The sequence below is a fragment of the Mesocricetus auratus genome, unplaced genomic scaffold, assembly GCF_017639785.1.
Source record: "Mesocricetus auratus isolate SY011 unplaced genomic scaffold, BCM_Maur_2.0 Super-Scaffold_4256, whole genome shotgun sequence".
In the NCBI taxonomy this organism is placed as follows: Eukaryota; Metazoa; Chordata; class Mammalia; order Rodentia; family Cricetidae; genus Mesocricetus; species Mesocricetus auratus.
The window spans coordinates 63,253,900-63,325,988 of NW_024429182.1; the positions used below are offsets into that span (position 1 = coordinate 63,253,900).

At 43.9% G+C, this 72,089-nt stretch overlaps 1 long non-coding RNA gene across 1 annotated transcript; it reads left to right on the forward strand.

The window, feature by feature from the left end:
• The first annotated feature begins 9,432 nt into the window (after positions 1-9,432).
• LOC121134543 lies at positions 9,433-20,754 on the forward strand. Its single transcript, XR_005871630.1, has 3 exons — positions 9,433-9,673; positions 19,501-19,615; positions 20,239-20,754. It is a non-coding gene; the product is annotated as an uncharacterized LOC121134543 (long non-coding RNA).
• The last annotated feature ends 51,335 nt before the right edge of the window (positions 20,755-72,089 follow it).

Below are 72,089 nucleotides of genomic sequence, written 5' to 3' on the forward strand. Positions count from 1 at the left end.
CTGTGTACCCCAGGGTTCTGCTGCCGCTAGGAGTTAGGTAGACATTAGTCCTGCTTCCTGTGGGCAGTTCTCAGAGGATTCATTTGCCCATGCATTCCACATCATCCCATCATGCTCTTCTAGCCAGGCTCTGTGTAGACTGAGCAAAGGTGGATGTGGGGTATGGGCTCCTTCTTCACAGTCCCAGAGTAGAGCATCTCCCAGGACAACCAGTCCTGGTCTCCAAAGGTAGAGAAATACCATTGCATTCATCATGGTTAGGGTTCTAGTCTAGCCTGGGAGGATCCCTCAGGAAATCCAGAGGAAACTAAATGACTCTTGTGATACATCACAGTAAAATCACTCTACCAGAATGGGGAGTATGGGTTGGGTGGTGTGTCACTGGTTACCATAGAAAGGACGCCCATCCCTGGTCCTTCTCTAGGCGTCCTTCCCCCAACTTCCTGCCAGGCTTTTGTCTCCACAAGACCTTGACCTCTGAGCACCCCTCCCCACCGCCCCACCATTCTCTGCACACCAACTTCACTTTTCCAGAGGAAGTCTCTCTTTCTGCTTTGCCTGAGAGGTGGCAGGGGGAAGGTCTCACGGTGCCAGCTTTTTAGCATTCTGTCAGAGGATGGGAAGGATGAGAGGGCACATTCCCACAGTGTGTGGAGAAGAGCTGACAGCCTGCAGAATGTGAACCTATGGCAGCAGTTTGGGTTTGGGATGGTACCTCAGTGGAAATACTGAATTCCCCACCATGCTTTATTCTTTATTCTTCTGACATTCACTTTTCTAGCTACTGACTGAGTGTGTATGTTATTGCCAGTGTGATACAAGTGTCTCTGTGTGGACGCTGGTGCTCTGGGATCTCTCTGACTTTGACTTTTTCATTCCTGTTCTTTCTCCAGAAACCCCTGCACGTGAATTAGCCATGTTTCACAAAGCCTTTTCCCTCTTGAGTGACTCTTCAAGGGCAGAGGTAGTGACTTTGGCTTTACTTTTCATTTCCTGTGGGACCTGAGCATACAAACCTCACGTGCTTGTTGAATGGGTTTAGAAGGGTGTCTAGATATGCTTGTATTTTGTAGGTTAAATGGGGGATCTTCAGGCAGAGAGCAAACAAACAAAAGCATTCCCAGGTTGAATAAGGTGGCTCTGAGAAGATACTTGTAATGGAGTTCAATGTTCTCAATGGAGAGAGAAGCTGCTGGCTGCTTCTTCCAGTCAGCTGGGACACATGGAGTAAGCTGCCTCCTATGGGATGCATCAGGTATGTAATAGCCAAGACTGAGGTCTCTCTTGTCTACACCAGTTTTTCTGCTCTTGTAAAACAGCATTTTAGTTTCTTTGTTTTCTTCTCTGAAGACAATTAGCAGTCAGTTCTTAGGGACAGTGTACAGCTAAAGCCCTCAGGGCGTGAGGCTGGGGATTTCAGGCCTTTGTCACTCAAAAACTACCTTAGAGTGCCTACAGGCATGGTTTTCACCCTTGGAAGATACGTGAGGCAGTGAAGGACCAAAGAGAAGACTGACCAGTCCCATGCTTCACAGGGATGTTGACTTAATCCTAGTGTTTCTGGCAATTAAAGCAGTATATTTGGGTAGGGAATTTTAATTGAAGAAATATAAAATGTTCATTGGTATAATGTGCACATTAATTTAATATAATGTGAATAAGAAGTCGCTGGAGACGGGAGCTGCAAACAGCCCCCGAAGGGCTATTGCTATGACGGGCGACAGAAGCAAAGTCTTGTTAACCCAGTGGAAGGAAGCTCCCTGTTGTGGTTGCAAAAAAGCAGAGACAGCTGGGCAGCTGGGCGGCTGCCTAGGACCTCCTGTATTCCAGTTAAGGACAGTGTCCAGTCACAAAAAGTTCAAGGCACAGCTAAGGTACCTCCAGAGATCAAAGCAGACAACAGCGGTTTCTCACCCTAATACTGAAGGCACAAAGGACTGATGGGAGATTCTGGCTATATAGATATTTGCCTTCACCATAGAAACCACTTGGCAATAACAATAACATTGAGACAATGAAGCCTTTTAGCCCAGTAAATAGAAAGGGCTCAGTTCAGAAATGCAGGTAGTCTGTTTTGACATGTAAGACCACGCATGTGTGAACCACCAATTTTGTCCACACTGAAAGCAAAATCAAATGGACTTACCACAAAGGGGTAACACCCAGAAATTGTTCTAAAAATATCTAAAAGCCATACTAGACTCTTAGAGCCCCAGCTAGTATGAGCTGGCAGAAGCTGGCAAGTCTGAATTCCTTACCTCAGAGGAGCACATGACAAGGCTGTGGGCTGCTTTCCACGGGTGTTAGATCAACAGGTATTAGCCACAACCCTCTGTTGCACCAAAAATAGATACTGTGGTTTTAGGTGAGTTCCTCTCTGGAGCTCATTTCTAGTGATTAAATCGGCTTTTCCTCGAAACATTGGCTTACTCCCATTTTCACATTCAAAGTTGCCAAAAATGAGACATTTAAATCAGCTGCAAGCCTTCTCAGCCATGCATCAATCATATGCGTCTGCCAGCAAACGAATAAAGTGATGAGTCTGTTAACCTGGTGGGTGATACAGAGCCTCACAAAGCTCATGCCCCGTTTTCCCATGCACATCCTACAGGACCAACTGAGCTGAGCTGATGCCTACAAGCCTCCTGACAGCCATCATTGGAATACTATCCTTGTACTGAGGGTAGGGAGGGGGGCTCAGTTTGTCCCCTGCTATGCCTAGTGTTGCAAGTAAGGTATTTCTGTCTCCCTGGCAGTTGTTTGATTCTGTCCTTGACAAGCTGAGGCTTGTTTTGCAGCTGTACAACAACTGTCTGGGTCCCACCTTCTTTTCCTGTGTACCTATTGAGCTTTACTCCATCCTTCATGGGTTTCCAACCACAAATATATCTTAAAAGCAGGGGCATTCTCTCATGGATTAGTGAAGACATGGGGACCTCTGGATCCCAACCAAACATCTGTCTCTCCAGACCTAGCTTCCATCTCAGTATCGTATCCTCTGGTCACACAGGACTGACCCCTGGGAGTTCAGATATGGAAGGCAAGAAGTTATAATGCTATGAGATGAGGCGTGGATGTCTGCACGGACCATTCTGGTGACAGAGACAGGTGATTAGGGTGGGAACAAAGGTACTTGGGAGTTCTAGTTCTGTAATGAGCATCTTATCCATTTTGTAAAAGAAATGCTCAAGGGTGACAAACTTGTCACCAATACCCAATGCACCCTGGTTGCTTCATGGGCTGGACAGTTTCTCTGCCAGCCTTTTCTTTTACCTAGTACCTAGGCAACTGTTCGTGAGAAACTGGTCTACATAAGATCTTCTTTTCATTATTGAAATTAGATAATTCTAGCACTTCTGTTTTTGGATGTTGGACCCCTTCCAACATCTTCCAACTCAAGTCTTTCTTCTGTGTAAACAGAAGAAACTAATCAGAGTCTACGCACAGGTACAAAGTCTGCCCCACCCTGACCCGCTCTCTCTTACCCTCGCTCTGTCTCGAAAGCATGAAGTCTCCCTCACAGGCATAAAGTCTTGCTCTCTCTTGCTCTCTATCTCTCATGTGTGAGCATGTATGGGTACACATGTGAGCACTCAGTTCTCACACTCATTCCCAAATTCTCACTGGCTACCTTTTTGTCAACTTGATATACTCTAGAACCACCTGTGAAGAAGGGAGCTCCGTTGAAAATACCCAGATCAGACTGGCCCCTGAGATGCGTTTTGACTGTTGATTGATATAGGAAGGTCCAGCCCACTATGGGCTGTACTGTCTTGAGGCAAGGGGTCCTGGGCTATATAAGAAAAGTAGCTGACATGAGCCAGAGAGTAAGCCAGCAGGCAATGTTCCTTCATAGTTTTTACATGAGTTCCTTCCCCAACTTCCCTTGGGGATGGACTATACTCTGGAAGTATATAAATCAAATAAACTCTTTCCTTCCCAAGTCACTTTAGCCTGAGTATTGTATTACAGCAACAGAAAAGTGACAAGAACACTAGCTACAATGCTACTGGAAACCATGGCTCCTGGGAGAAGAAACTAGGCTTTGGAGCATTCTACCATGGTTAAAGCTGTGTGCTCCACCATTCTGCTGATCACTTGTTATACCTTGAAGAGCTAGAAAACTACACCAAGCAGAGAAGGCTTTGCTGGAAGGGTTAACCCTGCCTCCTTCAGGGATCTACCTTCAAGGAGAAACACAGTTTCCAATGAAAAGAAAGCCAGTGCAGTGAAGGACTAGCATAAAGAAACCCATGCCTGTTCAGGTGGCAGATGCAGCCCCTTGTTCTGCTGGGCACAGCTGAAGGTGCTTTGCAATGGAAATGGGTCCCAGACAATGCTGAAGGAATAAATGAGCTGAGGCCATATCTGAAGATACCCTGTGGCAACATAGACATATTTGCAAACACTTCCTGAAAGGTGACCTATTAAGCATGTAATGAGATTAATTTTCTCATTATTTGTTTTTAGTTTTTTTTTTTTTCTTAAAGAAACTGGTAACATGGTAAGGGCCCAACCATTACACATTCAGGCGGTATTCATGGAAATAGCAGTGATCATAATGAATTCATTTGGTATTCATGCAGCTGTCATATGCACTTGCATAAAGATACTTTTGTAATGCAGCCTTCCTTTGGCTGGACGCCTTTGTATGACTCTAGCTATTTCATCTGATCTGATTCCACAGCCTCAGGGAGGGAGTTTCTCTCAGTATCTGTGGCGGGCTTTGTGTCCCATTCTGCTTAGGTGCTTAGAAAACATCTCACGCCGTACAGATTTACCCCTACTTGAGTCAAGCAAGACCCATGACCTTCTTCTCCTCATCTCCTTACTCTAGGCCCCCATTTGGCTCATTGAGCATTGTATAATCCCTAAGTATTGATGGAATCATTGCATTGTTGGACATATACCAAGGATACTCTAAACCTCTTTTTTTGCTTGTTTTTTGAGATAGAGTCCTACTATGTAACCATGACTGACCTGAAACTGGCTGTGTAAATCAGACTATCATAGAACTTGCAAACCCCTGCCTGCCTTTGCTCCCATGCTGGGATTAAAGGGATATGCCAACAAGCCCTGCTAGAAATTTAAAACAAAACTGCCTGTGTTGTGTATCTTGAGTGGCACAAGGCTCAAAGCCCTTCTCATGTTTTCTGATGTGTGGCTTTTCTACTTTTACTGATTCAATTAAATTACTGGAAAATAGATTATTACAATTGGTCTGGAGTCAGGTGTAGAAAAGTTTGAAGGTAATTGACAAGATACTCACAGTTTGTGGTAGAAAAAAATTGGTTATTTGAATTGATTCTTTGCTTTGCTCAACAATCCAAAACAAATGGTGACTGCCTTTCACTTCATGACTGGGAAATATTTGGCACCACAAGCTAAGCACTAGGATTGGAGATGTAGCTCAGCTGGTCCAGTGCTTGCACAATGTGCTAGAAACCCTGGCTTCCACCTCCAGTGCCACATATAGGGGGCATGGTGTCTCATGGCTGTGATCTTAGCACTTGGGAGGTGAGAGGCAGAATGAGTTTAAACTCATTCTCAGCTATAAGCCAGTAGGAGATAGGTGAAACTGTTGAGTTAAGGGAAGGAGGGAAGGAGGGAGGGAGGGAGGGAGGGAGAGAGAGAGAGGGAGAGGAGAAGGGAGGGAAGGAGGAAGGGAGGGAGGAAAAGGGAAGGAAATGGAAGGGAAGGGAAAGAAAGGGCATTTGGCTTGGTGGCATCAGAATTATAGTCTCAAGAGCATCTGCTGCCTTGGTAAGGACACCTGTTGGCTCTGGCTCACTTGACCCCCAGAAGAGGAGAAACTGCATTTGATGAAGAAGGCAAGCAGGTCACTGTAGTGTGTTATCTGACCACCACCACCACCCCCAGAAATCAGGAGTTTCCCTTTCCTGCCCACCTCTGCAGTCTAGGGAGAAGCACACCCTCAGAAGCCCTTATAGACACCTCAGAGTCAGTACAAGGTAAATTTCTTTCAGGATATTTCTCCGAGGCTCACATCTTGAGACATCAATAAAGTCACAGCTCCAGGGCCCAGCAGTTCAAGAATCTGGAATCACTAAGCCAGGCCTGTGGAGGACCTCTCAGAAGAGGCAGCAGTAGGACAGAGACCAAGTACGCAGGGGACTTTCTGTCATTCCCATCACGATGGTCTCCTATGTTTTCCCTTCCCTAATCAGATGCATTACCACATATTTAGTTTAATTACCATATCGGATGGAAATTCACTTTTACTGATACAATTAAAAGACTGGAAAATAGCATATTACAGGAGGCTTGGAGTCAGATGAACAAAAATTTGAAGGTAATTGACATGATACTCACACCCTCCGATAGGAAAATTGATTATTTGAATTGTCTCAGGGGGCACCTCTTTGCTTGCTTTTTCTGCACAGCACATCCACCCCCATCCCCAGCAGCCAAGTGACAGGCAGCAACTGCTACATTATCCTGTCTGGACCTCAGCAGGACTTGGGTTGGTGACTGCTCAGGCTCCATGGAAGGGGTGTGTGCCCAATGCCCCCAGTCTCCTTGGCATTCTTCCTTATTATCTGTCAGACATGACTGCTCTCAGAAAACTTTCCACTCCTGTTAAATCGCAAAAAGTCCATTGCACAGATTGTCCTCAGCACAAAGACCTCCACACACTCAGTCAGTTTGCCCTAGCTACTGGGTGATGTCTAGTTTTTCACGTCTTTACGAATTAAGTCTTTTCTTGATCAGTACATTCCAATGAAAAGCTGTTCAAATATGTACCAGATATCTTCACATGACACTGAAATGGGCCGTCTCTCCACCAGGTGAGCGTGTTATTAATTTCTTCACAAAATATCTGAACAAGATTTTTCAATTAATTTTTTCCTGTTGTGTTTGCCTCCACCTGACACCACAGATGTGATGTTGTCTTTTTCACAGCTGGAGACCAACTAAAACGACCTCTGGGATAATTCGAATATGTCAAGGACCAGAAATGTGGCATTTAAAACCTGAGAATTCCTAGATTTGGGTGGGAGCTTTGCCCTTTCCTGCAGCTCCTTCCCTAGCTCACTCAGACAATGCCTGCCGTTTCCTGACCTGCCCAATTAGTGCTCAAGTGAGGAGGTTGGAAAACAAGCCCAGGTCCCCTCTGTGGCTAATACCTTCACTTATGGAACCTTGACCCAGCCTTCTCGTGGCACACAGAGTGACTGGGTAAGAGTTCTGCAATGGCTTAGTTGCAATTTGTATGCTAATCCCACTGGTGCATTCTCTCTCAAGTCCTGACCCATCTTAAGCCTTCATCACGCCCTGCCTGAACGACATGCCTTGTGTTCACTCTGGTGTGTGCACATACATGATGAACATATGTGGGGCTGGCCTTAACACTTCCTCCTCAACACAGGGCTAATGACAACAGCATAGCCTCTGCATTTATCTATTGCATCTGCAACACATTACACAGTGCTCAGAAATAAATCCACTCAGGCTGGTGACTCTACCTTACTTACCAAGACTGGCAGAGCTGGGAGTCTGAATCTAATATTTTCAGAAATGAAGTTTAGTCTAGGGCTCAGCGTCTTCACCTTTTGAAATCCTGTATGAGGGTACCTGAATCTGAGTGTCCTGGAAAAGCTGGCAACAGTAAGGTTTTCTAAATGTGCAATAGCCAGAAATTAATTCCAAGTCAACTGCATTGTGAACCTGAATTGTTTCTGCAGTGTGCAGTAGGATTTCCCTGTGCAATTTCACTGCAGCCCTGCCTGGTTCTGAACACACAGCATGCCCACTGTGTACTGTGCCCACCACACCATGCCAGACAATGCTGCCTGAAACACTTCAGCTCAGATTTGAGACTATTCGAACTGCAGTTTTGACTGTACCTCAGAGAACTCTTTTCTTACAGAAATCACTGAACACATCGGTGTTTGGTATTAATAATTATGTAAGTGTCAGATTCATATAAGTTTGGACTGTGTTGTGTTGGAATGTTTGATTTTAAAATTTGCTGTTTGAAGGACTAGAGAGATGGCTCAGAGGTTAAGAGAACTGGATTCTCCTCCAAAGGACCTGGATTCAATTCCCAGTACCCACATGGTTGTTCACAGCCATCTTTAATTCCAGTACCAGGGGGGTCCAATGCCCTCTTCTGACCTCTGTGGGAACCAGGCACACATGTGGTGCATATTCATACATGCAAACACCATCTACATTTTTTAAAAAGTTGTTAGAGTTGAGTTACTGACTTAAAGTCATTAACAAAAGAGCATTCAATAGATTTTGGTATGGGATTAAGACAGAATTTCAAACAATTGCTTAAATGGCCCCAGACATGCCTCTGCCATTTTGTATTATGTATTTATGTAAAACTGTTTTCGGCACTGATTATTGTAAAATCAAAATACCAGTCAACTCTGAAAAACACTGGAGATGCTCTTCGTCCTGTAGGATCAAATATTCAGCCAGGATTGAATTATTTATGCAAAATAAACAAGCACATCATCTCATTAGTATGCAAATTAGCTTTCATCTTTAATAAGTGGTAAAAATTATGTGTGTACCAAAGAATTGTTTTAAAATAAATTTCTTCATAATCTACAACCAATAAATGTTTGATGCCTGTACCTATTTTATATTCTTTTATACCCAGGGTCACTAGGGTTACTCCAGTGAAAGGGGATCATGATGAAAAAGTTTAAGAAACTGTGTCAACAGCTAGCAGTGCCGACCCAGCTTGTCTTTGCCAACACAGGTAACCTCCTCTCACAGGCAGGCATGGGCATGGTGGTCTTTAAGGGAGTCCGTGAGATGTGCTGAGGTCATTCTGTCTTCTATTGTTCATTTCAAGTTCTGTCTTCACTGCTGTTCTAAGAAGGAATTCTGTTCAAACTTTGAATCGTAAAGTCAGTTAAAATAATGCACCAAGCATCTACTCTGAGAAATAATGCCAATTATTCATTTATTCACTCATTCATTCAAGAAATGGTCCCAGGGCTTTTTATGGAAATCTCTGGAAATTCTGTGAAAGGGAAAAATGCATGCTGCATTCAGCCTTCTGATTGTCATCAGGTAAATGAAAACCATAAAGTTGTTTGCCTCGGGTGCCAGGCTTCCATGCTCAACAGTTGAGTGACCCTCACATGCCAGCCTCAGGGTAGGGCAGCATAGACTCTAACCTTCTAAATGACTTAACATGTGATTTGCTAGTGGTTAAAATAGTAAACCCTTCTGCAGAATAATCATTATCACAGGAAGCTTGCTTGGTGTTCTGTGAGCCACAAGGCTCCATTCATCAGCACTTTCCCCCCCTGTGAGCCACAAGGCTCCATTCATCAGCACTTTCCCCCCAACCATCTTTAATTACGGGTCTGTTCCCACATGGTCTCAACCCAGAGCCTGCAATTCAGGTTCGTGTTGGCCACTGATCTGTCCAGTCACGGTGCCTCTTCAACTAGGTGGGAGACTCACAGGAATCCAAGAACTATATAGCCGTGGGGTGTCCACTCAATGTGAGTAATCCTTCCTAACAATCCATGGTGATAAGAATGATTCCATACAAGAAGGCCCTTACACTCACAGGCAAAGCCACTGCAGTTCCAAAGGGCAGAGAAAAGACCTCCAAGATTCTCACTCCAGGATGGAAACTAACCTAAATCTGCCACCACAGGATTGCATACCGATAACTGAGGTGAGTCCACTTTATAAATCTGAAGCCCTTTTGGACTTTGCAGAACCAGATTGTATGTGAGTACAATAGTGAGCTTAAACTGTTTCCTGTTGGATTGATATATAACCACAACTCTTACCCTGGGACATCCTTACTTCAATCTTTAGTTCTCCTTAGATGATCAACCCCTGACCAATTACAACCATAAAGATGTGACACAGACGAGGCCATCCACAGTCCATGCTGCTGCTCCATGTACAGGAGAGAAGGTGTGGGTCTGAGGAGGCCTGAGGCTGTGAGTTCAAGGCTGTGCCTTGCTATCTTCCCTGCTGTCTGGCTTCTCTGTGAAGTCTGTCTGGCTATCTTTGTATATTAAAGGAAGTCCAGTGTTATCTAAAGAAAAGATGAAAGCTGCATGTGAAAAAAGATGACCCCCCTGGTGGTCCTGAATTCCCTATGCCACTCCTGGGTTCCTGGCTGCTACAATTCTCTTGTTTGTAAACTATATTAATAGTATTCCTATTGCTGTGTTGAATACCATGATTAAAAGTAACTTGGGGAAGAAAGTATTTGTTTGGCTTACACTTCCAGGTGCAAGTCGATCACTGAGAAAAGTCAGGACAAAAACTCAAGCAAGAGTGGAGAGAGGAATCATGAAGGAACACTGCTTACTAGATTCCCCGAGGCTAATGTTCAGCTACTTTTTTTACACAGCCCAGGTCTGTCTGTCTCGAGATGAACCGGCATTGGGCTGGGCCCTCCTGAATAAATTAGCAGTCAAGAAGCCATACAAACATGGTAATACGCCAATCTGATAGAAGCAATTCTTCAATTGCGGCCACTTCTTCCCAGATTTGTCAAGATAAAAACCAAAATTAGCCATCACTATGACCCAGCTCCATGTCCCACTCTGGGAACTGATGCATTTAGGTTTGCATAACTTATTTCATTGAGATTTCTGTTAAAATAAACAATAAGATGCCTGACCACAGGCAGTGGTTAGGTGCATTTTCTAGAGGGTCTAGATTTTTCTGTGCTTCAGTAGTCTGAAGCAAGGGGCCCAGCCCAACATCCCAACCCAGTCCACCTGGGGAAAGAGCTTTCGTGTGTGTTTTCCTCCTATCTCCAGCTAGCTGCCATGAAGTCATTTCCCTCATTGAAATATTGCTAAGTCTCACTGGATGGGGACAGACGATTCCTCTGAGCAAGCCAGTGTCTGTGATCGACCTTGACTTCTCTAGTCTCTTCCATCACAGGTTTCCTCTGGTTTGCTAGTTTTGTACTTTAGGAATCAGGATGACTGGTTCATTTCTCCAGGTTTTTCTTGATCTCACAGTAATACTGTAGTTTTTTCCTACTACCAGAGTAGGACATAACTATACCACATCCCTCTTCAAAAATGGGGCCTTGTTGTCAGTTTGTCAAGGGAAACCTATAGTCTTGGCAAAGGAGTTGTTTGGGGATTCCCATAGGACCCCTTTGGCCAACAACTCTTTTAGATGTAACCAAGTCCCAGGACCAGAAGTTTCACTTGATGACAAGAGATGGCCAGTTGGGGCTCTGTCTTCCTTATTATTTGGTTATTTCATATAGATTGCCTTCATATATTCTTTTATTTTAGGAAGACTCTACTGTATTAGGGTTCCATATTACCCCTCTAATAGCCCTTAATTTTAGTTGTCCCTCCGCTTATTCACACCCTTGTGTCCTTATTCCCCCCTTCTGCACTGTGATCTTCCTTTTCCAGCCCTGCCCCATCCATCATATCTATCTATTAATTTCTCTTTCCTAACAAGATCTATCTGTTCCCAATAGCGCTTGGTCTATGCCTAACTTCTGTGGTTCTATGGATTGTAGTTTGGATATTAAAGGCTATTATACATGTTTAAACAAATATATACCATATTTGTGTTTCTAGGTCTGGGTTACTTCCAACTCAAGATGATTTTCTCTAGTTCCACCCATTTACCTGTGAATTTCATGGTTTCATTTTTTAATGGCTGAGTAATATTCTATTGTATAAATGCAGTATATTTTCTTTATCTGTCTTTCCTTCGAGGAACATCTCAGCTGTTTTTAATTTCTGGATATTATAAATAGAGTGTCAGTGAACATGGTTGGGCAAGTGTCTTTGTGGCTGGATAAAACATCCTTTGGGGATATGCCCAATAGTGATAGAACTAGATCTTGTGGTAGATCAATCCCCATCTTCTTAAGAAACTGCCACGCTGATTTCCATATTGTCTGTAAGAGTTTGCACTCACACCAGCAATGAATGAGTGTTCCCCTTGCTCCACATCCTCACCAGCATGAGCTCACTTGTTTTCTTGATCTTAACCATTCTGACAGGTGTAAGATGAAATCACAAAGTAGTTTTGATTTCCATTTCCCTGATTGCTAAGAATGTTGATGATTTCTTTAATGTTTCCCAGGCATTTGAGTTTCTTTTATTGAGAATTCTCTGTTTAAATCTACATCCCATTTTTAACTGTGTTATTTGATTTCCTGATATCTAGTTTCTTAAGCCCCTTATATTTTTTGGGTATTAAACCTCTATCATGTGTGTAGTTGATAAAAATCTTTTCCCATTCTGTAGGGTGCCACTTTGTCTAAATGAAAATGTCTTTTTCTATACAAAAGCCATGAGATCCCATTTATTAACTGTTGATTTCACTGTCTGCTCTATGAGTGTTCTGTTCAGAAACATCTTCTCATGTGCCAATGAGTTGAAGGATATTCCTACTTTCTCTTCTATCAGGTTCAGTGTATATGGTTTTACATTTTGGTCTGTGATACTTTGAAGTTTAGTTTTGTGCAGTGTGGCAAGTATGGATCAATTTTAATTCTTCTACATGCATCCATTAAGTTTGACCAGCACGTTGGTGAAGATACTGTCTTTTTCCCCCAGTGCATGTTTTTTGCTTCTTTATCAAAAATATGTCCATAGATATGTGGGTTTATGTCTAGGTCTTCAATTCCATTAATTAACGTATCTATTTTGTGCCAATACCATAATATTTTATTACTATCACTCTGTAGTACAACTTAAAACTCAGGGTGGTGATACTTCCAGATGTTCTTTTATTGGTCAAGATTGTTTAGCTATTCTGGTGTGTGTGTGTGTACGTGTTTGTGTTTTTATATGAAGCTGATCCTTTCAAAATATGTGAAGAATTGTGTTGGAGTGTTGATGGGGATTGCATTGAATCTGTAGATTGATTTTGGTAAGATGGTCATTCTTACTATGTTAGTTCTACCAATCCATGAGCATGGGAGAACTTTCAGTCAGTCTTCAATTTCCTTCTTCAAGGTTTTAAGTTTTTAATCATATAAGTCTTTCAATTGCTTGATTAGGGTTGACCCAAGATATTTTATATTATTTGAGGCTATTACAAAACGTGTTGGTTCCTGATTTCTTAATCAATTTGTTGTTTGTATTTAGAATGGCTACTGATTTTAAGAGTTAATTTTATATCCTGCTTCTTAGCTGAAAGTGTTTATCTAATGTAAGTGTTTCCCAGCAGAATTTTTAAGCTCGATTATGTATAATATCATATCATCTGCAAACAAAGATACCTTGACTTCTTCCTTTCCAATTTGTATCCACTTGATTTCTTTCAGTCATATTGTTGTAGCTAAGACTTTAAGTACTATATTGAATAGATATGGAGAGAGTGGATAACCTTGTCTTGTTCCTGGTTTTAGTGGAATGGATTGAGTTTCTCTCCATTTAAGTTGATGTTGGCTATGAGCTTGCTGTAAACTGCCTTTATTACATTGAGTTATGTCCCTTGTATTCCTAATTCGCCAGGACTTTTATCATGAAGGTTGCTAGATTTTGTCAAAGGTCTTTTCTGCATCTAATGAAATGATCCTGTGATTTTTGTCTTTCAGTTTGTTTTTATGGTGGATTATATTTATCAGTTTACATATGTTGAACCATTCTCAAATCTCTGGGATGAAGCCTACTTGTTTGTGATAGATGATCTTTTCGATGTGTTCTCGGATTGAGTTTGCAAGTATTTTATTGAAAAACTTCGCACCTATGTTTATAAGAGAAAATGGTCTGTAATTTTCTTTGTTGGGTCTTGATGTGGTTTGGTTATTAGGGTAACTGTGGTCTTGTAAAATGAATTGAACAGTCCCTTTTGTTTTTATTTTGTGGAATGATTTGAGGTGTATTAGCATTAACTCATCCTTTAGAGTCTGGTAGAATTCTGCACTAGAACTATCTGGTCCTGAGCTTTATTTATTCTTTGGTTGGGGGTTGGAAGACTTTTAATTACTGCTTCTATTTCACTAGGGGTTATAAGTCTGCTTAAATTGCTATTCTGATCTTGATTTAACTTTTAGTAAATGGTATGATTCTAGAAAATTTATCTGTGTCTTTTATAGTTTCCAATTTGGTACTGTCCTCAAATCACTTAACATTTCTCATTTGCAAAACACCCTTCGAAAATATCAATTATTGAAAGCACAACTACGAATGGCCAAACTACCAGAGAAGCCTGCTTACCTTCTAGTGTTTTCTTCTATCGTTGATCTTTCTACTAGAATCCTTGGCTTTGCTTTTGTCTGTGGGGTTTCAGTTGTTTTCCTTACCTTACCTGGAAAGTTTCTCTCACTGTCAGTTCAGCAGTGGAAGTCCTGGATGTGCAGAATGTGTTTGTCACTATTTTTTCTTCTGTATCCGGTCAGTCAAGTGGCAGAAAAACAGGGAGGCTCTATTAGTTACTTTTCTGTTACTGTGATAAACACCATCACTAAGGCAACTTAAGGAAGAGTTTACTTCAGTTTATGCTTACTGGGGGCTATGTCTGGCAGAGTAGGAAGCTCACATGTTAAAGCTACAACACAAAGCACACAGAGCAAACTGTGAGTCTATGTATTCTTAAAGTCTGCCTCCAATGACATATTTTATCCAACAATTCTCCGTGAAACAGCACCATCACCTAGGGACTAACTGTCAATCATGTAAGCCAATAGGGGACATTCTCCTGCAAAGTACCACAGAACCTAGCTGCTGTCTCACACTAGTGAACTTTCAGTTGGACCTCTGGTGTGGCTGGAGCTGTGGTCAGGGCTTTGTGCCTGTCTCATCGCTGTTTATTTCACCAACTGAGACTTTTTGCCCTTCATTTATCCTAATGATGACGGCTAAAATCTTCTTTCTCACAGTCATTTTTGGAAAGTAAGGACGGGGTGGAAATTTATAGATGTAGCCCTGGCAACGGTGTACCTCGTTGTCCCCACCTAACAAGCACCAATGGAACCTGGAATGTCATAACTGTGTCTCCACTTCCTACAAAGATTTGGGACTCTAAAAGAGTCACACCATGAGGCAATGTTTTAAGTGTCTTAGTAAGAGTTTCAATTTCTGTGATAAAACACTAGGACCAAAAGCAACTTGGAGAGGACAGGGTTCTTTGTTTGTTTGCTTTTCATCTTATACCTTCTCTATTGTTCAAGGAAGTCAGGCCAGGAACTCAAGATAGGCACATGGAGGCAGGAGCTACAGCAGAGCCCATAGAGGGGTGTTGCTTACTGGTTTACTCCTCATGACTTATTTGACCTGCTGTATTGTAGTAACTAGGACCACCAGCCCAGAGGTGACACCACCTAGAGCAAGCTGGGCACTTCCACATCAATCCTCAAGCAAGAAAATGTCCCATCAGCTTGCCCACAGGCTAATCTGGTGAGGGAATTTTTTAATTTAGGCTCCCTCCTCCTAACTGAGTCTAGCCTCTGTCAAGATGACATTAAAAAGTAGCCGGCACAGCAAGCAATTCTACACTCAGATAAAGTACCTAAACAGGAAAAGGGCCATTGTTCTAGATATACACAGATGGTCTGTCATCATATCTTTGACATTTGACTTGACTTTTTGAGCAAGGCATTATTTCTCAAGACAAGAAAGGTGTTTCTCATTTCCATTCATGATGCAGTAAATCAGGAAAATCACAGGCAAAGGTTTGCACTAAATAACAAGATGAAAGAGAAAATCCCCAAGCACTTGGCACAGCTCCCCTTCACACTGAGTATGAGTCTGTGAGGGAGGGATCCCCAGGCCCAATGGCCCTTCTTCTCTAGAACTAAAATCGGCTCAGGTCAATGAGAAACCCAACCATGACCGCAGCCGCAGTCCCCCATGCTGAAACCGACCTTTGATTTTGGCCATCAAAACCTGTTAAAGGGACTTGTAGGTACGTGCCTATGTGTACTCTTATCATAAGGACAGAAGGGGCTGCTGGCTCCCAGGCTACCCGATGGCCGAGAACCATGCATGAGCAACTGACTGCAGGGCATTAATATCAGCAGCCTGATGGCAGGCATCCTTCAGAATACAAAGGACTGGGCCTCTAATTTTCAAAGGGAACCTTTTACTAAGATAAGGCTAATTAGCTGTAATCTTCCCACAAGCAGCCAAAACATGAAATTTGCTCTCAATTTTTAACCAGCCATTCAATGGGGCTTGTTTTCTTTTTTATATTTGAGTATTTATTTATTTATGTAAATGTTGACAGAGAGAGAGAGAGAGAGAGAGAGAGAGAGAGAGAGAGAGAGAAAGAGAGAGAGAAGCATACAGCACAGGTATGGGGTCAGAGGACAACTTTGAGGAACCAGCTTCCTCCTCCCTTACTGTCTTGTTCTCTTGCTATGATGCATCCTCAAGCTAGCTCTCTCACAGGCTTCTGGGTGAATAACCCCTCCTCGCCTCACCTTGCTCTGTAGCAATGCTAGGATTACTTATACACAGCATTGCCTTGAGTTTTTTACATGGAACCCAGGAATTGAACTTGGATCATCAGACTTGTGCAGCAACACATTTACCCGCTTAGCCGTCTCCCCAGTCCTGAAAATGTTTTTTTTTCTAAACCTGTTTTCCTATGATGATGTCCATGCCTTATTCTTTCTCTACACTGCTTTATATTGCCTGTAGTTCTCCTCCAGGCTGTCTTATTTGGGCTCACCTTCTGAACAGGTTGGCATGCCAAGTCACTTTGAGCTATGGGAATGAAGCCAGTCCTTTAATTTGAAACCTTTTCTTTTGAAGGCTCCCACTGTAAGACCGCCATCTTATTTATAGCCACTAATATGTCTCAAGTATGTCATAAAGGAAAGGCATACTCACTCTTTGAGATCCCACAGCCACAGAACGTGATTGGATGAGCTGCAGCTCACCCTGAGAATTTTGGGTGGATCTGTTTTGATTGTTTAGAATTATACTTATCTGAAAAACTTCATGTTGACATTTTTTTCTTTTTACCCCAAAAATATGTTTTGAAGAGAATACTGATCCCCCCCCCTAGGGATTTATAGCAGCCGTTGCCTAAACTGGCCCCAGATTTTACAGGCCTGTGAGGCTGCAGTAGCCTCATCACTTTGAGAGCCTGGCAATTGCTCCAGCTCCAGCTGCCAGCACAGATCCAGTTCGTGTTTTCTGTTCTTGTGAGAGCTGAGCTCTCTCCTCCGTTATTGTTGCTGTAATTACACAAATGATCTGCTCTACTGTCACTTCTAGTCAAAGGTGTCATCTGAAATTAAAAATTCATGTAAAATCCAGAGAATCAACTTTTAAGCAGACAGCAGGAGACCTGACCGGATTACATAATGTTTTACTTAACCCCTTTCATGACTCCTGGCTCCAACTGAGGTTAGGACAGTATGTCGACCCTGGTTGATGTCACTAACCTGCCACCAGAAGACGTCTGCATCATCTGCTAGGACTACCATAACAAAGTACCACAGAATTAACAACCCAATGTCCTTTTTCTGGTCACCTTGGAAACTGAAGTCTCCCAGCAAGGACTGTTCAGAGTCCTCTCTCCTGGCCTACAAACACCCCCCTTGCACCTTGAGCCTCTTTCTACAAGGACACCATTCATCTTGGATTAGAGCCCAACCGTGTGATTGTGACACTGTATTGCGTCTTTAGAAATGCCTTCTCTACATTCAGACACACCCCAAAATACTGAGTAAGATGTGAACTCTCAGAAAACAGAATTTATTCCACCACAAGGTCATGTATATCTAAGGAGAGCAAACGAGGACATGGGAAGTGCCAGTTATCAGCAGAGTTCCTCCTTCTGGGGGTTCAGCCCTAGGATATGAGTCCATAGAAGGTAACTGCCTAAAGGAGGGAGTGTGGAGCCTGATAGCTTTCTGGGCACCTTAAATACTGGGAATGTAACAGCGTGGTGAATCTATATACTCGGGCTTCAAAATATTGAGAATAATGAGTTCAGGAACAACACGTGAAATCAATACAAAATATTTTGCCTTATTTTTAATTTTAAAACATTTTAAGAGACATGGTGCAAAATTAACCCCTCTATGTCACTGGCCTGCACTGCTGTGTATTTTATACATACAGAGTGGTATAACCCTCGCCCCAGTCGGGACAGGCACATCACACCATATGGTCCTCTTCTGGTCCTCTGCACACACCCCTGGGACCTTGGCAACCACTGATACTGGCTTATCCTCATGATTTGGTTTGAGAATGCCACGAAGAGGGTGACATATACAGTGTATGCCTAATGCCCTGTAAATGAGTCCTTGTTGGGTGAACAGAAGATTCGTTTCTGTTCATTGCTAAGCACCGCCCACTGTGCTGAGGAGCCATACTCTTTATCTTTTCACTCACTGAGATGCTGTATCTGTTAGAGTGTAACAGGGTATGGAGTAAGACTGTTTCTATCATCCATGTGTAAGCTTTCCTATGAAAGCACATTCTCATTTGATTTGGGATGCAAGACATCCAGAGGACTTTACCTATCTTTCTAAGAAATGGTCTTCTTTGGGGTGGGGAGGTTGGTCATGTTTTTTGGTCATGTTTTTTTTTACTCCCTATCCACAATAGTTCCATCTTCTTTGCATCACGCCAGCCCTTGGTTTCTCCCACCCTCTTGTCTGTGTTTGCTCCCTCCACTCTGATAACAGAGAAGTTGGTGTTCTGGTCCACAGCACCCTGATGCCAGGGGATGTTGAGCTGGTAATATCTTCATGGGTTTATTGGCCATCCCTATAAACTCCCCAGTAGAATGTGAGCTCAAACTATTTGCCCATTTTTTTAAAGTTTTGTTTTTTGGACAAACTTTGTATGCTTCATTGTGTGAATTTTGCCAGCAGACACACATATGCACCATGTGTGTACCTGGCGCCTACAGAGATCAGAGAGTGCAGGATCCCTTAGGGCCAGAGGCACAGATGGGTGTGAGCCACTATGTGGGTGCTGGAAACTGAGCCAGGATCATGTGCAAGAGCCACAAGTGCTCTCAACCATGGATCCATGTCTCCATTTGCTATCTTTTGATTGCTTTGGTCTGTCCCTTGTTGTGGACATAGGAGCCTCTTCCACATTCTGCATGCAACTCCTCTTTCCGTTATGTGGCTGGCAGAGATTTTTTCACTTATTCCTTGTCTTTCTAGAATTTTGTTTTAATTTTTTTGTCCAACCTAATGTCAGATGATGTATATAGTTGTGATTTTCTGTTTTCTGAAAACCTTGAGTTTTAACACTATTATTTTGATTGAACATGTACTCTGAATTAGCTTTTGTGAAAAGTAGGAGATAGACAATGACATAATCCTTTTGTCTATGAATGCATTTGTTGAAAATATTTCCTTTGTGCCTGGTCAAAAAAAATCAATTGATCACATTGTGTTTCATTTGTTTCTAGTCCCTCCATTGTTCCACCAATGAACACATCTTTCATGTCATAAAACTGAATCAAAAAATATTTTGATTCCTGTAACTTTATATAAAGTTTTAAAATTGGGTCTAGTGAGCTCTTTGGCTTTGTTCAGTAATTTTGGTCTGTTTTCCTTTCTGTGCTTGTGTGCAGTCAGTTCACTGATGCCTCCTAATATCTTGCTGAAGTTTTCATGAAAGTCACAAAGCTTAGGTTGCAGAGGTGGGATGGTCATGACCAGAGTGTCCAGTCTTCCCTGGATACACAGGTATGTCCCCAGTGGCTTATACCCTCTTCAGTCTCTATCACCAGGGTATTACAGTTTTCTTTGTGGCATTTTTTTTATGTTTTGCTATAGTGACACCCAAGCATTGTGGAAACACTATCGCAATTGTTAAAAAACTGGTGTCCAATAAATAATTGCTTGTTCAAAGCATATGATTGATGAAGAAAAGAGGAGATCTTAAGAGGGGGAGAACAATACTTGTGATAGGAGAGCAGAGGCGGGGAACATTTGAGGTGGGAGGAGGAATTGTCTTAAAGGAAAAGAGGGTTTCGGGGGGCTTTAGGAGAAGGAAGGATTTTTAACACAAAGTATAATGAGGAGTAGGCATTAAAATACCAGAATGAAGCACATTACTTTTATGCTAACTTCAAAAAGTTAGAAAATAAAACCATATGTACTGCCCTGGACTCATCTGACCTTGCTGCTATTCAATCTAATAGTTTTCTGTAGATTTTGTGAGATTTTTCCACATAGCAATAAAATCTTCAGCAAACAAGGATAAGTCCATTTATTCTTCCTTTCAACATGGCTTTTAATTCTTTTTCCTTATGACTCTGGTTCAGTCTATGCCTTTAGGTTTTGTGGTTTTCTGTGTTTTTTTTTAGATAAATGGAGCAGCATCCTTTGAGGTCCTGGAGGACTTACCCAAAGCCACGTGCTTATCCCTTGCCAATGGACGCTGGCATTCAAACCTTTGTTTTTATTTCCAGTCTTCATGTATGACCTGCACATGGTAACTATGCTGTGCACCTTTACAAACACTTTGTCTGTCATTATAAAATTAATTTATTATTCTCAATAGATTGATAGAGATTTAGCACCACTCACCAACTGTTTTATACTTAATTGAATCTAGGGTGGCATGGGACCTCCGCTTTGACAAAAGTGTCATCCCAGCCTTGAGAACTTTTTGCAGTCACTGTGTGGTTCCCCAGGATGGAAACAACAACAGCAACTCCAAATGAAACGCAAATATCCCTCTGTGTTATTTGAAACTGCCAGAGTTTCAGAGGGAGGTATCCCTCTGAGGGAAAGAGGAGATCTCAAGAGGGGATGATAATACATGTGATAGGGGGAAGAGGGAATCATAGGTTAGAAGACAGATCAGGCACCAGTGTGACCTCTAGTGATTTAAAGGGATGACACCAACTGGCAAGTTAGGCAATAGTGGAGAGACCACCTCGAATGACCATTCCTGATAGTGAATTTGATGTCTATAACAATCCTGAGCCTTCATCCAGTGACTGATGGAAGCAGAGGCAAACACCCACAGTTAAACACTGAACTGAACCCATGGAACCCAGTGACAGGGAGAGAGGAGAGATGAACAAATTGGCAAAGAATGGGCTGGCAAAACCAGCAGAGACAGCTGATCTGAACAGGGGAGAGCTCTTGGACTCCAGACCGACAGCTTGGAGGCCAACATGGGACTGATCCTGACCCCCTGAGTGTGAGAGTCAGTGAGGAGGCCTGGGCAACCTATGGGGCCCTGGGCAGTGGATCAGTATTTATCCCTGGCATACAAACAGACATCGTGTGTCCATAACACAAAGAGGGATGCTCTCTCAGCCTGGACTCTTAGGGGGAGTGCCTGGACCCTGCCCTGAGTGAAATGACAGACTCTAGATATCCCCTATGTGGAAGGAAATGGATATAGTATGGGAGGCTGGGGGGATGGCAGGGGGGGGGTGCGGGAGGAGGGGAGGGAGAGGGAACTGGGATTGGCATGTAAAACAAGCTATTTAAAATTAAAATAATACAAAATACATGTGATAGGATACATCTGCTGGCTCCCTGGGGCTTCTTTCTGCCAGCAGCTGAGATATCCACTTTCTGGACACTAGAAAGTGGCATGGGAGTCAGAAACACCCATTGCAGTTTGCATCATCCCTTTATGGCTGTTGCTAAGGTGTGAAATATAAATTCTTCCAAGTGACCCAGATTGACTAAACCAGCCAGTGTCACTGGGCCAGAAAAGCTCTTTTCCAGCAAGGATCACTTTGGAACAGGGACACAGACACTGGGTGTTCAGCATCTTCACTAACAGGCCAGCCAGATGTGTGACTCTTGTGTTACATGTGACCCCTTTCTACAGAAAGAGCCCTTCTCTATGCTAGGTGGCCCAGGGCTTACTGTTGTTGGCAGGCTTAAGCCAGTTCCCTTAAAACTCTACTGTGTCATGTACAATGCTTGAAACCACTTTTGCAAAACAGAGTATTATAAAAACTAAGTTTTGAGAATCACGTGAAGGTTGTTGAGGGCATTCTTTCCAGGGGAAACTAAATGAGAAAAAGAATTGTACTCCAGAAACTTTCCTACTATATACAGCCTATCCTAGGGAAAGAAGGAATGGGAAAGCCAGAAACCTTAACAATTGTCCACAGACTTTTTTCATTCCATTTTGTATCCAGAGGTCTTTGGGCTCCACAGATGATGCTGTTTGTGATGTGTTTGACTATGGAATGTGGGGAGCATTGGGGCATGTGTGTTCTGCACGACTTACATCAGATAACTCAGGACTGGCTCCATGAAGCTTCTATTTTCACATGTCATTTGCAAGTTATGACTGTAAGTCCACAAGGTACCACTCCTCTTAAAGAAAACACCAGAAAATGATGTGGTTATTGTACTTCTGAAAGGGAGTCTGGGTGGCTTCTGTCCGTCCTTGACAAGCCATGCTGAGTGCTTGCTTCAGTTTTGTCCATGAACACTAAGTGGAATGTTTTTAGTTATCAAAAAAATGAAATGAAAAAATTTGTGGAAAAATGGATGGCCTTGAAATATATAATATTAACTGAAGTAACCCATACCCAAGAGACAAAATCTACTGTTTGTCACTTATATTAATAGTCTAGCCTACAGCATCACACACATGTACACACACTCACACACACACACACACACACTCACACAGGCTTACATGTATAAGTGTGCGTCAAGTTGGAGACCAAGAGAGGATAGTATTATGTGATGAGGAAGGACTGAACGTAGGCAACAGTACATGAATCATGAAAGAAGGTATAAAATTTTATTTCTAATTTTGACTTAATTATAGTTTTAATTTATTTACTTTTCTTTCAAGGTAGAAAATGAATTTAGCTTTCTTGGTATTAAACTAGCAAGAACCATATAAATAAATAAATAGTACTAATTGGTAGTGAATTCATAAAACCTTAACTAAGGCCCAGGGCTTCACAATGGTTATTCTAACTGTATAAAGTTCACTGAGATATATAGATTTTAGACCAGGCAAGTGTTTGAGTAGCTTCTTTAAACCAGCTATGTGAAGTTTTTATTGGTTAGTTGATTAGAATAAAGTGATTTAATTAATAAAATGTCTTACCAATGATTGAGCCATGTGTTCCTTTCAAGTGAAGGTTAGCCCACGTAATGTGTTGGTCTGATGAGTGATGTTGCAGAAGCATTCCTTTCTCTGCTGCTGAATAAGCCCTTAAATGTAAAAGGGGTTCCCACAAAGGAACCTAGAGCCTGGAAGGGATGTGTCAATCTGTTAATCTTCCCTAAATGCCCTGGAAGCAGGAGCTCTACGAGTGTGACGGTGCCATTATTAAACCATTGTTTGCCCTGACATTGACAGGAGCAGCTGCTGTCTGCCTGAGCTTTTAGCACCAAGACAGAGAGTGGGATGCACCCGTGGTACACACTTGTCATGTGAGGGAAGGAGAGTGGGCTTCGTTGCTGAGACCCCAGAACCAGATTCAGAAAGTTGGAAGAGAATCAGGCAGAAAAAACTGTCCTTCTGTTGTCAATGCAGAGGCCTGGGATTCCTGATGCGGAAGCAGTTCTTGGCTTTCCTTCTCTCATAATGCCAACAGGCTCTCCTTTCCAGTTATCTGAGCTCCCTGTTACTGGATGTCAAAGGAGCATGCCTTCCAAGTACATTCGACAGGGACACCCAGGGCAAACGGTGTTGACAGGATGACATTGCCAAGATGAGAATGGCACATCTGTCTTCATCCCTGCAGATTGGCAAGATAAGTGTCCCTGGGTGGGAAACAGATCATCAGTGACTGGGTGCAGAGACAGCAATCAGAGAGCTGACCATGGGGAGTTTTTCTAGGGCATTGAGATGGAAGTCACATCTGTGTGGCTGAAGACATCAAAGCATGATAGAGACTCTCAAAACACAGAAGCACAGCTCACCCACAGGCAGGGCTAACGTCAGGTGTATTTTACCCACAGACATCAGAGACCACGTGAAGGGAAGAACAGGTCCTGCCCTGGCCCACAGTGATTGTGGCACCACCAGTTGCTCTACAGCGGACAAGAAGCACTTGGAACCTAAGGATGAGATACATAAGTCAGCCTTCTCCTTCCAAATGTGCAATGCAATGAATAGAAGTCCCCCTTTGCTGGGTTCCCCTTTCTACTTGGGAATCAGAGAAGGGAGTTTGTGAATTGCATATAAAAACAGATGTTGCATAGAATAGAAGTTAATTCTTGTATTGGAGAATTCTGAGTTAACTCAAAATTCACTTTGAAGTCCAATAATTCAGAGTTTGGAAAGAACTCTCGTAAAAAGAATTGAGTTTCTAAAATTCAAAAGACCAGCAGACCTGTGAACAACTACTTGAGCAGGACTGACAGCCAACCAGAGTGGTATGATATGAGCCCTGGCTTCATTGCCAATTTTGTGACCCAGGGCATGTTACTTACCCTTTCTGAGATAAAAGATTAAAGAATTCTAGTAGGTCTTGTGGCAGGAGTAGGTATTTGAGGCATTTTGTGGGTAGCAGCTGAGTTATGCAAATTTTCACCTAAGTGCAATGCATGCAGGAGAACTGTAGCCTTGTTCCTAGTGCTTAGAGGGAGTTGAAAGAGGAGCCAGTATGATCCATGGTAGGTACCATCTGTGCACTCTGCTAACCTTGATCTTGCTGTAAGAATGAACAAATCTGGGAGGGAAAAAGACAAAGCCACATCCAATTGCTGTCCAATTGGAACAAATGCCATTTAAACTGGGAGCAATTTGGGCTTTGGGAAAATGCACCCCAACTATGAGAAAGTTGGGTGCTATGGTGTAAACATAACACCCAACTGGCCCTGCAGCCCTAGGGATGCAGAGACAGGAGGATTTCTGGGGCTCACTGCCACATTGACTGTTTGACTATGTGAACCCTAGGTTCAGTGATAGACTATCTGAGAAACAAAACTGAAGAACAAGGATGACACCCAAAGTTGACCTCTGTCCTTCACAAACTCGCACACAGATGCATGTGTACCTGCTCACAAATCTCAGCTAAGTGGGCAATCTAATATAAATAACATTACTGTATTGATTCTGAATTAAAACAGTTTCATTAACAGTCTAGGGACACTTTCATGCATTCCTGCCAGCTGCACCATCAGACTGATTATTGGACATGCATTCAAGCAATGACATCTAACTTAAAAGGAACTGGACAGAGATCCCCCAGGCTGTGAAGACATACACTCTCCATCTAGTTGAACAGACTGCAGGGTAAGGAGCTCCAGTTGCTGGCAGATGCGACTACAGGCCGAAAGGAGGAGAAGTGGAACTCTGAACTGTATCTCTGTGCAAGGGCCTGGCCATACTGCTCTCTTAGCTGACAGCCGTTGAGCCCATATCGATGTGTTCAGTTGTAAATGGTCCCTTGTCAATGGAAACCACAGTTCTCTCCCTCAGCGTCTACACAGCCTCTTCCACATGTCACTCAGAAAGTAGTGTTCAGCCTCATGCTCCGGCTTGCCCATCACCTCACTGTCGCAGTGCCCTTCTGTCAAAATGGATTTTCGGGTGAAAGCTCTAGTCGCTCCCCAGGCATTACCGTGTGCAACACTATTGATTTGCTGTTGACTCTCAACCCTTGCTCTGGGATGCATCTGTACAGGTGACCAGAAGACAACACCTTCCCCAGAGGATTGGGGGACACAAATGGCAAGTGGCCTTTGAAAAAAATATATCCTCTTAAAGCAAACTTCTCAAGGCCATATCTGATGACAAGGTGGCCTTCCAGCTTCCCGGGGCACCCTTTGTGCATAGACTAAGGAAGTGGCAATCACAGGAGAATGAGCTTCTGGAGTCCATTCATCCCTTGATCCCAGGACGACTTCAGTGACACCTGCCATTCCCAGCAATGGTCTGTCTGATTTTAAGCGACTTTCCTTCTGGAGGTGTCCCTTGGCTTTCAGCTAGAAAGTGATTTTATTGGCCAGGAGCCTCTGACACTGAAAAGTCTCTGGTCCTTTCACCAGCAGCGAGTTTGCTGCCCTGCACAGTATCCAGCGTTTACTGAACACTCTCGGGGCACTGTCCCCTCCCAGATGCACCTGTTCTGTCCCCTGTGTGGGCTTCCAGGCACAGAGCTACCTTATCATATTCTTGCCAGTCCCCAGGCAAAAGGCAGGGAGTGGAAGTTGGTACACATTCTGGAAGCCTCAAATCACTCCCATCTTTCTCTAATTCACTTCCATTTCCCCGAATGGGATGGTGAGAAAGAGTTAATAAGGATAGTGTATATGCTGTGTTGTCTCTGCTGCTACCAAATGCATCACCAGCAACATCTTGCTGGAATTCCGGAGCACAAAATCTCCTGCAAATGTGTCATTTCAGTGTGAGGAATGAATAACACATTACACGCACCCTGCAATTGGGCGTCTGCTTTATATTTTCCTGGCTAGTCTTTGTAGCTAATTAATCAGGTGACCATCTTCACCAAAAGGCTATAAACCCATAAAAGTCAGTGGGAATTTTCTTACTGGGAAGATGTCACAGGCAGCCAGGTGAGGGATGTGCAAGTGTTTTTCTAGAAAACTAATGAAAACCCTGAAAAGCAATGTGATAGGCTTTCTCCCCAACAATTGCCCTTGCTCTTAAAAGAAAAAAGTTGCTGCATCTCATAATGAAATTCTGGCTTCGCTTTTCTTTTCATTTACTCTTTTTAAATAGGTTCTCATGTGGCACAGGATTGCTTCAAACTATCTGTATAGTCAAGGATGATCTTGAGTTCCTAATCTGGCCTCTACCTCTCAAAGGCTGAGATTACAGAAACAGAGCAACCACATCAGACAGTATGTGATTCTGGGGGGGTCAAATCCAGGGCTTGTGCATGCTAGGCAAGTACTGTACAGACCAAGATAAAACCCCGAGTTCCCAGTTATTACACATGGTTTCCGTGAAAGGATTTGTGGACTTCATGTGTGTGGGGGGGGGGCGTGGTGGAAGCCAGAGGTTAACATTGAGAGTATCTTCCTCAGTTACTCCAACTTTATTTTTTGAGACAGGATTTCTCGATGAACCTGGGGCAAGCTGATTGACTATACTGCATATAATCCCCCCTGTCTCTGCCTCCCCAGTGCTGGGATTATTGGCTCCTGATAATAGACCCTGCTTTTTGTTCTTCTTTTTATTAAAAATACCTTTTCCCCCTTCACATAATATATCATGATTACAGTTTCCCTTTCCTCTACTTCTCTCAGTTCCTTCCCAATTCCTTTTTTGTCTCTCAGAAAACAAACAGGCTTAATAAAATATAATATAAAACATCTCAGTTGGACAAGACAAGCAAACAGGAGGAAAAGAGCCCAAGAGAAAGCACAAGAAAAAGACCCACAAGTTAACACACTCTCAGAGACCCCATTAAAAACACTAAACTGAAAGCCACAATATATACAGAAAGGATCTGTAGGGTAAAAAGAGAGAAGAAAATAATACATACATATATACATACATACATACATACAAATATATATAATTTAAAGAATAAAATAAAATTAAAAGGAAGGAAGGAAAGAAGGAAGGAAGGAAGGGAGGGAGGGAGGGAAGAGCCTTAACATGATATGAGACAAGGAAATTCCAAAAATGCTATGTGTTTACTCTCTGTTGGTCATCTCCTGCTGGCATACAGCCTATTGTTTTCCCAGTAAGACTCCCTTGGAGGAAACTAAATTTTCAGTGGCTGTCAATTGGAGATTGACTCTGGAATAGGGATGAGGGCATGTATCCACTTCTCCATTTAGCTGCAGGATCCCAACTAGGTGCAGACCTCTGCAGTCCCTATACATGCTGCTCAGTGAAATCAGGCCTTGTTTCCTTGATGTCGTCAATTCCCTCTGGCTCTTACATCTTTTCTGCCTCCTCTTTAACAGGGTTCCCTGAGGACTGAGGAGAGAGGTTTGATGAAGACATCCCATTTAGGGACAAGTATTCCAAGGTCTTTCACTCCCAGCATAATATCTGGCTCTGGGTCTCTGTATTTGTTCCTATCTGCTACAGCCTATCTGACGATGGCTGAGCAAGGCACTTATCTGTGAGCATAGTAGAATGTGGTTAATAGCCATTTTATTGCTTTTTTTAAAGCACAGTAGTATTTGGTTTTACCCTAGGCCCCTGGGTTATCTAGTCTCAGGTTCTTGGTCACACAAACAGTGTCATGCATGGATTCCATCCATCTCATGGGATGGACTTCGGTCAAATAAGATATTGCTTGGTTGCTCCCACAAGACTTGTGCCACTATTGTGCTAGCATACCTTGCTAACAGGACACCATTTTAGATCAAAGGTGACTGAGTTGGTGTTTATGTTCTTCTTTTGATAGCATGCAGAGTACCTTCCTGCATCAAATAGCTAGTGTGTAGGTATGAAGGCTCTGTGTTGGCACTAACTTGACTTCTCCATGTTCAATGAGTTGTATACATGTTGTTGTAACCAAAGGGGCTTATCATCAGTTTCGTATCCAGTTTTTATGTAGTTTTTGGGCATCCAACTCAGGTCCTTGTGTTTTTTGTAGTAAACATTTTATTAACTGAGTTATCTCATCAGCACAAGAACGTATAGAATTCTTCATTTTAATGCATGAATTTATAGGAGGACAAGACAACAATCTGGCAAGGGTATACAGGTTATATTGTACTTTCATAAATTACCCTACTTTAGTTAAATAATTTAACTAAGTGTGACTGTTAATATCTTTGTTAGTGGCTGGGCATTGGTGGTACACACCTTTAATCCCAGCACTCGGGAGGCAGAGGCAGGCAGATCTGTGTGTTTGAAGCCAGCATGGTCTACAGAGTGAGTTCCAGGACAGGCCCCAAAGAAATACAGAGAAACCCAGTCTCGAAAAAGAAAAGAAAGATATCTGTTAGCTTTCCCAACGAACAGAACTGGGTTTACTCCCAAAGTATGTACACACAAGTGTGCACATTACAGCATCTTCCATGAGGCTGTCTGGGACCCAGGCACTCTTGGCAGTCCATCTCGGGATCAGCCTGGCTCAGTTACCTTGTGGTCTTTTCTGAGTCCTCTCCTGCTGCTCTAGGGTACTTCCCCTGTCCTGAATTCTCCTCTTCCAGGTGCATTGTGGGCACTTGACAGAACCTGTGTTCCTTCTCAAGCCTTTGGAATCTTCCTTAGAATCCTGGCCAAGATTGAGCACCCTTAGCCCATTGGAGTATATCAGAGCATCATTCCTGTGGTCTGCACTCTGCCATAATAGCTTGCCTGAACCACCTTACTGAGATGTGCAATGCTCTCCATCACCTGCAGGTCAAGCCTCAGACCCTAGAGTTCATGTGCCTCTCCTACCACTTATTTGCCTTAACGTGGCATCTCCTATTCCCTACAAGGACTCTCTGCAATAACATGAATCCCAGGGTTGGCATATTTCCTAGACCTGCTAGGCAAACCTTTCCATTACTAAATACCTTTTGTTTGTTATGGGAGTTCCTTTATTTCCTGGCTACTTTCTCTGTGAGGCAAGGGGAGTGTGATATACCCAGCTGAACCCACTGGCTATATCTGGCTAGATGATTTGTTTAGAGGGTTACTGATTCTGCCATGCCTGTTTTTTTCACCTCAGTAACACTTACAACATCTATATTGTGATCTGTTGTAATAGTTTCTGAGCTACCAGTATCATGAGGGTACAGGGTCTGCACTGGCTAAACTCCTGAGGGGGTGACCAACATATATTGCAACTCTCCCAGGAAGCTTCCTCTCCTCCATAGCCCTCAGCTATGGGACCACAGTTCTGCAGTCTCCATGCCACCTGTGTGCAGTGAGCCTGATACTAGAGGAAGTTCTCCCTCCCTCCCTCCCTCCCTCCGTCCCTCCCTCCCTCCCTCCCTCTCTCTCTCTCTCTCTCTCTCTCTCTCCCCCCCGGTGTGTGTGTGTGTGTGTGTGTGTGTGTGTGTGTGTGTGTGTGTGCGCGCGTGCGCGCGTGTGGTGCTGATATGCATATGGAAGACTGAGGTCACCTACCTTGTTTTTGGAGACAGGATCTTTCACTGACCTGAAACTCGTAGATTAGACTAGGCTGCCAGTGAATCCCAGGAGTCTGCCTGGGTCTGCTTCATTGGTGCTGGGAGTGCACTTGTATGTCACCACACTTGTATTTTTCACTAGGGTTTTAGGGATCAAACCCTGGTCTCATGTTTGCATGGCGTGCTCTTTACCAACTGAGCTGTTCCTAACCCTAAAGGTAGCACCTCTTGCCACCTCCACTAAACTGTAAACCGAGAGTTCAGAAGACAGGTATGTTAACTTTGTTGCTCCATGCACTAAGCCCTCCAAAGTCCTGAAGGGTCCTGACAGCAATGTCCATTGATTTCCTCAGTCAGTAGGAGGTAGGACACAGGATTCAGAACTCTTCCAAGCCACATGAACTCCATCCACCAGGTGAAGGGAACAGAGAGACTCCTCAGTCCTAAGCAGGACTGAGCCAGTGAGGCTGTAAAAAGCATTACCACCTTTGCCAAGATAGGGAACAAAAGACATTGTTCCTTTTCTATGCAAAAGACTACTTAGTAATCCCAAGAGGCATAAGTAGTTCACAAGGGTCTTCTGTCAGGCCTTTGAGTCTGCCATCTTCTGTTGCTGGAATTGAGTCAATTTCCTCAAAATTGAAGAAGCAGTTGTGCATGTAGATACAGTCTCTGATGGCAAATTTAATAAAATCCAAATGTCACTTCTTGAGGGATTCAGACCACACCACCAATTTTATCTTTACTGCCAATTGAAGAGTGCATACATTTTTAAAAAATATGGAAGCCTTATTTAGTTTATCTTCCTTGTCTTATGTAGCAAAGGACTTAGGTTTCCTATCCAAGGGCAAAGGAATAATTCCACCAACACCCATGGGTGGACCGTAGCTTTAAGGGGACCAGTTCTCTCTCACTGTTAAATAGCTAATCCTTCAGTCTGACCCTGTAGTGAATGCCAGTGTGTGAAATCTTCACTTAGGACAAGAGAAGTCGTCACAGAGGCCTTTCAACATTTGCATGCCATTTAGAGTAGAAAGCAGGACATTTCCCTAATGGGCCAACAGAGCATAGAAAAATGGAATAACTGCTCCATACTCTGTCTTTGATGGAGCTACTCCTGTGTCACCAAGGACTCCCAGTACCCTGCAGTTTTACTGTCCTTCTTGTCAAATATTGGGCAGAATAAACAGGGCAACATTGAACACAGGCTCTGACTCCTTGCAAGTCAATGCTGCCCACTGTCGGTTGCTAGGCTAGCAGCTCCTTCAATGCATAGGCTTATGTCTACCCTACCTGTTCCCCAGATCCAGGCCTTTGGAACATTTCCCCAGGGCATTGCATGTTTCCTCTTATACTCTAAGTAAGGCTCATTCACTAAGCACAATAGAGTTTTCCTGCTTTAAAGGTAATGTCTCCACGACATGAGTCAAGTGATCCTTTCCTGGCTGTTTTTAGTATTTGTGGTTCCTAAATGAACTGGATATGCTGTACAAAGGAATTACTAGATTTTTATCAAATGGTAGCTCTGGGACTCATCACCGTGTGATGCTAGCTACTCCCTCTTGTTTTGTTTATCACAGACAAGAAAACTGAATTAGCATAAAGTGTTCCAACCAAGAGAAAAGGATTCTCAAACCCCCATTTCTCTGACTTACTGATAGCCTGGTCTAATCTCATATTTTCTCTGAGATGTTTTAATTGGTTGGATTAGAGAATTGCCATCCATCATTTCTCCTGTTTGAAAAACAGTCATTTTGCTTCCAATAAAGTAACCTTTGTCTTCACTGAGATTTTCCCTGATAAGTAAAAACACAGACACTCCTTTTTCTCTTGAAGTACTAACCATGTAAGCAATTGTGGTGATCAACTAAAGAGTGTTCTCAGCACTGCCTTCCTAAGCCTCTGAGAACAAGACTGGTCATTCATAATTGCCCATTGATCAGATCCAGTGGGAAGTTAGACAGGAACCTTTGAAAGGAATTATAAAATTTGTGTAACATTTGCCCCAGACACTTAGAGGTCTGAAGTGCAGTATGTTGGCAACTGCTTTTATGTACAGCACATGAAAGCAAGTCCAGGCATCCACTGTGGCTTCACAGTGGTCCATGGCTCTCCTCTGGATACCATCTCTCCCCAGTTTCATGGAGACCTTTTTGAGGAATTAGACTGACAAACAAAAAAGATACTCATCTAATTGATTTATGATCTTCCCAATGTTTAGACACTAGATAATTTTATAGTTGATACAGTGGTTGATTTAGTCTTTGTGGATGTGTTTTGTTAAGCACAGGTTTAGTCATTTTCCTGGATCTTTGACAGCATGGCTGGGCATCCTCCCAGTGTGTGTATTGCATGCGTGAGTGCGTGTGTATGTGTGTGTGTGTAGGTGTGGGTGTGGGTGTGTGTGGTGTGTGTGTGTGCGTACGTGCAGAAGACACGTGATTGGGACCTTTAAAAATAAGAAAAGCACACAACTGCAGGAGCTCTGTCAACCCCCGTACTGATTAATTGCAATGCCAAACAGCTTTATTCTACTTAATAAGAAATTAGATCACAACAGGGATTTGCAGAAATTACCTTGAAATGTTTGTATGTTTGAATGATTGAACAATTTGTGCTAAAAATTACATTACCCAGGTTTGAATCCTAAGCTTGTGAACAAATGTATGTTGGGCTAATCAGGATCCCAGAAGGAAAACCTCCCAGCTCTCAGCCTGGGTAGACGGCAGGGACAGAAGAGATTTCAGCTCTCTGCCTGAATGGCTGTCCAGTCCTGTCTGGATGGCTCTTCTACTCACCTATCTGGAAGGACAGCTACATAGTTAGTTTGGGACTAATCAAATCTTAATACTCAACCCTGGATAAACTCAGAGCCTGAGACAGCATCACTTAATTATCCACCAATGTTCTTTATTACACATGCATCTTGCCGGCTTGTGTCAGAAACAATGTCCAGTTCTTGAAACCCATGTGCTTTGAATGCAGCCATGGTGCTGGAAATTGAAGATGCCCGCTCCGTTTCGCTAGAAGATAGAGACCTAGCCTCGTGCCTGGCTCCTTGAGCAACTTCTAAAAATCTTTTAAGTCAACCTTGTGTTTTAGTCAACAGGGGAGGTTTGACCTCTAACCTCCCAGCAACCACCCGTTCCATTATTTATCTGAGGGAATCAGTCGGTTTTTTGTTCTTCTACGAAAGTCCCTGACACTGGGATATTTTTAATAGCGGACATTTTTCATTCTTGTCACTGTGCCTTTTGAAAATGCAGGTATTTTCATACATCGTGTGGCTAATGAGTGGAACTTCAGAATCCAACCTTTGCTCAGAACCTGTGGAAGGCAGCTGGTGAGGACCGCGGAAATTAATTATTGAGCTCCTTGTTGTACTCGCCTTTCTGTTTGATATTCTCCAGCACAGACGGAGTCAGACAATTAAATCACTCCTCCCTCTGCTGAGTCACAGTGCTCCCCATCTCTTATCCACTCTGGAGGCTGGTTCCAGTCTGTCCACAAAAGGCCCATGTCGGGAGATGGGGAGACAGAGACCATAGGCAAAAAGACAGGGCATTTCCTCAAAGTGGGGACTTTAAAAAAGCCTCCACAAATGTCCCCCTGGATGGTTGCTTTCTAAAATGACTTTCAGGCCCATTTGTTGCCAGAGTCTCCCAGGAAAGATACAAAGGCTGAGGCTGCTGCACTGTCTGCCCAGGACCTCAGCTTGCCATCCATGGGGAGCTTTGAACCCTGTCATTTCACCATCTCTTCTTGTTTCTCAGATAAATACGAAAGCTTGAAGTCACTGGTGAGGACAGTCAAACCAATTAATTTGTTTTATTGAACAATAAAGCTGTCATTCTCTAAACTAGGGTGATTACATCTAAATCCAGGACAGTGTGTCAGCATGTCTGATCACATGATCAGAAAGTGTCATGCATGCATGTGTGTGTGTGTGTGTGTGTGTGTGTGTGCACGTGCACACACATTTGCCCTTACACACTGGGTTTGGGTAGTTATTTTGTTTGAGGTGTACCAGAAAAGAGAACAGGGTGACTCCTTTAAGCTCTAAGAAAATGACATTTGAGTCCTTCCCCTCTAGGGTGCATTGATCATTCTGTTTAGGGATCATGTGTCCTCTGAAAGACTCAGAAAAGCCAGTGTTTGGCAGGTGCAGTCAGCCCTGAGGATTCATGGGATGTGTGTCTATGGCGTCAATATTCTAAAGCTCTGTATCTGCAATGGGAGCATGCACAATTTCTGTTTGCATTACTCTCTAAACAAGCCAGTGTTACAACTGCATGAAGGAAACCATTGCAGGGCGATCAGGAGTGACTTTGGGAGTATGGGGGTTGAGTAGAATGCATGCATACATTTACATCAAGTTACATGTGGTTCCTGTTGGAGTCTAGGCCCAACATCCACCTAAAAACTCCACTAGGAATAGAGAAGCTGGACCTTAGAGTAGCCAGACTCCCCTGTTCTCCTGATCTGCAGAGGATACTTAGTGCCAGACTCTGTTATAGGGTCAGAAGCCAGAGTTCCAAGGTTAGAGACCAGCATGCTTTGCCACCCACAGGGTCTCCCCCAGGATGAGTGGATGCTAAACTTTCTGGCTGGAAGCCAGAATTTCTTCATAATTCCATCAGGATGTGCCAATCAAGCTGGGGATTGAATTTCAAGTGAACACTCGTTTCTCATACTCTGAGGCTGGTTTTGAAAGATTTTCAGATCAGTGATCTTGCAATGCAGTGACACTCATACCTACCAAGTAAATGTTGCTGTGTATAACCTGGAGGAGAGCAATCAGTTTCCGGAGAAAATGTATGATGACCTAAGCTTGGAGGCCTGTCCCCCCAAGAGGGGATCCTCTCATTGTTACGGCCATCCTTTCCTTGTTTTGTTGACTACAGCCTTGCACAAGTTGGATGACGGCCTTCCATCACTTACGTCCTGGCTGCTAGCCTTCACTTTGCACACTGCTACTCTGTGACTCCCAGGAGCAACGTGGTGTGGTTTTCTTAGCACATGGCACCCAGAGCCTGCTGAAGGTGGAGAATTCTGATACTGTGCCTTGTCTCTCTACAGGACCATGCCCAATATGATATCACTCCCATCCTTACCTCCTTGATTCTTCTTCCCACTGCCCCACACTTCAAGCGAGAAAAACAAAGAATTCACTCCAGACAGGCACAGGCTTGGTGCCATGCCTACAACCAACTCACAAACCCTCACGCACAATACTGCTTTTCATGCACAAACACAGGCAAAGGATATCCACACCCAGGCATTCCCACACTCACTCATGGACACACTTTTGTAAATGCACACTCTCGTGTGAACCTACTCTGTCACCCACTGTTTTCTGTTAACTTACTTCATGCCCCTTTCCATACTGCTCGTCTCCTACCTCACCCAAGTTAAAGATGTGGCAAGGTGCTGGAAGCCAGAAGATAGCCAATGCGGATTTATTAGAGTAATATGTGAATTCAGTGTGTATCTTAGCACTGGACACAAGGGCTGATCAGGAGCGTGCAAAGACCTAGTTGATGCCCCCCTCAGGTCTAGGTGAGTTGGGGATCGCACCAGTTGTGCTCCCAGTGTAGGGAAGGAGGCTGTAACCCCACCCCCAGTATGAAGTCAGAACTCTCAAGGCTCCTGGCCTTTAGCCCTTGTTTTCAGTTCACCTTTTCATCTTTGCTTGTCTTTCCCTATAAGTAGAAGGAGAAAAGAGGGATGTAGACTAGAAAGAGAGAAAATCAGAGAGCTACTAACTAACACTCTCCTGCTTCCACTTTTCTACACACACACACAATGAATATGCACATGTGAGTTTGTACACATGTGTATACACATACATCTTCTAGGCAGGAAAAATAGTGACTTTCTTTCCACAAGGAACTCCCATCCGCATCTTTTCTTACCTCTGGAATTAGAGACAACAGGGATCCCTGTCTGGAGATGGCACTAGGTCAGAGAAAGAGCTACCTGTCACATGCAGGGATCACATCTGTGAAGCATAGCTGCACAAAGAATGAGAGGGAGCCAGAGGTATCTCTTCTTCCAAGTTTCACATCTGCCCAACTGTCATGTCCCCACCCCAGAAGACTATGTCTAACCCAGCCGCCCTCTTTCTTGAGACCAGGTGAGAATCTGAGGTGCTGATGGTCACAGGGATGGCTTTGTGTCCTCTAAGACCATGGTGCTCTGGGGTCAGGAACCTCGGCATGCTGGGTTGCCTTATGCTGTCCCCCAGACACCACTTCTCTTGATGCTTTTGGGACTATGCTGGCATCCATGGCCCAAAGAGAATTCAGTTCTGTTGCATCAGAGAAAGAAAACATCAAGGCAAGAGATTTAAATTGTCTCTTTCCGTGGGGTGTGCCGGCTTCGTGCATATTTAGCTACAGATCTAAGCCTTGTATTTAAATGTATCATCTGGACACAAAGATGATGAAAGGGAAAGTTAGAGCTGCATACTGTTGTGATATGCATGAAAAGAAAAAAAAAAGCTACTGCTGGTCAAGCTGCACTCAGCACTGTTCATGTTATTCCCGGTGCTGCTGCAGATTTGGGTCCTCAGAAGCATGGTTGAGCAGGGCAGGCCATTGTCCCATAGGATAGCCCAGAGCTGCCTTCATCTTGGGCAGTAGGCCCTCCTCCCAGGCTGCCTCTGCATCCAGCGTCCTGTCACCGGGGTGAGAGGAGTTCGCTGATAGAAATATCAAGAAAAGAGGTGATGGAACAAATTGAGAAATTAAATTGTAATAAATTACTGAGACCAGATGGTATTCTTCTGAGAGTTGTTGAGGAATGAGGAGCGAAATAGCAGGCAACTAATAAAAATATATAATTTAGCCTTTAAAGTGGCAGTGGTCACCAAAGCCTGGCCAGTCGCAGAGCTGGCGTTCCGGGGCAATCACAGGCCACCGATGGTGTGGGAGCCTTTTAATTATTTTTCAGTTGATGCCTCAAAGCCATGGCACATACAGAAATTGCCCCTGAGTTTGAGCGTTAATAACTCAGAAGCAATGATAAATGGTTGTGTGGAAACCACGCCAAATTATTTATGTTCGAAAGGAAAAGCAAACAAAACAGTAACTAGGCAACTCCACAAAAGTTCCAACTCAAAAATGTGTCCAAGCCATGTATGCACAGAGGTAAGGCATCATCGAGGGAAATACTCAGCTGGACTTGTTGGGTCCCCAAGTACCTGGTCCCCAGCTTCCCACCCATGTTAGCCTCTGCTCCCAGCATCTCTGTCAGAGTTTTATACCTAATACCCTGTTCTGCAAACCAAACACATTTTTAAACAACAGGGCTGGGAAGATGGTTCAGTGGATAAATCACATGTGAGTGAAAGGATCTGAGGCTGAGTCCAAGACCCAGCTGGTTGCAGTGAGCTTCTGAGATCCCAGAGATAGGAGGTAGAAATGAGAGGGAAGGCTGGAATGCTTACAGGCCAGCCAGTTTAGCTTACTCTACCTGGTGGACAAGGAACAGAGCCTGTGTCAAACCAAGTGGCAGGTGAGGGCCAACACACAAGGTTGTACAGCATGCCTGTGTTTCTATATTCACACACACACACGCACACACACACTCACACTCACACAAACACACACAAACTGGCTGAAATACTTGTGGTGAATATGACCAAACATTAACCTTAATGTACAAAACAATCATCATGGATCAGGAAGAAATTCTGAATATTCCACTTAACAAATGGGCAAAGGATATAAATAATTCACTAAAAGGAAAACATATGTAACTAAAAAATGGGAGAAATAAATGCTCAGTGTCAACTAGATGTAAAAACATGAAAATGTGCACAAATTTTAAGATACAATTGTCTAACCATGATGTTAAGAAAATCCTGATGGGCAAAGGATGCAGTTAGCCCTTTCAAAGGATGCTGGGAAAATGTGTGTTTCCATGACCTTCAGGATATTCGCTTGACAGGAAGTTCCAAGAACCTTAAAGTACTTGGGCAATGGAAGTCACAGTCTGGAGATAACCAGAATACAAGCACATGATTTCAAAGCAGAGCTGTTTCTGTGAAGAACTCTCCATCATGAGAGCATCACTATGCTCTCACTGAGCATGGGAAGCTAGGAAGTATGGCCTGTCCGGTGTGTGCCACATTAGCCAGCCTTTGAAACTACTAAAAGCTTGGGACAAGGTTTATGTAGTAAGTGTTGTCTTGCAAGCATGATGACCTGGTTTTGATGTCCAGCACCTATGTCAAGAAGCTCATAATCCCAGTCCTGGGGATGGGAAGATACATGGATCCCTGGAGCTGACTGACCAGTAAGCCTAACCCGTTCATCATAAACATCAAGGCAGATGAGAGATTCTGCCTTAAAAAGGATAGGAATCTAACTAAATTACTTTTTAAAAAGTAGATTGCACCTAAGGAAGGACAGTTAAGGCTATCCTCTGGCCTCTACACATATGTGCATGTACACAATGCACATACATGCACACACCTGTACTCACAACTTACACACACAATATTAAATAAAAGCAGATAAAAAGCTTGCCATGCTATGAATCTTCAAAAGTGTGAGTTAAAGCATTCTTCGTGGGTATCCCTAGGTGGTTCACGTGTAGACGAGCCTCACTTCACTACAGTTTTCTTACAATTTACTCTCACTCATGAATGTCAAGAGCAGGTCACTCTGGCTCTAAGAAAATCAATTTGACCAACCAACTCTGATGCCTTCATTTTCCACTTCCCAAAGCAAACTAAACCATATGCTTAATGAGGCTCTTCAACTCAGAAAGATTAAGCTGTTACCTAAGTCAGGAGCAAGTCAGCCATTGAACCTGCTTATTGCATCTAATGGCAGCACCGTCTTCACCTTGCTGTCTTGATTTTCCCTCCCATTTAGCAAATGCTCACTAAATGCCAGGTGTTCAAGTACATTTTCAAATAGTGAGCCAAATATTAGCCAAATGACACAAACCAGGATCTACCCCATCTATAGATGTGAACAGCCTAGAGGGTTCGTGGCAGGCCTATGTCTACACAATTCTTGGTACCTAATGGCCATCTCCAGACTTGGGCCCTTTCATCTACACAGCATGTTGAGCATTCTGGATTTCATACAGAGTGTTGTGCTAACAGGTAGGAATGAGAAGGAGAAAAAAGTACAAATTATGTAAAAGGTGCCCAATTTCACACAATGTTGACAGATTCTTTGCACACTTCATAAGGGCTGTAGTACCCAGTGAAGGACAAGGGCATGTGTCTCTCTGTTAGGAGACCCATGCCTGCTTCCTCTGTGCCTGGTACTCCTGAACTAGGAGAGACAAGCCACAGAAGCAGAACCTGGCCTAGACACAAAAGGTACATCTAACCCACACCGCAAAAGAGACTCCCACCAGGCATAGCTCTCAAATCATGTTCTCCAGGGCTTTTCCCAAAGAGCTCTGCTTTGGATTTAACAGGTCATGAGGGCTGTGGTCCCACTGGCCTCTTGGGGAGTTTGCACGCAGCCACAACAGAGCTGAGTGATCCCCTGTGAGGTCCCAGGCCTGGACACAGCTCCAGTCAGGACACGTGTCACGACACTGCTGGCTGCAGACTGCCAGCTCCTGTCTGGTGGGTCGATTAGTACAGCCGTCAGGTGTCTTGCAACACAGGGTTTCTCTGCTGCTGCCCTCCCATCTGATAGGTAAGCATACAACTAGTTAACTCCCTTCTTTCTTTCTCCTTTTCTCACCAACTCCGCTTGAGGCAATTACAGCAATCCTGCATTTGTCAATCACATCCATTCGTGCATGGTCTCCTGAAATAATTATCAGGTGAGTGGCATCTCTGTGCCTGGAGAGCCGGCTCGGAAACCACAAGCCCCAGAGTATTAATTACTGAGCACAAAAATTTGCAGAGAAGCAAGTCTTTTAATGGTAGAACTGACGTAACATGATTGTTTTGATTTTTTTTACTAACATGACAATCATTGCTGTCCCCCTGGTCATCACCACAGATCAGCGCGAATTATCTGGGGAGGCCATTATCAAGCCGGGTACCATTTGATAAAATGAGGCGCATGCTTCCTGGCGCGATGTTTGTTGATTTTCAGAACACAGACAAGCCTGAGAGTCAACAACTGGAACTAAAGTGGACTCTGGCAAGCAGGCCAGAGGGGTGCTCTGGCATGGTGGAGCAAGGCTTTGGTGGCTCCATTTTGCTGCAAGATACACTTTAAAGAAGGTGTTTCTTCCTTTCCTGCAGCTGCACTGCTCTTGGCAGCCCTGTTCCCGTTTCTGGGGAACGCGGGACATCAGCATTTTGTCGAGTTTAACATTAAAGGCATGGTGCGTATTTTCTGAGCTTCAGTTCACGTCATCAAAACACATGTGTTGCATGATGTGCTGAGGCAAGCCTGTAATCCCAGTACCCAGTGGCTGAGGTACACACACACACACACACAAAGTCACTACAAGTTCAATGCTAGGCAGGACTTCACAGAGAGTTTCAGGCCAGCCTAGACTACCAGACCTTAAAGCCAAAACAAAACCATGAAAATGCCTGTCACAGCACTCTGTCCTGGAATAGGAAGGAAGGAAGGAAGCTTTGTTCTGAGTTGTATGCTGTCCTCTTGAACAGAAATCCACTCAGTAGGGGGGAAAGCAGAGATAAAACATCAAAAGAAGGTTCCAGAATCTGTTCAGAGACTTGTGTGGAGGAGACTGCTTGGAGGCTGGCTTCTGTTGTAATCAGTTTCCTTCTCTGACCTCTGCCTCATACAAAATCCTTTCCCTTACTTCTCATTGAGAGATTCTGTCTCCCTCCCTCCCTTCCTTCCTCTCTCTTAATATTTCCTAGGCTTAAAATAGACTCTTATTCCCTGGATGCTAATCTTACATTCCAGAAAGTCAGGGTCCCATTTAGCTGGTCCCCAGGGTGCTTTCCCAAATATCCCAACTCTGTGGCCTCTTTCTTTCTTGGGTTTTATCTTTCTTGGGTTTTTAAGGGCCCAATACAAGGATAAGATGCAAGGGGATGCAAGAATGGGCATCTCCTTGCCTCCTTGCATGCAACTACCAAGCAGTGTGCTGGCTTCTTCTGAACAGCATCCCTTTATCAGTCTCTCACGAGAAAATCTGGGGCCTTGCTCAGCTCCAGATACCCAGAATCTTCTCCCTCCATGTATGAATCACAGCTGCAGTTTTTGCTAAAATGAAAGGCATGGCTTTTATTTTATACCTTTGGTCTACTTGTTAGAACTTCAACACAATTTAAACTTTTATTGGTTGTCTGTGGAATGTTTTTACTAGAGGACAATATCTTTTGGTCCTGTGTATTCATTATCTTCTAAGAGTCAGCCAGGTCCATCAGCCATGAAGCACCCTCTAAAGTCCCCAGGCTCAGTGATGTTATCTAGTCAGCCACAATTGGGGTTTAATGGTCACCAGAAGTGCAACTCTTCCCAGGGCAAAATATAGTGGCTTCTCTCAGTGTCAGTGGCTTCCACGGGTGGCTCCTTTCTCATTAATAGGTGAAGTAGAAGCCAGGAGGGGTCATAAGCATTCAGAAGGAAGGGAGGGCACAATAACTACTAGTGTCTTCTCTTTTTTTCCTCTCCTGTCTGCAAAAGCTGAACTAGAAAAATCCAGATCTTGGCCTATTTCATACGCCCATGCAAAACATGTGACCCGTAAATTCAGCAAACACTGAATGTGAATCTGGGAGATTCTATACCTACTGAAATGGAAACACTGCCTAGAGGGAAAGCGTCAGAAGCTTGAGCCCCACAGTTCTACCTCCATGGCTTCACAAAGGCAATGGGGCGTGCTGATTGGACTCTTGTCCATGAGCACCGTAGACTCTTACTGAGTGACAAAGGGACTGTCACTCTCCAGCCCCATCAGGCCCCCAGGATCCCAGTGCTCTTCCTGCTTTCTTCCTGACCTGACAAGGGCTCTGTGGATGCCTTGTCTGAGCACCACAGTGAGTCCTAGTGTCCCAGTCCCTCAGACATGCTGGTCCTGTAGCATTCTATAGGGGACATCATGCTAACATTGGTTGTAAGAGACCATTTAGGCTCCCTTTGAGATAGGCTGCAGGTGCAATGATGATGTAACTACCATACCTGCAGATGGCTCTACTTGCCCTTCTTCGCCTCAGCTCCTGGATCACAAAGCGGGACCTATATACATTCCATCAAGTGTTTTGTGACCTAACAAACCTGGGAAAAACTTGGTTAATCAAAAAGATGAAATGTAGAGAGACCTTTGTAGGCTTTTACTCTGAGTCCAGTACTTATGAATCACATCACAGATCCATAGAAAAGGAACAGACACACGTAGCCCTTATATTTAGCCAGACCACACCTATAAGCAACATCACCCGTGTCATCTGAAGTCCCTAGAGAAAGCTTGGAGGCCACTGTATCCGTGGAGCCTGCTGACCACAGAGGTCTTCAGCGTAGCTGCACAAAAGCCTTAGCACCTACCAGAAGGCATGGCTGCACACTTCTCCAAGACTGGCTAAAGGGGCAGGCTCTGGGAGGGCAGAAGATGCAAAGCTCCATGAAGACACAAAGAAGAACAGCTTATCAATAACTTTATAATGATTATGCATTTCTGTTATAGTAAAATTCATCTATGTTGGAGCAAATAGGACCTAACGTTAATATCAGCTGGTTCTTTTAAATTTTCTTTTAGTGGCTCCTAAAATTATCAAGATGTATAGGTGACCCACATAGCTTCATTCATTCATTCATTCATTCATTCATTCAGAGACAGATTCTCACAATGTAGCTCAAGTTGGTCTGGAACTTACAATTGTAGTTCAGGCTCGTCTCAAACTCATGTTCCTCTCCAGAGTACTGGGATGCCATATGGCATCATCTTTTTATCGGACAGCGTTGGTTATGAATATAAGCCTACTGTTTTCTTGCCCATTTACAAACTCACTCAGCTCAATCTAAAATAGGGAATCCCAGATCCTTCTCACCATTACCCTTATACACTCAGTAGCAACCAGATCTTTGCAGGTACTGCCCTGCTAGCTTCCTGGAAATGAAGCCTCTCCTCCTTGGGGAGGACTCAATAGAAGCAATGCGGTTGTAGAAGGGGAGTGCCCCAGTTCCTGGTCTAAATTGTCCTACCCAGACTTCTGATGCTCAGGCTGTCTCAGCAATGTCCATGCAGAAGGCAGCAGGCTAGACAAAGGTGTGTTGTCTGTGTGAACAAGCATACCTCCACATGGATTCCTGTGAAACCTCTACAGATGTCCTTGGAAACACAGCTTTCAAAGTTAAAGCCTGCAGATTGTAATCATGGCAGTGTATCCAGGGGACATTGCCAAGAGAGGTCTGGCCTGAGCATAGCCTTGTGGGAAAGAAGTCAAGGTTCTCTCTCTAATTCAGAATCTTGCCCTGACTAATGAAGAATAGGGTGAGAACAGATACAGATTAAAGCCGAGGCTAGGACTAGCTGCAGGATGGCCCCAGGGTAATATATCGTGGACAGCTCCTACAGCCCTCAGGAGTACTCACTAGGCAATGCAGACAGTCCTGGCTCAGCCACATGACCTTGAGCAAGGCAAGCACCTCCTCTAATGGGGACCTGGGAGGGAAGCATACCAGGCAGCCCTGTGTACAGCACATTACCAAACACAGCTCTCACATGGGCTTGCCAGCAACACCATGGTTTGGAATTTTGTTGTTGTGGTAGTCTACTTTGGGCCTCTAAACCTTTCCCTCTATACCCTCCAAGGAGGTTTGAGAGCCCTGGGCTGGGACAGGGGTCACATATGGCCGCCCCTTCCCCAGTTCAGTAATGTTAGTGAGCACCCTTCATCTGGCCAAGCTCTGAGCATATTCTTTATCATCCATGGGGGCAGGGTACCAGGCTCTGAAGAACCCTGGGAAAGTGTTTAGCATTTCTTTTTATATTCCTCAGGTCTCTTGGGACCCATAAGGATCCCTCAGTCTCTCTCTCTTTTCTCCAGAAAAGACAGCATTTTTTCCCCAAACTATTTCTTCCGTCCCTTGCTATCTCTCATAGACTATCTTTGCTCAGCAGTAAAGAACAATCATAATGGGCCTGGGATAGGGGTAGCTCAGTCAATAAAATGCTTTACCTTGAAAACATGAGAACTTGAAATTAATCCCTAGGACCAATGCAAAAAAATGTGTGGTGTGGTGGTGATCTGTACTTGTACTATTAGTACTGGGAAGGCAGAAACAAGAAGATCCTATGGCTTATTAGCCATCCAGTCTAGCCTAACTGGGGAGGCCCAGGCCAATGAGACACTCTGTAGTGGATGACACCTGAGGTTGTCCTCTGTCCCCCACATGAATGTATACAGATACACACACACACACACCACCATTAACAACAACAACAACAACATCAATACTACCCGCAGCAGCAGCAGCAGTCATGAGGGGAATTGGAACTACAGAGACCCTTCAAAAGGTGTGATTTCCAACACAGGGAAGAAGGGTCTGGACTCTCAAATACCTCTCAGCATTGGTTCTGATGAGGAGAGGCTCTATGTGGCAGCTGGTGATACCTCTCAAATGGAGTCCCCAAAGAATTTTATATTCACTGTATTCATTGTGCCTGACCCCGAGGAAGGAGCAGGCCTACAACCCAGGCACCATGCTATTAAGAGACTGGGTGGAGTCCACTGGCCTTGAATTTGTATCTGTCTGGTCCAGTCTGATGCCCTGGACTCAGGTGCAGAGCTGAGTGTCTGAAGATCTGTGAAGATCTAAGATTACACTTAAGAACTTTGTCTGAAGTGCCTGAATAATGGGCTTTCTAGGCATCCCTTAGCACTGATGAGAGTGGCTGTATTTTGCTGTAGGTCTTTTCAAAATTTATTTCCAAAAATTTTACACAATAATTTTGGTCATATTTCATCCCCTTCCCCAGCTCCTCTCAGACACCTCATGCTTTTTATATTCTTTCTCTGTCTTAAAAGAAAAAACTCATGCACATGAGTGCATGAGCACACGCACAAGTAAGTAGATAGATAGGTGGATGGATGGATAGATAGATAGATAGATAGATAGATAGATAGATAGATAGATAGATAGATAGAAAAAAACCATGAAGTTCCTGTCCCTGAGCAGCAGCCTGCCCTGAGATGTGCTTAATATTCCTAGTGTTATTCCATTGAAGAAAACTGATATTCCCCCCTTTCAACAGCTATCCCAAATAGCTTGTCAGTTGTGGGTGGGACTTTGTGGTCATTCCCTCTCCCTCATACTGTGATTTTGCCTCATTTGAGCCTACGTAGGTCTTTTGTGTACTGTCTCAGTCGCTGTGAGACCTCATGTTCACAACCGTTGTTGTGTCTGAAAAAATGCTGTTTCCTTGGTGTCATCAACCCCCTCTAGCCCTTACAATCTTTCCATCACCTTGTTCATCTTAAATTCTTAAACTGTACGCTTAAAACAAGCTCTTCCAGGGGCAGCTCTATCCCTAATTCCGTTTATTTAGCTGCATGGCCCACCCCGAAGCAATCCTTACTTTAGAATAAAGACAGATGAATGCCTCAGATTCTATCTGGAAACCTAGAGGAACATTCTTAGAAGACAGTGAGATGGGTCATACCTACTCCCCTTGGCCCCGGCAGCTACAAGCAACTCCTTGGCAGATAATAACTCTCCAGCAACTACAATCAGAAGATCACAGGAGTGTGAGCTTTGAAAATCTTCTGTACAAATGAACCCTTCACAGCTGAGGAGGATAATCTCTGTGGGGAAAACCAGGTGGTCCAACAATTCCACCACTAGACATAGAGGTGGGGCAGGTTTTATTGAAGAAGTAGGAAGACAGCAGATTCCTGGGAGATGAGTACAGATGGGGGGGGAATTTGGTTTGCCTTCAGGGACACATGGGAACTCCCCTAACTTTCATCCTCATCTCCAGAATGATCTCCTTCCCAGGAGTCTTGTGAGGAAGGACTTCATCAGCTGTGTTGTCTACAGTGAGTGACATCTAGGCAGACAGAAGCCCAGTTCCTTGCCACACCTAGAGACTGGGACAGCTTTTTCCCTCTCACCAGCTGCTTTTCCAACACGCTGTTCCTAGAAGGAAGACTGTCTGTGTGTTTAAGAACAGGCACAAAGGGGAGGCCAAGATATTACAGTGTTTGAAACTCCCAGAGGCACAGCCAAAAGCCCTTTCCTTTCTTAAGAGATATACCTGCTCTAGCCTGGGACAGGAGGCTGCCAGGAGAGTTCAGATTACCCTTCTGAGATACAGCTCAAAGGTCTTTCCATGAGTCAGTTCCTATTATGAGCCATCAAAGTGGGACCATTGAAGGGGGACCTCAGAATCTGTTGCCTGTAGAAAGAAGACATTTTTCTTTACTGAAACCCATGTACAGCTGGTCACGATGGCTCAGTGGGTGTGAATTTCCCCAAACTCCCACATTCATTGCTCTGTACATATGTTAAGGAGGTCATGTGAGGTTCTACAGGTGCCCTGTGCTACAGTGGCTGAAACAAGATGTACCTGTGGCCACTGAGGATGGACTGCTATAGAGTAGGTAGGTAAAGATAGTACCTTGACTCAGGGCTTGGAGGAACAATACATACAAGTGTGATATGAAGTGTTGTGCAGGATTTAAGGAGTAATAGAGCAAACCACAGGGGACTCTAAAGTCTCCAAGATATTAAAAACAGAGAAGTATATGTGGAACAAGAACAAGAAATTGTGATAAAAGACGAGGTGAGCATAAGACAAGAATACACACTTGCAAAAATGAAACCAGTGGAGACTTAAAAAAAATAGGAGAGTGGATGATGTGTAGTTAATGAGATGCTGTTAATTAACTAAAAGAACCAAGAAAATGGCAGGGGACCAGAGAGGAAAGACGTATAGAAAAAAGTAGATGGTGATACAGACAGAGCTGGAGGAGGTCCAGGTTAGGTGGGGGGGGCAGGGAGAAGGAAGGGAGGGAGGAGACAGAGAAGGGAAGGAAAGGGCAAGAGGGGAACAAATAATGATGGAGGTTTTCTGAAACCAGAATGAGTTGGTTTTCAAACCACATTAAATACAGTAGGAGCAGGACTGAATCTTACAAAAAAAAAAGAAAGAAAGAAAGAAAAGAAAATGCCACACCCAGACACAGGACCATATAAGAACAGATGCCAGAAAGAGCAAAGATGCTCTACCAGATTAAAAGCACGGTAAGGGGGATAGAGTGTGCCAGGCCCTGCAGTGAGGATGACAGAGTGTGTACCAGGCCTTGACCCCAGTGTGATCATATTTGGAGAGGGGCAGCTAGGGTAGTTATTAAGGTTTAATGAGGCAAAAATGGTGGGTCCTAGCTCTAATGGTAAGAAAAGACAGCAGTGTGCACCCTGTCCCTCCACAGGAGCACACTTACAAAACCCTGAACACCCAGAAAGATGGTGGCCACCACATGCCAGGAAATTGGTCCTCACTCTCACCTGGGACTTACAACCTCGAGAAAAGAAAAAAAGAAATGCCTGTTCCTTTGTGCCCTTAGTCTGATTTGAGCAGTTACAGGAGTCTGAGCTAACCAAGACAGGGTTTATGAATTTTCTCACAATGCATTCTGCCAGATAAGGTTGGGAGGAATCTAGGTGAGATGACAGGTAATCTGGGGGCTTTATGTGTCACCCTTAGGTTTGAACATAACATGTCTATCTAATTGTTAAGGTATATCACTAAAGTGTTAAAAAGAAATGGAAGTTAACCCCACTCCATTCAATGAAGAATAAGGAAGGCAAAAAACACAAAGATTGAGGAAAAAAAATGTGACATTCTTTAAAAGTCACTTGGTGGAAGACACATGAAACACAGTGGCCAGGGCCAGTGAGATGCCTCAGATGGTGAAGGTACTTGCTCTACAAACTTGGCAACCTGAGGATGTGCGTAAGGTGGAAGGGAAACCGACTCCACAAAGCAGCCCTAGGCCTCCACAAGTGCGCTGTGGCCCTTGTATACCCACCCACCCCTACATAAATGGATAAAATAAAAACCGGAAATGCTATGCTCACTGGTGGTTATAAGTTAAAATACTAAATTGTTCTGGAGAGTAGGAGGAAGAGGGGAGGAGGAAGAGGGTAACATTAGGTACAGTCTCATTCCCTGCCTGTCCTTTCCTTAGCTTTGTCATGTGCGCAAGCCCAGTCTGCCCTGCCCTATCAACATGGCAAAGAGGTCAGCAAAGATGTGGACTCCTGATAGCCATTAAGACAAACCCCTGCCAACCCTGCCTGCTCCCCCAAAGTCTGGGTCATTGTATGAGGTCAAGCTGAGTGTGAGTTCCAATCACATTGCCGGTTGGCTTGCTTTGTCTGAAAGGGAAAACAAATTCTTCAGAGTTTTGAAGCAAAGGTCTTGAAGTACGTTTTGCTATTCAAACTTATTCCCCTTCCAACTTAATGTATTTCCTATTTTTAAAATTATTTTACCTAATTATTGATTGTGTAACCTTGAGCAAGTAATTTCATTTTTTATCTCAAGTTTAAAATATCAGAGATACCTTGTTTCAAAACAAACAAACAAAATCTTGATAGCAACTATGTTTTAGGATTTAATGGGCCATGTGTATTGTGTGTGTTTGTGCGTGCCTTTGTTTATATGTCAGGGTAAATGTGTGATATGTGTGTCTATCAAGGTGTGTGTATATGTATATATATATATGGATATGGATATGTGTGTCTATATCAGGATAAATGTTAATTTCTGTGAGTTTGTGCGTCTAAGTCAGGATGCATATATGCGTATGTGTGTGTTTGTGTATGCATCAAGCTGTGTATATGTGTTTGTGTATATATGTCAGTGTGTGTGTGCACACATGAGCTTGTGTTTATGATTCAGATCTAGGTCACACAGGACCCTGGAGAATTTAATAAACATGTCTGTGACCTTTTCCCAAAATTATGAGGACTAGCATTTCCAAAATTATGAGTGACAAGGCCAGGTGAAGAGTCACGATGATACTTGCCTAAGAGCCTGAAAAAGAATGGGAGACACTTGGCTGTAACATATTCAAAAGAGACACATTTACTGGTGTGGTGGTGCATTCATGTAACCCCAGAATCTGGAAGTGGAAAGCGGGACTGTGAGTTCAAGGTTCCCAAGCTACATGGTGAGTTTGAGATCAGCCTAGGATGTACAGCCATCTGAGCAAGGGAAGCCTCAAGGATACCTGTGGCCTGCTTCCTGAATGCAATGCTCCCAAGAAACTAGATAAAGCCTCACTTGGCAGCAGGGTGACAGTCAGGACATCAAGGACAGCTTGAATTCTGCTATGTGAGAAGGAAGGAATGGAGTTCACAACATTGAGAATTCTAATACAACCAATGCTGATAGCCAAAGGATGTGATGACAGCCTCTCCAGACTGCGTCTGCCATCAGACATGCTGGTACACCAGGCCTGTCTCTGCATTTGGGAGCTCAAGGCACAACAATGTGTGAATGACAGCCCCCAAATAACCTTGCTTTTATTTTTTATTTTCTTATCTCTGTGTTTGTATATTCTACAATATGATTCTACACACATGTGTCAGATCATGCACAAGCGGCAGCCAAAGATCTCACTGAACATGAAACTAGACTGGCAGCCAGTAAAGCCCAGAAATCCCTGTCTCCTTTCCTTTGGTCACTGGAGTTACAGGCATGCACCTGGCCACACCTGCCCATTTATGTGGGTGTTGGGATTCAAACTCAGGTCTTCAAGTTTGAGCGGCAAGCACTCTCACTCATTGAGCCATCTTCCTGGCCCCTGGCTCTGATTTTAAAGAGAGCAACCTTCCTATTGCACAATGAAAAGTCTGTTCCTTTTCTTTGCTTCATGGTATTCCACTGCATAGATAAGTTCTAGTCTGTTTAGCCCTTTACCTGTTGATGGACAGTTGAGTTATTTTCTGATTTGGGTCCTTGTATATAAACTGAATTTTGAAATGTTCTTATTTTATGTGCATGTGTATATGTGTGTGTGAAAGAGAGAGAGACATACACACACACACACACACACACACAGAGGGGGAGTGGAGGGAGGGGGGAAACAGAGAGAGAGAGAGAGAGAGAGAGAGAGAGAGAGAGTATACAGTAGCCCAGATACTTGCCCTGCTTATGACCGGCCAACAGTTACCTCTGACCTCCTGACTGTATATACTTTGGCTCCTTGCAGGGCCTAGTTGAGGCCCAATTAGCTGTGTTTCTCCAGTGACTATGGGGCATTAACACTTGATTGCAGCCTTGGATCAGACTCTTCCCCTTTTGAAACTGAGCAAAGTGGGGGATTTCTGCTTAAGCAGAGTCAGAGGAGGCCTACCAGCGGTCATGCATAATTTATGTGGCTTTTGTGGGGCCTTGAAAGAGACCCTGGCATAATCTAGAAACGGAATTAGATTTGTGAACTGAAATGCTCTGGGGACACAGTTCCCTTCCAGGGGAGTCCACGCTGCCACTCTTGGCCAGTGTGACTCAGTTTCTCCCCACCAAAGGCATCTGAATTGCCAGCTATGCCTGTTCCAGTAGGACCTTTGGCTCATCCCGAGACTGTCTGATGCTCTCACAGTAGTGTCCCAGGTTGCCTGCTCTGTCCTGAGAAGGGAACCAGGGACAATTCTTCTTAGAACAGTCTCCCCTATGGCTCCTCGGTTCGTGCTAAGGACCAGGGAAAGACCGGGACCGACGGGCCGACTCTTCTAACTGCATGTGCATGGTGACCCTCTGAACCACTGCAAACAGGGCCATGTGCCTTTAAGAAGCAAAAACCAAAGCGAAGCTTGTTGCAACTCTGGTGGTTGCTAAGGCTCTCTCTTCCACTGCCCAAGTGTCTGGATCTCAGCTTCAGATGAGTGTGGCCTGCTGGGATTTGGGCTGCCAGTTTAATTAGTGTTCAGTAATTTCAATAATGAGTGACAATTCATCCGGGCTTTTAGGTTGGTCTTCTGTTCAGCAGCAAATCAATAATCCACAGTTTTTCCCTTCTTTAAAGACAAGGAAGTGGCATGTGAGCTACATCAGATGAGAAAAATAAATGAGGAAGCGCTCGAGTCCCTCAGTAACTTGAGAGGCAATTGGTTTTAATGGTGTGGGCAGCCTCCCCAGCTTGTTGATGTTATTGAAGGAGCAAAGGTCATTGGGAACTGGAAAGAGGCTCTCGCATCCTTGCAGTAAACAGTTTGCCCTGACTGTAACCATAGTGATTTGGGTAAATGAACACAGGTATACGGATTACTACCCTATTCCCCAGACTGCCTGTATTATTGCCTCTGAAGATATAAAAACAATTGAGGCTAATTGTATGAGAGAGAGTTTATTACAAACACAAATGGAAAGAGAAAACGATAACTAGGCATGTTCTTTTCTGAGGTTTCTCCACCTGGCCCCTGCACCTTCATGTGCCCAGTGTAACATGCCCTTCCTCGGCTTCTAACCCAAGGCTACCACTACCGGTTGTCCTCAATGGCACTGCGGATGATTCTTTCCTGGCTTTGGAGAGCCTCCTCTAAGTGGGTTCTGAAGCGCGATCAGAACTCAGCAATTACTTGTTTGACTGCTGGTGGCTCCTCGGAGCCAAAGCGCTTCAAAGCCCAGGAAAAACATTTATCTCAGTGACGAAGACATAGGGGTACAGCCTCTCCCCAGCCAGTGACGGAGAAGTTCCCTACATTATGGTGGGGATCCTGCCAGCTAGAGATGCGGCTTTTTTTTGTAAACTGGTGGGCTCTCTTTTGTTGCAGCTACAAAGAGGTTTCATAAGGTGTTGTGATTCGCGGTATACAAACCCATTAAAAAAACACCAGTGAAATCCCCAGCTGGGAAGGTCAAGCCTAATGAAGTGGGCTGTGGTGAGGAGTGCCGCTGCACAGCATCCCTGATGTAGGCTAGAGGTGCTCCAAGTGAACAGTGCTTATAATTACGATCATCTGACACTTCCCATTCACCTCCGGTGCTTTTTTTTTTTCTCACAAGAGAACAGATTAATTGTGTATCAACTGATATACATAAAAAGGGTTTGATAGAAGGCTTAATAAAGTAACATTAAATAGGCAATCCCACTGAAATTCTAATGTGTGTATTCTTAATTAAATTCCCTGGCATGGTACAGCCAGCCAGGTACATTCTGGTTGCTACTGCACCCACTGGATGAGGCTGGAAGATGGTTGGAAGGAAGTCAGCTGCACAAAGGAGTCTGGCTCTCCTCCCTCACCTCTGTCCAAATAGGAGCAGGCTAAGTAGGAAATGAAGAAAGAGCACCTGGCCCGGGTGGGGCCTGGACTATTGTTGGAATCCGTGTCTATGTGGGCTCTGGGTCTGAACTCCTAAAATCCATTGTGTTCATCAGCCCTGAGTATTTGGCCAACTATTCAGTGCCAGATGAGGCGGTGTAGATGAATTCAAGTAAACACACTTTGAAATGAAGAGATTAAAGGAGAAGAGGTGATAAGGATACTTTTATGAGGGGGAAGAGGAAGAGGAGGAGAGGAAGAGGTGTAGGAAGAGGAGGAGGAAGAGGTGTAGGAAGAGGAGGAGGAGGAAGAGGTAGGAAAGGAGAAAGAAGAGGACAAGGAGGAGGAAGAGAAGAGTAACCCTGAGGAGGAAGAGGGAAGAGTGAAAGCAGAGAAGATGAGTGGGAGGAGAAACGGAGGGGAGAGAAAGGTTATGGACTAGGGAAAGGAAGGAATTAGAAGAGACACGCTCAGCAGTCCTGGACGCATCCTAGAGAGTAACTGTTGAGCTGGAGCAGAATAAATATGTGCTTAAAAGCCACATGTAGAGGTAATGAGGCGACCTGATTCATTAACTGCCTTGAAGTAGTCCGCAAAACCTCTCCGCTCCGCGCCGTGCCATTGCATCCACCCCACCAGCTGGCTTGGGCGATGCTCCTTCCATCTCCCAATGTGCGGCCACAGGGAACTGGCAGGTTTCTCCCCACAGACCCCACAGGTCTATGAGGAACTCATCTGCTAAGTGAGAAAAGAGAGTGGTAAAACGGGGCATGTGAGGCATTGTGGTTTTGCCCAAAACACAGCCTGGAAATGATCACAGCATTGAGAAAAAGGCAAAACATACTACATCTCCAGGTGCCACCTGACACCTAGAAGAGGCCAGCTGGTGGCCTTCCTAGAGTCTGTGTGCTATAGGAGAGAGGACAATAGACAGATTACACTCTGATGCTCGACAGCCGTGAGCACTGTGGAAGAAAGGACACATGAATTCAGGGTTCTCCTGAGCTGGGAGGACCTCTTCCTGTTGCAGGAAGAAGCCTGGCAAAGGTGCTGAGCCCGGCAGCAAGGAAGCTCAGGGGCAAGGAGCATGGGCAGCAGGAGAGGTGGAAGCTGTGAGAACCTCTGGTGTGCGTGACAGGGGATGATCACAGCAACTTCATGTTAGAAACCAGCAGAGTCTGCCAGATGCATAGGTCTGAGACTAGTGGTGGCTACATAGTGAGGTCCAGTCCAGCCTGGGCTAGAGAATGGCATCCTGTCTAAAAAAAAAAAAAAAAGCAAATAAGCTACAAGCAAGACAATACAAGACAACAATAAAACCACAACAATACAAGAGGCCGTCAGTGTAGTCCTACTTACAGAGCTAAGGCTCAGAGGTGGTGACAAGAAATCCATGCCAGTGACACTCAGTGATGGTGGTGAGGGCTGGAGTGAAAATGATAGCTGAGACTTGACCTTGACCCTGGCAACAAGGACTACCCTATGGAACTTTGAGTGAAACTCCTGGAAACCTCACTCCCAAAAGACATATGTACCACTTTTGGGATGATTACAGTGACTTTTCCCTTTCTGAGACAAAGCAAGGATTGCTTCTACCAAGTGGACTTCCTTATCAGAAACCAGAGAAAGCAGGTTGGCCTGTGCAGCATTGCTGGGCCTGTCTCCACAGAAGAAAGTGCTCAGTTCCCATTGTGCACTTGGCCACCTGCTGCAGCCTCTCTGCCTAGGATGCCACAGACTCAGGCAAGGGCATCATGGTCAAACAGACCTCTAGAAGGAGATACTACCAGGCTCTTCGTGGCCACAAATCTCACAGAAGCACTTAGCTCCTAAGCTAACCTTGACTCAACCACTGCCTGCCAAGTAAGGTCACCATGCTTGAGTCACCTACCCCATCCTGCAGCACCTTCCCTGCCTGGCCTCCCCCATTCCTGAGCTTCCTGGACTCTTGGATGGTTGAATCTGAAGTACAGGCTATTCTCTTAAACACCCCCATGCTTTGGTTCTAACTTCCCAGATCAAAACCCATTCTACAAACCTTGAACTGAGACTAGCCCTAAGCCTGAGAGCACACAACCAGCAATAAGGCCAATATCCACATCACACCAATGGTTGAGTGGAACTATACATCATCAGGTGTCCAAGATGCACTGTCCCCACGTGACCAGATACCCAACTTCATGGAGAGAAACAGTGAGCCAAGAAGAAAACACACAGTAGCCAGAACAACCGGGTAGCTGGGAAGAAACATCTTCAGGCTAAGAGGGCTCTTTCCATGAGAAGACAACAAAACCTAACCCATGTGGTTTGGGTGGCCAGTTTAGTGAGTGGCTCTGAGAATTCCATCTGCTCATGAATAGATGCCATCGGGATTGCTGCTGCATTATACTGACTAGGTCCAAGGCCAGGGATAACTATTGAGACGGGTGATCAACAACCTGGTATCTATTGAATCCTTGGGCTAGAAGACACTGTACCTGGGTCTGTTCAGATACAAACCACATGGAGGCCGGACATTGCTGGTGCATGCTTTTAGATCCAGACTCGGGAGGCAGAGGCAGGCAGATCTCTGTGAGTTCAAGGCCAGCCTGGTCTACAGCGTGAGTTCCAGGACAGCCTCCAAAACAATACAGAGAAACCCTGTCTCAACAAACAAACAAACAAAACCACATGGAGTTCTCCCCCAGCATTGTAGACACTTTCATGACATTCCCCATTTTTAGATCAGGACACTTAAGTACAGGAAGAGCTACCTCAGAGAAATGTTGGGGCCTTGACATTGGGGTTCCCCAGGAGTTTTCTTAGATTGGTCCTGACTTGAAGCAGCCAGAAACACTGTCTACCAACCATAGTGAAAGGGTTTTGTTTTGTTTATAATGGGCCTCACACACACTAGACAAATCCTCTACCACTGAGTGATATACTTAGCATTCTTTCTACTTTTAGTTTGAGATGGGTACTCATTAAACTCCTCAGGCTGTCCTTGAATTCACTCTGTAGCATAGGCTATCCTTGAACTGAGTGATTCTATCTCAGTCTCTAGAATAGCTAGGATTACAGGCCTGTGCCACCAGGCTATCAATTCACAGCAAAATCTAAAGCACAAAGCACGAGTACATTGAAGACCCCCAACCACAATCTGCCTATTCTAAGATGGTTTAAGCTCTGTAGAGGTGGAAAGGGCCAGGACAGGCTGGCTGTGACTTGGAGCTGACAAGACAGTGAGAACCTCCCAAACCTCAGCTTCCACTTCCACATGGCAGCCTAGGAGAGTTGCTGGAAGAGACTGGTTCTCTGGAACTTAGAATGAATTGCAGCTGGAGGTCACGAGAGTGTACTGGGCTCTCCCTGCTGGAACTGCAGACCTCAGTGTCTGTGGGGCACATCAGTAAGGACTAGAGCACTTAGGAGGGAGCCTGGTCAAGGGTGGTTCTCACACTGCAGTCTTGCCCTTCCAGTCTGACTGCCTTGCTCTTCCATGCTGAGCTCCTTGTCTCTCAGTGGAATGTGGCAGAACCTTCCTACTTTCCCTATAAACTTAAGTCTGATCCTCCTGTGAAGCAGAAAGACCCAGGCCCCATTGGGGCAGCCGCAGCACAGAGATCCACTCTGCGGATACCTAATGTGTGCAAGTTACTGTGCCTACTGTGTATGAGACATGTGTGAGCAAAGAGAATCCACTGTACGTACATGAGGAATAACACTGTGTGCAGGGCACTGAACCTTCTGTAAGACATGTGCACCCACTAGGACTGCATAATAAGGACCCACTATGTGTGAAGCGTGCTATCTATTCTGTGCAGGGAAACATGTCTGCTGTGAATGAATGACTAGGCACAGTATCGGGGCATGACATACATGGTAACTGCTAGCTCAGTTGACACCTGAAGGCTTTGCTCAAGAGGACTATCTAACCTTTGCACTCTGACTTTTTGCGCAGAAACAGGAAAGGCTAGAGGTGTTTCCAGAAGGAATGCTTGGAGCTTAGAGCATGGCCCTGGGGCTCACCGCTGCAGCAGCAGGAAAGCCATGGGATAGGACATGGTAATGCAATGTGGCTTTTGCATTCTTGCTACAGCATGGTTAGCAGAGCAGAGAAAGTGCCTCCCAGCTTGCCCCTGGCCAGACTTGAGTTCTCAATCTCTTGTCCATAAGAACCGGTTTCAAAGAGGTGGTCCCTATGTTGTTTCTTCCCTAATGATCATTCTTTCCTTCTCCCATTCTTCCTTGGGTTATCCTGGGCTACAGGCAGCAAGGTCCTCCTCAGGACTCTTCTTAGTATGGTCTCCAGGGTGGGTATGGCGGGAGCCCAGTGGAGGAGACCAAGTAAATGATCAGGAGGAGGGTAATGGAGAGCCATGACTCCCAGGAGACATCTCTGTAGATGATTTCCACTGAGCCCATGGTTCCAGTCAGAGGGAAACTAAGACCCGTGGCTTTGTGTTCAATATGTGCCCGGGAGAATTAGGAAGCAGAGGCGGGGGTGGGGCCAGAGCTGGAAGGGAAGGGCAAAAGTCATTCAGGCATTTGGAAAAGTGTCACTTTAAAATATGAGGGGACCTCCTCTGCTTTCCAGGCAGGGCCAGCCCCCTGCTGGTGTGGAAAGGGGCTGGTGGAAAAGAAACCCCACAAGTAGCCTGACTGAAACTAGGCCAACCCAAAGAGCCTCATCTGTTCTTTAGAAAGGGAAAAAGCTCCCACACCCCTCCCACACATAAGGAAGAGCCTATGCATGTTAGCATATGTGAACAAACACTCGTGTACACATAGGCAGAATTCACTCTCATGCTTAGACTTGACATCAGCCCTGCTACCCTAGAAATATGGAAGCAGCAGGTTCCTGTTTGAGCAGTAACTTTGGAGAGCAACGAAAGTCTAGCTTGTAATCATGAATCTCAGTCAAAACACTGGCCCCCCACTGGGGTCAAATGATCAAGTTTCATAAGCTGAGTTAGACCAAAGTCATGTGTGTGGCTCTTATAGCCCCAAATTGTTCTCTTTCCCCCTAATATCTACCAAACAGAACAATGAGGCCCTTTGAAATCCCCCAGAGACCTACTATTAAAACCACAATTTACAACCGCACATATCATCTAATGTGTTAACCAGGTGTTCGGTGTTATTGTTTGAAACTCTACCTTGGTTTAAATCAAATGAAGAAAAGCCAAAAGTCCAATTAAAACCCACACTGCCTCTTTATCGAGGGGAGGTAAAAAGACATTCATTACAGACTTAATGGCAGAAGTCTCATAAAATGTTAGACCATCCCCTTTTCTTCCACTTTCTGATTTCTTGCTTAGGGTCTCACAGCTCTCTGGCATTTCCTGTTCTTAACGGGAGTGGGTGGGGGGTGCTAAAATAAATCTAAGAATTTCTGGCTTAATTGTCGGAGCATCTTGGCCACTCTGGCTGAATTTGACAATTGAATGTTGTCATGGGGTATTAAGATCCTGCAGTGGGCCCGTTTAGGCGATTATTTCATAGGCTGTCCCTTAATACCTTCCAGGCTCTGGTTGCATCCTCCCTGCCAACATGTGTCCATTGTGTTTAATAGATCAATGACAACAAATTTATGTTGCTAAGCTCAGAAAAAAATACAAAAGAAAGCAAACCCCACTGAAAGCCTCCCTGGCATTGCCTTTGCAGACACTGACCAACTGACATGGAATTCTGTTGTCTTCACTTGGAGGTAATGACTTCCAGACTTGGAGTGCCTGTCTTTGTCCTTAGACATTTTTCACATTCCACCCTGATCTTGAAACCCTTGTTCCATTGTGCCTGTGATTGTCTACTTAGATGTCATGGTCACCTCCACTCCTGTCATTGAATCGTCTATGGATGGGTCTTGATACTGACTTTTCGACTGTTCACCACAGATGCTCTGTACTCCTTGGCAGCCTGACCTGCATCGCCTGGAAGCATCTCACCCAGTTCCTGTCGACTCTTCTTTTTATAAGAGACTAAAAACAGACAACAGCATTTTTTCTGGCCTCCTGGCTGCAGTATTGAAATAAGTAAGATAATCCAATAAATCAGATCCATTTTTCTCTTTTCATAGAATTTGTGAAGCTGGGGGGAAAGCGCCAGTTACAGCACATCTGTTCCCCTTTACGCCTTATTTAAGAAAATAATTCTTGCCAGATTTTTACCCACCCATAATAATTACACCATTTTTACAGATGTGGTTTTTAACAGCTTCATTCTGGCCCTGAAACTTTTATACAATTTGCAATGAATTTGCTTCTTGGCTTGCACTCCATTATTAGCTGGCAATAAAGAAGGGGAGGTCAAGGAGTCTGTTGCCAGCACTGCACCTTTGATGGGTGTTCCTCTAAGCCACACTCGGGGAGTAGAAGTGGCCACTGCCATCACCACCGCCCTTGGGAGCCGCGCACTTGAGCGCTGCCTTTGGCAGTCTCTCCCTCGTTGTCTTACTTTATCCCTTTTTACTCCCTTTCTGAGCCCTCGCCCAGAGTTTCACTGTTCTGAGTCCCTGGATGCTGCCAAAGAATCAGGGCTTCCCACAACACCCAGACTCAAGCTGGGAACCCAGGTGAATGTACTCTGGATCTGACGCTGACTCTGAGAAGATACACAGGCCGCATGAACTGTGTCAGCCTGTGCCTTCCCACTGTGTACCAAGTGGACTCATATACAAAGCCAACTAGGAATCAATGAGTTCAAATAAAATCCACCTCTACTGGGGGATTCTGACAGCAGGTGTGGCAGGGGGCGTTTCATCGTGGTGGAACGTCCTCTGGAGTCCACACCCAGGGAAGCAGCAGACCGAGTGTCTCCAGGCGGTCTTGCAAAACTTGGACAGCAAATGAGATTGTCCCCATGACAGGAGGGTCCATGGCAGAGCAGAAGTACTCAGCTTGTCCCAGGGTGGCCCCTTTGGAGCACAGGCCATTCTCTTGTCTTCCTGTGGACTGTATATTCTGAGAGATTCCAGCTGGAACCAGCAGCAGAGCCTCTGTAGTCACACAAGCAGAGATCACAAAGCCCAGAGGCCTCCATCCCAGGGTGTGTGATTGTCCCCAGTTTCCTGAGAGCCACCTGAAGATGAGGCCTACTGCAAGCAAGGCCAACAGACCGTGGGCAGAGGAACTACTCATGGCCCCGAGGCCAGCACAAGTTCCTTCTCCACAGTCACAGGAGTGACTTTGAGACAGCTGATTATCCTCTCCAAGGCGCCCCATGGCCACAGAGTGGCTTGATTTTCTGGTTTCCATTCATGTTTCTTCTCTCTGTCTTGCACCCTATCAACGCAAATACACAAATTATTTGTTTTCTTGATTTTTTGCTAAGACAGAACAAAAGTAAACAAACAAAACTCACTGCAGAGCCAAAGTGTCCTGAGCTTTGGGAGATGGAGAGAAAGGGGCTGTCATGGCAGAGATGGAGTCAGAGGTGAAACTTCTTAATCCCCTTTTCTTCCGGACATATTTCTTGACCCTGGCTTTGGCTCCAAGCATGTCTCTCTCATGCTGTGGATTGGGCCTCCCTCCACTTGTCCCCCTTCTTTTGTGTCCCTCTTCTCTCCTGTCTTCCATGGTGTCAATCAAACTCCTTCATTTTCTTAACATTGCTCAATTCCAGAAATGTCAATCAAAGCCAAGTCTATAGCAGGAGGAAGCTTAGAAATCAAGTTCATCATCACATTCCCATCCCTGGCTCAGCCTAGGCTGCAGATGTTTGCCTTTCTCAAGATAGGACAGAATGCTGCAGAGCAAAGGCAACATGTGCCATGTCAGTAAGACAGTACAGGCCCGGCCATGACAGCTGCTGGGCTGTTTGTTGACCCTGGTCCTATGTAGAGATTCTTGAACGTTTCCTCTGTTAGGCAGTCAGGGCCTTCCAAGAAGCAGATGGGTTTTCTCTTTAGTACCTGCACACAGCAGGCATGCAGAACTTTGACGGAAATAATAATTGTAAAATGCCACAGAGAAGACTTCACTGTCCTTCGTTTTGTGATTCCAGAGATAGATGGAAGAAGACAGTTGGATAAGGACAGACTTCAGGGACCCTGGTTCTCAGGAGAGATGTCTGCAGAAAAGACCAGGGAAGTGGAGAGTAGGCAGCCAGGGGTGAGCACAGAGCCCTCGGAGTGGCCCGGCCTCCTCCACCATGCCTGGTGTTTGTAAAGATGATAATTTTCAGTCACATTTGACAAAGCCAGCAGCGAAGGCCAGGCAAGACCAAGTGGCACAGCCACCCGCATTCCAAAGTCTATATTTTTGTTTCACTTTTCTCCAACGAAAGGGAATATTTTAGAATTTAACATATCAAGTTCCTGAATGGTTTCCCTTATCAGTGTGCATTGATTACACAAGGACCCAGAGTTAGGTGGAGTCCCAGTGACTGACTTGTGGGGTTCCTAGGCACCGGCCTAGATCAGGATACCAATGGCAAATGGAAACACCTTGTGCAGCACTCAGGCTCTGAGCTGCATGTGCATTCTTGTAGGGGCATGGGGTGTGGTTAAAGAGCAACATCCCCTCCCCTTGTGACAGAATGGAGGAGGCATCAGGTAAGAGGAAACTGAGGATCCAACAGCCTAGGTCACATAACCTAAAGAGGAATGAATTCTCTCCAGGGCCTTTCCAAGAATTTAGAGATGTGGGGAGAAGCTCAGTTTGTCAGCTTCAGAACCTCAGGTGAGGACTGCTCCTCCCTGACCAGGGCCCCCCAGCTAAGCCCAGGCTGGGCTGCTCAGCCAAGAGAACCCAGAGAGCCGCCACTTGGATGTTCACAGTGGCTTCTCGTTTTCAGACAGCCAAGAAGCCTGGCCCTGACCATCCATCGCTCCCCTGTACACAGAGGACCGAGGCACATCCTATTGCTGTCAAGCCCAGACTGCTCAGTTCACTACTGTCCTGCACACCAAAGGCTGAGCTAGAGGCCACGGTGCCCCCCACCTAGAGCCTCCCTGGTTGTTATCCTACCCCCACCCAAACTGACTCTGCAGGGACTCCCTAGCTGCTGCTGGAGTGGTGGATGGGGTACATGGGCCCTCAGGGGCCGCAGAGTAAGACCCACACAGGGCCTGAAGCATGCAAAGTCAGTGCCTTGCTCCGGGCTGGAGGGAAGCAGCGGTTTGTCCGCTAATGAATTTAGATGATATTCAGCCTCTGCTGCTTAATTCACTCGGTGGCCTTGGCGTTGCCAACGCTGTGCACAGGGATCCCAAGTAAATCTCCTCGACTAGGTGTCAGAGTCGCCCCGACAACAGGCAGGCGCCCTGCAGGCCTCAGCGGCCACTGCCCCTAGCCTGGGCCTCGGCAAGGCCGATGTCCCCAGTGGCCCCCCAGCTCCCTGCCCGACAAGGCGAACAGCAACGCAGGCTGGTGTTCCTGTGCCCTGCTCTGGGTGGTCTGGGCACTGGGGCTGCTTCCGAGCTCATTTGCCTGCAAACGCCCTCACCTTGTCAGCGCCAATAATTATCCAGTCTGCGCTCCTCAGCGCTGCCATTTCTTAAGATTGGATTAGATTGAAGAGGCTGAGGCCTGGCTCCTCTGTGCATTTTCTCAGTCAGTTAGCATAACCACTGGGGGCCTCGCCGAGGCCTACAGCACAGCTACACTAACTTTCTCTCCCCTTCCTTATTACGGAGCTTAATAACAGCAGGCAGTGTATTAATATGTAAGAGATCAAGAGATTATTGATTAGAGTCACTTGCCTAATATCCCCTGTCCGTCATGTAGTTCAGCAATTCTTTCATGATTTTTTGTGTCAGGCCATTTAAATATTCATGACCGGGTTGCTTTGTACCTCCACGGCTGAATTTCTAATTAATCTGTCAAAAGAAATACAATATGCCCGGCAGCCTTATTATTATAAGGGTCAGCTGAAACAGAGATGGCCTGGCGAGGCCTAAGGGGTAATTAATTATAACAATGCCGTGTTTACCTTGTGTGGTACCTGCGGCCTAAATGAGCGCTAAATTAGACTCAAGCCACTCCAGTGCGCGTTTGAAGCCTCCTGGATGTACCAGACTAGATCATAATGACGGAGGAGAGAGGAGAGCCTCCGCTATGTAACAACATAATCAGCAATTATAGCTGCGGAATGGGGAGAAGGGGGAATTTTATCTCATTAGAAAGCCCAAGCAGAAAGTTTTTTTTTTCTGTCACCAGCTCTTTTCTTTAGAATTCAAATGATTCCACTCTAAAGGTGAGGGATCTCAAATCTAATTCCAGTGCAGATAGCTGGTCTAATTAGTGGTATACTTTGGCTAAAATATGAATGACATTTGTTCCAGCTTGGAGCGGCCTATTAATAGCGGGTGTCAGAGAGACACATTAAGTGTATCATTCGTCTGTCAATTTATCTCTGTCATTATTGTTTCTTTATTTCCTCTGCCACATTATGGTCACTAATTTCTTCTCACTTTTATGAGATTCTTAATGTGGGCCTTTAATGAACTCCAAAAACTCATCCAAACTCTAAAATTAAAACACTAGGCTCCTGTCAGGGTAGCGCGGCAGAGTATAACTTGAATAGTATCATTCTCCTGTCAATTTATTTCCATCATGATTTTTCTTTATTCCCTGCCACATTATGCCCACTAGTTTAATTCCATTTTTATGTGACTTGTTAATGTGAATTTTAGGTGGCTTTTAATCACCTCCAAATTTGTAGAATATCACAATAAATCATAACTGTACCCCCTCTTATGACAATTTATTTCTGTCATTATTTTTTATTTCTCCTTCCTTATTACAACCCCGTGTTTCATCTCCTACACTGTGACCTTTACATGGCTGCATTTTAAAAAGCAGCACACAGAAAGTTTGCTCTTTCTGAGGCACTGGAAGCAGGAGATGGTGAATGGGTTTTGGTTTTGTTCATCTGCCATGGGCCACAGGTGTGTTTCCCCACCACCTTGAATTCTGCTCTTGGTTGGCAAGGAGCATCTAGTGTCGAAGATGCAGAACAGAGACAGAATGGAACCAGGAGAGTGACGGGCAAAAGCAGGCACTTATGATGGATGGAGGAAGAGACAAAGGGTCAGGTTCAGAAGACAACATTTGATTCCAACAGTAAGAATCTTGTGATTGTGCAGCTCAGGGAAGAGGATGCCTTCTTATACAAATGCTACCCCTGTACCTGTGGATTCTGGTTTCTTCTTGGTCAAGTCCACGTCTGAGGATTGCAGGGATTGGCCAAGGATAGCCCATGATTCAAATCTCTGCCCACCTCTTTGGTGTGGCCTGTGAGCTAGGGTGTGTTTCACATCTTCAAAGGGTTAAAAAACTAAATCAGAACAATGGTCATATTTTGGCACATATAAAAACTACAGAGAATTCACATTTTGGTCTCTATAAGTAAATTTTTATTAAAACACAGTGGATGTTCATGGATGTGTTATCCATAGCTGCTTTCATGGTTAGGGAAAAAATTGAGTTGCTGCAATAAAAATCTTCCAGCATTCCACCGATTGTTGAATTCCAGTTCAATTCTCAAAGGGATGTTTGGCGTTGTTTTTGTTCACATATTCAGACAGGATGCCACTCTAGCCCAGGCTGGCCTAGAGATCACAATGCTCCTGTCTCAGTCTTCAAAGTGCTGGAAACCCAGGTCTGTGCTATGTGTCAGGTCTCTGAGAAGGTTCCCAGCATCTCACAGGCCAGATCACAGGCAGCGAAGTAGGGAAGAAGCTAATGCTTGTGACTGCAAACAGGGCTATATTCTGGGTGACCAAATCTATATCATGGAGGGGCCTTCAGTCACCTATAATCTCAAAATTATTTTCTGTGCTTTATATATGTGAGAAGCATTACAGGGGTATCAGGCACTTGAGAAGCAGAGGAATTGAAGGCATAGCCCAGGCTTGATTAACTGTGTTCTACTCAACCGTGAAAACCTAAGATTTAAATCTTGCAGAAGGTAAGACTCCCAGGCAAGTCTGCTTCAGGTGAATTAGTGTTTTGAACAAGGTTAAGTCCAGCAGGCCTTTATGCTACCTGAAAGTTCAACATAGCAAAGTTGTTAGTAGAGCACACAGAATCCACTAAGGAGTTTGGCTGATGATGGGAATTCTAAAATATGTCACTAAAAGATACCCTTCCTCCAGGGAGCTCTGTTCTTACCTCTGACCTTCAAATCAGTAAAGTACTTGAAACTCTTCCTGAATGAGTTTCAAATGTCCTTTTATCTGAAAATGACAGGCTCTGAGTATAACATCTCTTATACTTCATGCCATAAACCCATGTCTTCCAGGCACGGCTTACCTTGGCCTCCAAAATATCAATAGCTCCCCTATCTACAGGATCAAGACAGCTGAATGAATGCTCCCCTATAGGCTGTGATAGGTGACTCTCTGCTGATGTAACACTCTTAAGAATGGGGCTGAATTCTCTCCCAGGATGCTGTCTCTATGCTCTGTGGGTGCCCATAGCTGTCTCACTTTCTCACCCAGAAACCAAGACACCTGCCACCTATTCCAGTCACTTGGGATGTAGTCACAGAACCTGGCTGCCCCAGCACTCATTATTCTTTCTCTCTCAAATACAAAGTAGTTTTATCTATTGTGAATTACTGCTGTTCTTTGATTTCCTCTCTTCTGATAAAGAAAGTAATATACTCACTTATCAGAAAACAGGAAATTATCAAGAAGAAAATATGAAGTCTCTGCAGCCTTCCCCTCCAGACAACATAGATTCATTTTGGTTTCCTTCATTGTTTATTTCCATTCATAACTGAAGTCTACTGGATGAAATTTAAATTATATACTTGGTATTTTATTGGACACATTCCATCAACATGTTTTTTAAAAAAACTTTTTATAACATTGGGATGACAAAACGCTCAACAGATTAGAGAAAAAAAGCAAAGCTCTAACACTGCCAAAGAGCCAAAACTGACATCGTCCTTAGTGACAAAAGACTGAGAGCTTCCAAGATTGAACCCAAGAGGAAGGTGTCCATCCTTCCAACTGTTGTCAACATCTTCAACAATTCATTGGAGGTTCTAATCTGGGTAGCCAGGCAAAGAATAGAAAGTGGAGGCTTCCAGATTGGAAATGAAGTAACACTATCCCTACTTTGAAAGCAGCCGCTTCATCTGTGTTTCTAATTCTCTCAAGAGAATTGGCTGGAAAGTATTAGAGTCAGTCATCAAAGTTTCAGGATACAAAACTGAGACTGAACGACTCTATTTGTATTTTCATGCCAGTGGTGTTTTGTTACATTTCTGTAACACACTAATGATAAACATTCTAAAAACAAAGTCAAAAGGCAATTCCAATCATAACATACAAATGAGAAACAAAACATAACAAAAGAAGTAGAAGACCCACACACTAAAAACTGGAGATTTTTCAATGGGCAATACCCAATAAAAAGACCCAACATGGCAAGGCAGTCTTCGTTGAAAGCCTGAACATGGAAAGATTGATAATATTTGCCTAATGGAGCTATAAAGTCAGTGAAATACTCATCATGGATTTCTCAGTTTTTCCTTTTAGAATTTTTTTATTCTTTGGCAATCTTATGCATGTATACAATGCATTTTGTTTACTCACCCACCTAACTCTCCATTTCCAACTCCCTGTGGATAACTCCCAGTTTATCCTGCTCCCCACTTTGTGTGCTGTTTATTCTTGCAACTCACTGATTCCAATTAGTGCTGTCTGCTGGAATGTTAACTGATCTTCTTAGCTTGAATTTGTATGGGTTTTGTGCAATAACTGTACTACAGTGAGTTCATGAGTGTGATAACCTTGTTATGTTTGGAAGACAGCTTTTCTCAGCATTTCTCCCCATCCTCAAGATCTTATCCTATATCCATCTCTTCTTCCTCCATGTTCCCTGAGCCTGGGAAGTTGATAGACATTCCATGTAAGGATATACACTCAATGATCATGATCAGCATTTGACCACTTTTAAGCCTGTACTTGACTGATGCTCACTGTAGAAGTTTCTCTGGTCAGGTTTGAGAATATCACCAATCCACAGGATGTACACATAAATATTTAGAAGGCAGTGTGGCAACATGTCCATTTAAAAAAACACTATTAGTAGGTTCCCCCTTAGGACATGACCTATAAAGCCATGGGCTTTTGACAAACTTTACAGAACCAGACAGGAACTCTTTACTGATTAGAAAGTAGTTGGTTACCCTGTGTTCTTTATACCATTTTTGATCAGCACCACCGGATTTCTTACAGAAATTAATAAACTAATCAACTGATATGAAAACACAAAGGACTCAGGATAGCTTAATAGTCTTGGAAAAAGAGAAATGTTGGAAGAATCACACTTCAAAATTTAACATAGATCCATACTTGCCAAGATAGGTTAGTATTGATGGAATGGTAAATAAGTGTAATAGAACTGAGACTCCAAAAACAAATGCATACTTAAATAGTCAGCTGATATTTCACCAAGAATGCCAAAACATTTCAATGGGGAAGGGATAGTCAACAAACGGTCCTCCAGGTAGATGTCCCACACCAAGACATAGACCACTGCTTCATAGAATCTACCAAGAGTAACTCAAATGGACTGAAGACCAAAAACAAGGAGCTAAAATTACAAAACCCCAAGAAGAAAACACAAGTGATCTTTTTTGTGATCTTGAATCAGACAATAGTTTCTTAGATATGGCTCTGAAGGTACAACAATTTAAGTAGATACTTTTTATTTTTATGAAAAAATGCTTTGAAAGTGTGTGAGAAATGTGAAGAAAAAAATACTAATCCCAAGGACAAGAGAAAAATTGATAGGTCATATATCTTATGAGGGCCTAGTATCTAAAATAAGTGAAGAAAAATTTCAATTCACCAATCAAAATGCAAATAACCTAATTAAAATATGCTAAGAATTTGAATAGACCATTCTCTAAGGAATATGTAAAAATGGCCCATAAGGAGATGGGAAGGTGAGGTATGCTGGCACATGTTGGTTATAATACTAGGAGGCTGAAGCAAGAAAATCTCAAGTTGAGGCCAGCTAGAGCTATATAGCTATGTTTTGTCTCAAAAAACAAACAAATGAAAATTTAATAAAGAAGAAAAATGGATGAAAAATTCAAACAAAGTAGACTCATACAATCATCAAAAGAAATAAAACATGCATTCTACAACATGACCAAATCTTGAAAACATCAAGCTAAGGGAAAGAAGCATTAACAAAAATTATGTGTCCTCATTTTAAATGTCCAGAATAGTCACACCCATAAATACAAATAGGAGATCGGTGATTGCTGTATGGAGGACTCAACAGGGATGACTGATAATAAGTACAGAAGTGGGGAAAATGAAAAAAAATTCTGGACCCAGACAATTATGGTAGTTAAATACGGATTTTTAAATACACCCAACCCATTGAAGGCACACTGTAAAAGAGAATTGCTTGGTGTGTAAGTGTTGCTCTTTAAATGATTGTATGTAATCCATCATTATAAAAGCCTATATGTAGTTAATCATTATAAAAGACTACATGCAGTTAATCATTATAAAAGACTGTATGCAGTTAATCATTAAATTGCACTGATCGTTCACAATGTCTGTTCAGTTTTGCACTGTGTGAACTCTCGTCCCCAAACTGAAGTGTCTCCTCACCATGAACCCCATTCACAAGTCCTCTTCAGCCACACTCTTAGGAAGAGAGCCTATCTGCAGGAATCCCTTAGCTCCCTAGGGGCCCCAGCCAGCTGTCCTCTTGAGTCAGTCACCCTGTCTAACTTGCAGCCCTTTGAGTATGAGCCTTTTCCAAGGGTGTTCCTGCCCCTAAGTGCAGGGTTCCTATGACTGGATTCTGAAGACCACTATGAAGTCAGAGAGGTCTGATGGGTGCTGACACTTCCTTTCTGTCCCCAGGACTCTATGTCTGACTGTAATCTCTTCACAGGCAAGTACTTTCTGGATGTTGAGGTGGGTTGGGCTCACAAAACCCCAAACAGTGGCAGAAACAGGCATCGGGGAAACAGGAATAATTCAAGAAACACCAAACCCAAAGCTTCCCAAGGCTCTTGGGCCTATCCTTTTCAGACTGAGGTTAGTAATATGTGTGTACACACAGACACATACTAACATGTTTGTGTGAATATTTACATTTATTTTAAGCAACAAGGACTTATGAGGAAGAAGGGAAGCCTTTCAGTCTCAGGCCCATAAAGCCTGTTTCACAAAAACCCTGCCCAGGACAAGAGACAGACATTGAAAATGAGTTCAACCAGACAAATATGAAAATTTTCACATTCATAACAGACTCCCTATGAACAACTAAGAGCCAGACCCATAGGGTGTGGATGGTGATTGCTGAAGTGTGCTGAGATGGCTTCTAGATCTTTAGGTCCCCGCACCAGCATCAGCCCTGGCGCTGGGAACCCCTTCTTCTCCACATCTCTAGGTATCATGGGGACCACTATACATGATGCTGGACAAGCAAATGAAGATATACTTGCCTCTTAAATATGTAAGTGTGTTCTAGAATCTTCTTTCAGGTTTGTTCATCACAACCCTAACACTATTGCTGAATGATAATGTATTTTGTGTTGTTGTTTATTTTTAACAATTTTAATTGGTTTATTTTTACATTCCAATCCTGCTTCCCTCTCCCACTTCCCCAACTTGACCCCTAACCCCACCTCCCATCTGCTCCTCAGAGAGGGTAAGGCCTCCCTTAGGAAGTCTACTAAGTCTGTCCCATCATCTTGTTGATGCAGGACCAAGGTACCTCACCACCCCCCACAACCCTGTGTCTAGGCTGGCCAAGGTATCTCTCCATATAGAGTGGGCTCCACTAAGTCAGTTTGTGCATTAGTGTTAGATCTTGGACCCACTGCCAGTGACCTCATATATGGTCCCAGTCACACCCTTGTCCACCTATATTAAGGGAGACTAGTTTAGTCTTATGCAGGTTCTCCATTTGTCAGACCTGAGTCAATGAACTCTCGTTAGATCGGATCAGCTAATTCTGTGGTTTTCCCCATCATGGTCTCGACTCCTTTGTTCATGTTATCTATCACTCCTCCCTCACTTTGTACTCCCAGGAGCTCAGCCCAAAGGTTAGTTGTGGACTTCTACATCTGCTTCCGTTTCTGGAAGAGGGTTCTAGCTTCTCTGGGGTTGTGGATTCTAGACTGGTGTCAGTTTTATTTGTTGGGAATGGTGTGTTATCTTTGTAAGAGCAGGAATAAGCTCTTCAAAGTTAGCTTTGTGATTCTTCTGATAATAAATTGTTGCATGCCTTTTATTAAACTATTAGTTTATACAGACAAGTATTGCTGATTTTTATAACTACAGCATTTATGATTGTTAAGCTTGTATGTGTTGACACAGATATCTAAGGGTTGCAAATATGAATTGTCAGTGTGCACCATCTTTTAATGGCTGCATGGTATTTTATATTGTGAATCTTTAACAATTCAGCTAACTAGCTTTTGTTACCCAGTGTTTCAGCTGTTTAAAACACTTATATTTTAGGAAAGAACACTTTTATATTATATTTTATTACTTTCCATATATTGCTAAATTAAAGCAAAATTTAAAGAAAAGCACGAAATTGAAGTTTTTGCTATATTTCAATGGTTTTCTTCACAACATTTGTATCAATTTCTCCCAGACAGTTTACCCATTTTTCAGGTGTTGCATATAACACTACAGATTATTTTTAATTTTATTTTTGTTTTTGTTTTTGTTATGAGACAGAATTTCTGTGTAGACCTGGCTATCCTGTAACTCGCTCTGTAGACAAGGCTGGCCTTGTACTTATAGAGATCTGCTTGCCTCTGCCTTCCAACTGCTAGGATTAAAGTTGTGCACCACCACGGCCCAGCCAGATTATTTTATTTTACTGTGGCATTTTTGGTCTTACATATAAAACCAATTTTTCATATCTTTATTTTTTTCTCACTAACAGGCATACAGAATATCTGAAGTGCACTTTCATTTCTGATGATGGGTAAATCTTACAAATTTTCTGTGCCTGTCTCCTCTTCCATTCACTTGACCAGTTCTAAACTGGGTATCACATCATGCTCTTCAGTGCTCTGAATAAGCATTTCTTCCTAATGTCACCATCCTGCTGTGGGGTCATGATCCCCTGTCCTTAGTTTATCTAGAAACATCACATCTTTCTTGCACTTTTTAAAACTTTATCCTATTTTTGTTTACTTTTGACTGCAGATTTATATATCTGCATGCATGTGTGTGAATACACACACATATTTGATTTTTCCCAATAAATAAATCTTTCCATCTGTTTTTTTTATAATGCCAACCCATAACTCAGTCTTAGGATCCTTTCTACTTCCCCTTTAGTTAGTTAGTTAGTTTCATTTGGGCCTTTGTATGTGTGTGTTGACACCGACACACTACAGGTGTGGAGTTACTTTTCACATATGCTGTGTGAACAGTTAGAGTGACTTTACCATAGAGCGGCTTTGGTAATACGAGAAATCCATACTGTTCCCAAGGCATGGGGGGACAGTGGGTTAGCTTATGATGGAGATAATAACCTGCATTTTATTTTTCATAAAATTAATTCTTTCATGAAATAACCCCCAATGCAGTTAGAATTCAGGATCTTTACATGGCAGAACCTGCCCTCCCAGCCTGTCCTTAGCAGGACGGTGCCTCTCAAGCATGTCTGAGAGAAGCACTTGAGTTTCACACACTGGAAAATTGTTGTAATAAACTAACTTATGTTCCAGCAAGATTTCTCCCTGCCATCTGCTTGAAAAATCATCACATACAAATACACAGATTACTCCTCTTGAGACTCGGCAAAGCCAACCTACAAATTTGAAAAGGCTTACACAAGTACCAAGTGACCAGTACCCCAAAGGCAGCTCCTTGTCAGTCACAGCAGACATCCCCGAAGCAACCCTTGCTTCTTGGCAATCCCTATCTGCAGATTCCATCATCTGCCAATATGCAATTCGATTTTCACTGTTTTCAAGCCCATCTTAAAGAGCAAACTGAGTTCACATGTATACTGGGTATGGTTTCTGAAAACTTATTTTTGCTCACTTGTTCTGTGTTTATTTTCTTGATGACTTTACTTAATTAATTCTACAATTTGTACAATACACAAAGGGATACACTCCTCACCATTGTTCATGGGGTTTCTTTTTCCTCAGAAACTTTATGATTGTTCAATTTATTTTTCACAGTGAACTGATAAGTTACCATAGCTCTAAAATGTCCCTCTGTCTCACTGGTGCCCCCCATAGCATGCACACAAACAGACAAATCCTGGGGGAGTTTATTGGGATAAAGTTCAGCATCAAAAAATACTTTAGGTAATACCATTTTTTACAATATTGAGTCTTCCTGAAAACATGGCATCTCCCTACACTTACTCAAATATTTTTATGTCCCTTATTAGGTTTTTATAGTTTTCTTCATATACTTTTCCTTTTAATTTCTTGGTGACTATTCTTCAGCATTTTATGAGATGTTTTTGCAATTGTCAGTAGAATCCTATATCCACTTTATTATGAAAATTATCATCATGGGTGTAAAAGAAAGCTATTTATTTATTTGTTCCAAACTGGATATGTCACTGAAATCTTACCTTGAATACTTGGAGGGAGGCTTTCAAATTTTCAAAGTTTCCCAAATAAGCCATAATTGTTTTTGGCAAGCACAACCCACACATGCTATGTCTTACCTTCCTTCTGTTGCATCTTTTTTGCATCCAGTTAGCACAGCAGACAAAGAAAGCAGCACACTCCCAAGTTCCCTGATTCTCTGGAACATGTCTACACAATGCAACCAACTACATTTGTCCTCTGTACCCTGCTCCTTTTCTCCAACACCAAGAAGTCAAGCACGGCCTGGCTATAGAATGTACAATGTGATGGTCTAAGTCAGCCCAGCAGGATATGAGGGTCACAGAAGTTCAGCAAGAGGTTGCCTTACTCCTTAAGGCGATCAGAGCTTAAGGTCACCTGTCCCTGTGATCCACCCTCATGGTGAGCTAAGGGGAACAGGGCACCTCTTTACTCCATAGTGGGCATAGAGGAGAAGATGGTGGTTCTGAGGAGAACCTATGCCTATTGAGAACCCCTCATGT